Below are 71,369 nucleotides of genomic sequence, written 5' to 3'. Positions count from 1 at the left end.
GGATAGAAGCATCATCTAGGAAGTCTGTTCAGCATTCCAAAAGATGAATAACCCAAATATGCAACTGCATATATTATCTTCCTTCTGACCTACTGACAGCAGCCTCTCCATCACACAGACAAAAAGCACATGAATACTCCAACAGGGGCCAGCACTCAGGAACCTGAATGTTCAAGATAACAAGTGCCTGTTTCAAGAAATTGGAACGGCTTTTGCAAAATACCTTCCAAATTGAAGACAGCTGTATCTGTGCATATATTTGCAAAGACTGGGTGGTCTCGGCACAAGGACCTCTGACGCATAGGATTGTCAAGTCCAGGTGTTCAGAAGTTCTACAAGTTTGGCTTAAAAGTGCAAGACTTAAAACAAGTGGATCTGGGCTCCCTAACTGCTTTTTACAGCAGGGGAACAGGAGAAGTACCTCATATTCAGTCCTTACTGCACTAAGGGGTGAGAACCACCTTTAGAAAACTCCCAAACTGCGATTCTCTGATAGTCTCATGACTCCAGTTGCTAGATTTCCAGAGAGACAATGTGATCTAGAGAGCAAAAGACCTTAGCTGGTGATACCAGCTCAGAAATTCATGTTCTGTCACCATTTCAGGCTGACTCTGTGATGCTGGGCCAGTCCCCGAGTGCCTCTGTGCTAAATGAACACAGGGACATCAGCTCGGGGCCAGACTCCTGTGCATCCTGCAGACTCACCAGAGGGCTCACAGCAGCTCTCCAGGAGGCACAGGGAAAGATGCAGTGCCTGGGAAGCAGGACTCATTACAGCCAGCCTCATACACACCAGGAAGCTCAAGCTGTGCTACAGGAAATCCTGAGGAAAGAGGTGGTTCTGGTCCAGCCTCTCCCAATGACTTACACTGGTGTCAAGGGATGTTTGCTTCTGCGCAGCTCTTGCAGCCAGGAGCCTTCCTGGGGCTGCCTCAGCCTTCCCCACTTCCCAACTTGACAGGGGGCAGCCCTGCAGGGAAAGGAATCCCAGGGCCCCCCCTCCACCAGTCAGCTGGAAAACATAAAGCTCAGGGACCAGTGTCTGGAGACAAGGGGGACAAGGGGAAATGAAACTCCAGGATTTCAACCCTTGCTCTAGTGAATCTTCAATGCAAAATGTATTTTAATTCACATTTACCTGTCAGCTGGCTGCCATGAGCAGCAGCATACGGGGTCTTTTTTTTCCTTTTGCAGATGAACAGCTGTTTGTTGTTGCGTGCCAAGTGTAGCAGGTTTTTTGCTTTTTAAGGTATAGAAAATAAACTGCAGCCTCGCAATTCCTTAGTGTTTTGCAGAGCAATCTGAGGCAGGAAATGTGGTCAAATCCCTCTGGCAGACATGAAAACTCCTGAGGCTTCTTCACATTCCAGTGTGTGCACTAAGCAGCTGAGCCCCTGGGTCTGAAAGTGATGGCTTCATCCTGAGGCTGCCTCCTGGGGACAACACTGAGCCACTCAGGCAGGATGAGGAGCATGCCAGTGACCTTTTTCAACTCAGAAAAACTGTGGAATAATTTAGATTGGGAGGCATCTATAGACTTTATTTGGTCCAACCCTGCTCCAAGAATGGCTACCTTTGGTGGTAGCACAGGCTGCTCACGGCTGTCTCAATGAATCTTGAACACCCTAAAGGACAGAATTACCACATGAAGATGTCTTTTTTCCTTATGTCCCAGCCTTTTCTACAACATGTGATTGTTACCTTGGGCCCTTTCACTGCACACACCTGAGAAGATTTTGCCTCTTCTCCATAACCATCCACTGGTTAGACAAGACATGACAGAAGGGAGCCTTCTTTAGCCTTCTGGGGGTTGGAAAGGTGGGCTCAATAAAAAGATGAACCATTGTCCCAGCCTGGTGCTCAGGATGTCCTGGCTTAGTGACTTAGCCAGCACCAACCTCCCTGACACTGTTGACAGGTAATCAGAGGAACGTGGCTCCAAAGTGTCCAGCTCTCAGGGGAACCTCTTTGTGTTACAACAGGAGGTCAGTTTCTCACTGCTGCCATCTGGACACTTTATAGTAGATTTTTTTCCATGTAGTGATCACCTGCCATGAAGATTGTGCTTGAAAATGCAGGTGTTTCTCTGACACCTAAATAGAAATTTAAAAAGAATTGTGCCAGACCTAATAAGTGTGGGGCAGATGGTCTTTGAGGTGTCTGTGCTTAACCTCTCCAGCCATAAACTGGACAATATACGACTTCTTGTCTTTCTTTTATCTGTCTTCTGCAGGGACATTTTCAGGGTCTTTGTGTATGGGCTTTCTTTCCCAAGTCCACACGATGTTCAGCAAATGGCAACTCTGAATCTATCTGAGCCTTGTGCGACACAAACCATAGAAAGAAAGCAGGTGGAACCTTCTCTCCATGGTGGCTGCTGTAGCTGAGCTACCGGTGACTCACAAATCAATATGCTTCACTTCCACCAGGATTTCCATGGGTAAGGGAGGTGTTTGCACAGCACAGATGTGGAGGAAGCCATGGTGACAGAGTGTGTGGGAGAGGGGCTCTACAGGTGCCTCGGCTGCTCCTTGTCACACCAGCCACACTGTGCATTGACATTGCTAAAGAGCGGTGGATGACAATAGCTATTGCTGCTTTCTCCTGTTGGGACAAGTACCCCCTTGTTTAAAAATCCACACCTCTGTGCACACCTACACAATACTCCAGATCATTGCAGTATGTGGACTGTGATGACATGAATAACATAAATATTCCTTTGTGCTTGTTAAAAGATTTAAGCTCTCCCCTCCACCCACCCACCCACCCCGTGTGCCTCTATATATCTGATAATATGGGATTATAAAACAGTGCTGTTATTCCTGTGGGGTTTGGTTATTTAACATTGTACTGAGCAAAGTTATCAGAGCAATCCTGATGGACCAAAATAACTCTTTGTTTCTGATGTGGTGTTTGCAAAATGGGAGCCAAAAATAGCTATTGGCTGGTTGGCTTGAAACGTTGCTGACCTTTTAGCACACCCAGCAGAATCCACCAGCACAGAAATCCCTGCGCTCTGGGTGTGCAAGCAAACCACCCTCTGCTCATCTCTCCAGCATCTGACTCCTACTAAGCTTGGGTCACTGGTGTCCAGTCTCACTTTCTCTCAGTCCCCTTGTGACATGTGCTGAAGGGGAGAGAGGTGTCAGGGTGTTAGCTCCACCTGGAAAGACTGTCCAGTAGGAGCACACCACCACCTGCCCCATTTCTGCAACAGCTTTAGGGAACCTAGAGCCAATCACAACCCTAAATGTGTTTTCAACAGTTTCCCCCTCCACACACAGAGATAGATCTGGACCTGGATTCCAGATGGAAGTCAGGAGACCATTCCTGATTGTGTTCACACAGGGTGTCCAGCTTTTTGCCCTGTATGCCCCCTTTTCCTCCCTGGTTTGCACTTCTCCATCCAGCTCAAGGCTTTGCTGGCCAATGCACTGATAAACAACACTTAACACCCCTGAAGAGGCAAAGTGTGCTCGTTAAAGGTGTTTAAAGTCTCATGAAGCCCCGATCTCTGCAACTCTTTTACTCCTGCATAACCAACTCTCTAACTATTCTGTCTTCCCTGTGGTTGAAGAGCTTGCTGTGATTGTCCTAGGGTGACCCAAAATTTGCCCTAAACCAGGACAGTGAACAAAGGCCATTTTATCCTCTGTCTCACTCTGAACCTAAAGAGCCACACCATAAGGCAAGGACTTCATTAACTCCTGCACAGATCTGATGCCCTCCTCTCCTCTCCTCAGCCATGCAAGTGACTGTGACAGAGTTGCCTCCTGCTCACCTCTATTCCTTCTCACAGTGCCTTCTGTCCATTATTACTCCTCACCATCGTCCCACCTTCTTAGCTGAGAGAAAAATCCCAGGGCACACAGGAATGAAGGCACCTGATAAACTAGGGACCCAACTGAATGTGAAGACATCAGGAGCAAGTAAAGGCATTACCCAGAGATCAGGGGAAATGTGCTCCTTTTCCAAGGGTCTGTTGCTGCCTTGACCCATGGAATCACCAGTGGAAAGTCCAAGAGGCAGGGAAGACTCTGGCAGGCTGCCGGAGTCACACTTGGAAGAGAAGCCTTGCAGCTCCAATTTTTCCCTAACCACTCTCCCTTGCCTTGACACACGGCACTTGGCTTGCAGGATACAAAGCAATAGAAGACATCATCACAAGGCATGAAGTGGAAAATCTCTTTGCTGGCTCTGTTTGAAGAAAACATCTGCTCCTGCTGGATCTTGAGGGAAGCTCCAGCCTGGACCCAGAGCTCTGGTAATGTGCAGAAGTGGTTGTGAGGAACTGAGACTGCAACACTGCTTTGAGTTTTGTGGAGTCTTCCCTGCAGTGCACAGAGCTTGTGGAATGGAGAGGCTCGAAGAAATCACCTGTGAAATTCATGAGAGCTTTTCCTGTGCAAACTGTGAATATTTGAAAGCTCACTCATTTGGCTTCATTTAGGGGAATTTTTTACAGAGTAATACCATCTTGATACAAGACACCCATCAAATTTCAAATCACTCCTGACATTCTTTCACAGAATGGGCAAAACTTTATGCTTTCTTATGCTTTATTCTCAGAAACTGCTACTTTAGGCTAACATTTTTAGGTAGACAGTAAATATATTCTGACCTGTGTCAGTCAGAATGCTCTTCATGCTACATTTTAGCCCAAACAGGAAAAGACTGCAAACTAAACAAAGAGTCTTACAATTAGAAGCTTCAGCCAAGCAGCTTGAATAAAAGGTAGCCTTAGCAGGGCAGCCCAGAGCAGAATCCTGGTGGGCCTTTCCAAAGACAATGCTCTCAGCAAAAGTACTCCTAAACCTGCTGTAGGAGTATAAGAGCAAGAAGGAGGAACCTGAAATTATTAATAAATTTTACTTATTTGGCTATAATATACTCTTCCTGTATTCTACAAGAAATGCACAGGTACTGGTAAGACACTGAAAAATGTCTTACTGTGTACCTGCTGGGAAGGACTAAGTCCTACTTTAAAATAATTTTCCAATGGTGTTGGGATCAGACTGGTTGTATAAGGGATGTTACATGTCAGCACCAACCCCACCAGCCCACCTCAAATTTATTTTTATGTAAAATAGACAAAACCGGTGGGAAGAGAGGCTGGAAGCAGAAAGAAATCAGCATCTAACCTGTGAAACAGCCAGTTTCACACCTGGTTTGATCCACATTGCTGCTCTGGATCACTGTGCAAAGCTATTACTCCCCATCTGACCATCCTGCTGATACCAGTTGGAGTTTCATTTACAGAATATAAGTCATGGGCAGCATATAGATCTTCAGTACAGACTGGGTCTTCTATTAACCCTTTCAGTGGTTATGTCAAATTCTTGCTTTGCTGCTTGATCACAAGTTGTTTTCAGGAATTATCTGCAAGGGAATCTGGCTCAGGCAACACTGATCTCAGATTTGACCTGCTTGTTTTTTGTTACTTATTTTATCATTCTTCAAAGACAAGTGTATTTTCCCTTTAACAAGACCATCTTGTAGAGGGTGAGCATACAAAGGGCAGATTATCGGAGAATCAGGAGCAAAGCCCTTTGAGACACTTGTGCAAATTGCAGCTGAGGCAGATGGTATTTAAACAGAATGTGTGGGCACAATTAGGGGGAGAAGAGAAGCCACAGAGGACCTGGAAGGCAGACTGACAATATCTTGTAGCCTTGGCAACACCTTCTCCCGACTGTCCACATCAAATGCAGAGGATGGGGCATGAAGGGGGTCGCTAATCAAGTGCCATCTTTGACAACCTTCTTAATTTCTGCCATTCTTTTCTGAAGGGCTCCTGCCTTTCTCCCAGACAATGCAGAAATGTTGTGCACTTGCCCAAAGGAGCATGGAGCAGCTTAACTACCAAAACAAATAGCTATGACACTCCAAGTTGCTCCATTAAGTATACAGGACACACCAAGTTTTCAGATGTACTTGTGGGCAGGGAGGGCTTCTTCCTCCTTTTTTGCTCACTCCCTGACCCATGGTGATATGCCTCTTTGAAGTCAGTGAGAAAAAGAAAATATGTTTGTAGAGGAAGATCCATTTAATTTTTGAGATTTTTGGATGTTTAAAATTAAGATAAACAAAGCATCTCACTGCGTTCACATACATGGAAAACTTGTGGCATCAGGGTCTTGAGGGACTTCCAAAAAAATGAAAATAACATAGGAATATTTTCTCTCTACCCTCTCTGGCATAATCACATTGCATGGAAAAGCATTCATTTAGATGACAGAGAGATGAGGTTTTTAATTTGATGTCCCTACATTTCAGAGTAAAACTTTCTGTGACACTTGCCAACTTACCTAAAATGTGAAGCTTCAGTATTTTACCTACAAAAGGGCTTCTAAGGTTTCTCAGCTAAAGAAAGCAGTGAAAAAACACCCTGAACTCTAATGTAAGCAATTCTTATTACCATGGAATTGTAGGAGGAGTAAATAAAAAGGAATATTTACTGCAAGAGTAATAAGCATTTGAGGGGGGAAATGGGTAAATATGAAGTTGAAAAATCTGAAAAAAAAAACCCCAAAACAGTTATTTTCAAAATCCTCCTTAACTTGCACAAAGCAATTGCAGGGAACATGAGTTCAGCTCTCTTTTGCAGGCTGTAGCCCCTGCAGGACCAAGCAGTCACTGCTCTTTACCTCTGCTCTGGTACTTACAGTCCAGAACCTTCTGGCCAGCACAAGGACAAACCTCTTGCATGAGATTTCCCCAGACATTTGTCTTTCTTCCTTCAGTGACATCTGCCCTGATCTGCTCCTTTTCCTCCTTAAGCAGCACTTTCTCAGCAGCATGGATTAGCATCTTTTGCATTCCACAAGTCCCAGTCAGGAAATCTTGGTTGGCACCTGAGCTCTGATCTTCACTGACACTTTGGCCTCACCTTTTAGGACTCTCCTGCTGCTCAGTTTTATCTGTGCCTTACAGTGGCTGGGGGATGCTCTGAGCACACCTGTACCCCTCACCACTTTAATGCTGAGCAGCCAGCTTCAAACAAAGCCTGTGAACGTTCTCCAAGAGCCAATATGGCTGTAAACAACTCTTTTTCTCTCCCATTATGGGCCACTGACACAGCTGTTCTCTTTCAGCACTCAGACTGTGGAGAAGTATAATTTCCACATGAAAAGAACGTTAATAAAATTTTCACCTCTCCTCACAAAACTGCTCTCCCATGTTAATGATCTGCAGGGACAGATTTGAACAAATGTCAGTGCTTGCAACATCTGGAGCTTGGGAAATGCAGGGAGCCCTCCACAAGCAGCTGGGGAAGGTGGTGGGCAGGACAGCATGGGAGCAAGGGCAGAGGAGGAAAGTCTGGGAACATCTCCTACTCAGGCTCAGAGCCTGGCAGTGCAAGGCTTTTTGTAGCTTAAAAATCCAGGGGTGAACTGAGGGGCCGTGCAAGCCAACACTCCGTCCCTGTGTCCGGCCTGACTGGAGGTGGGAGCTCAGCTTCTCCCTCGCAGGAGTGTCCTGGGGCTGTCTCCCCGGCACAGGGCGAGGACGTGGGCCACGCCACAGGCGGGTGCTTCGCTGGCAGAGGAGCGGCCCCAGAGCCAGGCCAGAGCTCCCGGGCAGCTCACCACGGTCACTGCAGCGAGGCCTGGGCCCTGTTTCTGCGGGAGGAGCATCCGAGAGGCCCCACGCATCCCACTCTGCCTCCACTGTCACAGCAGCTCCCTGGCAGGGAGCATCCCTTCATTCCCTGGGCACCCGCCCTGCCACGCACGGCGCGACACCCGTGTCCCTGTCCCCAAACCGGAGCCCCCAGGAGCGGGGCCGGCGCCATTTCCTTGATATCTTATCAGACTTTTTATTTTTAAAATACGAGAATAATATTTCTCTTTGCCTGTGTCGTGAGCGTTCTGGGTGGGTTTGCAGCGCTGCTTCTGGGAGAGCATCCAATGTCCTCTGCCGTGTTTGGAAAGGGTGGCTCCCGCCAGCCCTGCCGTTGATGACATTGGCAGCTGCGGCAGATTTGGCCCACGGACCTTGCTCTCCTCGCTGATTTTCACCCCATCTCTCATGGTTTTTTCCACCCGACCTCCTCCCTCCAGGGCAAAGATAATCGTCTCCCTGGCGGCTCCTTGCGGCTGCCCTCGCTGTCCCCCAGCAGCCGGTGCCCGGCGTGTGTCCCCAGCGCAGCCAGCACGGCGCCCGTTTTCCAGCCTGCCACCAGCCGAGGGACACAACCCGAAACCCCGCCGGAAACTCCCTCCTGTTCCCATCCCTCCCGTTCCCATCCCTCCCCAGCCGCGAGTCTCCTGGGTTTAGCGGCTTTTTGCACAGCCGTGAAGGTAAAGAAGAGTCTCTTCCCAGCCCAGGAGGGGTTCGGGACTCTCGCATCCCTGGCTATAATGGTGTGAAAATGCTCCTGAACTGGAGGTTCACAGCAGCCAGAGCAGCTACATCCAGGCAGGGGCTGGGCAGGGAGACAGCGTTCCTGAGGCTCTGAGGAGGCAGAGAGCTAACTGGTGCACAACCTGCAGCCTGCCCCGGCCAAGGAGCAGCAGGGAAGGATGGAGACGTGCTCCCTGCAGGAAAAGCAGAAAACGTGAGTTAGCTCCTACACCAATAGCTCTGCAAGCCCACTGTGAGAAATGAACATGCTGCCTTCCTGAGGAGCTGGAGCTGTGTCCAGGAAAGCACACACAGGGTGTCCAAGCCAGCCGTGACCATGTCCATGCTGGTGACAGGAGTGTCCTTGCAGCCTGGTTGCTCATGGGACTCCTGGCCGCCCCTGTCAGACCTGTCTCCACTGGTGTCAGTGCCTCTCATGATGGACATGAGTCAGACAAATCTTCAAGGGACCCACCTGGCCCTTTTCTCCACCCTGAGCTCTACAAATGCACAAAATTTTAGAGCCGGGTTTTGTGAGTAGAAGAGAACAGAAACCCCTTTGGTGTAGAAAAAATCAAAATTAGTCTGTGTCTTCCTGCATGGGGAGCAGTGCTCTCTGGGGATCAGCCCTCTCTCTTCATCACCTCCAAGGCTGTGCTGCGTGCTATCCCTGTCTGTATCAAGCAAACAGAAAACTCTCTGCTCTGTGTCCTCCCTTATACAATTTATAGGAGTATAACAAGGGGACTGACAATTCCCTATGAAAAGACCATAAATCTCCTGTCATATCTTTGCTGCACCTCAGCACAGATTTAGCCTGATGGTGACTGAGTCCCCTCGCCAGTGTAAGCAGTTTCCTGTGTTTGCTGCTGCTTTGAAAGCACCCAAATCTCAGATGTTTGTACTTCCCATGATAGCAAACCCAGCTGCTCTCTTTCCCCACTTTGGCACTGAGCTGAACCAATCTATTGTCCAAACAGCTGAAATCAGCATTGCTGTCCCCCGTTTGAGGGGCAGACACTTCTTGCCAACTGCTCAGAGCAGCTCAGCACCTCCAGGCTCATTCCCATTTGATGTGCAACAGCAGCAACACTGAAAGTCCCAAATCTGTCCTTCAGAACTGAGGAGGTGGCTTGGAAAAGTCTAGATACGCTGCACAGGGTGTGATTCAAAGATATATTTAAGTTCTTTTAAGTTTCATTTAAATAGAAATGAAGCTTCTGCATCTAAAATCTGAGATTTTGAGAAAACAGTGAGGGTTAAAATCACAAGACCTAGCAATGCTGTCATTATTAACAGCCACCTTCTGAGAACCCCAAATGGCTGGGCAGCCAAAGGCCAGGTTATGATATCTGTGTAGCAAAGGCATCACCCTACTCACAAAAACATGTCTTTCATAATTTCCTTTTGTGTGCCAGTTGGAAGAATGCTCTTGTAAGGAAGATACTTACCTGGATTGCTCTACAGCTCAGGATCTGATTTCCAGCTCTGCTGTGGTTTTTTATCCTTGGGCTCAAAGAACTGATGTTCAAATACTCTCTGCTTCAGTTTCCCTGTCTGAAAACTAAGGAAGCCAATGATCTCTTGAAACAGCCAAGATTCTAAAACTTTCTTTTCTTTTATTCAAGTTTCCAAAGAACTTAGAAAAGTCACATAGACAGAACTGTAAATTACGAAGCATTATATTTATATGAACTTTGTCTTGAACCAAATTCTCCTCTTTGACTCACAGTCCTTAATTGACACTGGCACGTTCTTTTCTTCATGCCTTTAATTGCTTCAACAGAAATTAATTAAAATATAAATTAAAAGATAGCTGGTGGGGAGATTGCAATTACTATGATTTCATCTTTCACTGCTACATCTCATGGTACCAACAGGTCTGTGCAACAGGTATGCCAATTAATAGCAGACAATAAAGATGTCTGCAATCACTTACCTCTGCTGCAGGTTACTCAGTAAATGTTGTATTGCACAATTAGTGTATGAGTATCTATCCCAAATCTCCAGCTCCATCAGATTGAGAGGTGAGAGGATGAAGTCTTCATTCAGCAAGAAAAAAAGAGAAAGATGCCCAAAACTTTGGACAAACCTTTAAGAAACCTTACAAAATATTTTCCGTGTGGTAAACAGATGGTTGTTGAGATAGTTAAAAGAAGCAGGATATTTAAAGTTTTCTTTTTTTACTGTGCCTTCACCAGGGTCTAGCTGAGAATGGATCAGCCTCTCTGCTATCCCTGTGTGTTCAGAGCCATCGAGTTTAGAATGTCTTTAGGCTGAAATTACCAGGTATTATAAAGAATGTCAGTAATTAACTTGATTATTCCAAATCTGAAGGCAGAGATGGGAGAGTCATGTTTTTGCGTGCTTACCTAGAAAAGGAAAACAAATTATTTCTAACAGGGACATGAAAAAAATCACCAGGGCATTTCTAACAACTCTGAAATACGTGCAGTTTATCAACAGCCATCATAAAATCCATCAGGTTTTTTTTTGATTGGAAAAAAAAAAAAAAAGGTAGTGGAAACTCAAGTGGTTCATTGTCAGAAAAACCCAGAGCTTATGATCTTCACTGTCTGATTAGCCCTAGGAGCAGCCACAGATCAGGCAGTGAGCCTTCAGCAGGGCAACAGCCACAGGCAGGGCACTGGAAGTGTGTTACTCAGGGCCCCTCAGGTTCTGAATTATCTCCAAGGATGGAGACACCACAACCTCCCTGAGCAACCTCTTCTGGTTTTCAGTCACAGTCAAGGCTGAACTCATGGGAGAGTGGGAAGAAACAACTACCTTGTGTTCAAGAAAAAGAATCATAGAATCACAGAACAGTTTGGGTTGGAAGAGGTCTTAGAGATCATTTTGTTTCAACCCCCTGCCATAGCCAGCGACCCCTTCCAGTAGGCCAGGTCGCTCCAAGCCCCATCCAGGTTGGCTTTGAACATTTCCAGGGATGAGACATCCACAGCTTCTCTGGATAACCTGTGCCAGTGCCTCACCACGCTCTCTGTAATGAATTTCTTCCTGTTTCAATGTGGCAAGAGGGGTCTGGAAATTCTGCCACCCCCTACAGCCAAATCCTGCCATCTTTGCAGCCAGGGAAGTGTGAACTTTCCCTGTGGGATGTGGGCTGTAGGCAGAGCTGCAGCCTTTAGTGCAGGGCACACAGGCAGCTCCAGCCACGTCTCCAACAGGCTGCCCAGAATAAGCGCTTGGTGTCTCTGGGTGCATGTGGAAAATCAGCACTTGTGCCGTGGTGCTACCTACATCTGCTGCAGTTTGTCCAGTTCCTGCAGTCAAACAAGCCTATATTTGTAGGGCTGCTGAAAACATGGCCCTTTATTACCGCCTTCAGCAGGGAGTGGGATTATCCAGCAGATGAGAGAAGCAGCCTTGCTGCTCTCAGGGATGACACATTGGCCAGCTGAACTCCAGTCAACAGTACTGCTCTGAGTCACAATTTGTACCCTCTCCAAAAGTAATAGTGCTGTTTTTTAATTTTTTTGGAAGAGTTTATCCCTTGTACTTTTGTAATCAGTTCTTTCTTGGCTCTTCGCATGAAATGTTAAGAAGAAGAAGAAAGGGAAAAAAAAAAAAAAAAAAAAAAAAAGAAAGACTGGCTTTCATCCTGTGTCACGGTCACTGAAAATTCTTACTGCTGCTATGGCATGGAAATGATTTACCTAGTCCTACAGAGGTGGGACAGAAAGGTTCAGAGGGCCTCAGACCTGTCTGTGTCACAGGCACCCCCATGGGAAGCAGAACCAGACTGAGGAGATAGAGCCCATCAGAAGAGCCTGCTCAGGATGGAGGAAGGCAGGAAGAAGGGAGATTATCAACCCTTTTCAGATGGTGACTGTGTTTAGGCATTGCCAACTCAGAGCAGAACATCTCCCCCTTCCAGCTTTTTATTGCATTTTGCTGTTGCAGTGCTTTCCCTTCTTCCCTGTTGCTTGCTCTTGGCCACGGAGCAATGTTAATGTTAGTTTTTCTTAGCTAGGACTCTCCTGCTTGTGTCCCTGCACAAGAGTGGCTCCATGCACGTCCTAGAAAAATCAGCATTTTTTGTTTACACAGGATTCGTTTTTCCATTTTTTAACTTTTCCAAATTGAAGTTTTGAAAGGTTAGACAGTGGAAAAAGGAAGATTTGGAAAAAATATCTGAACATTGTACATTTCCTGGCAAGCATGTGGAGGAAAAGTTGAGAGGAGGTGGTGATGAGGGTAGGGAGCAGAAAAGAAAAACTTAACCGAAAGAAAAAAAAATATTTTTTTTTATTTTGAAAATTGACAAGTGAAGACAAAATCAATATTTTCACATTTCCTGAAATTTCTCATGAAATTGCTGTTTTGCCAAAAATGAAACTTTCCAGTGAGTCCCCTCCCTTTTGTCACAGTTAAGTATATTTCCATGGGAAAATATATGTGTATCAAACCCAGCATGAAGAACAAACTAATGCTGGAGTGCCATGTCCAGGGCACAGGGTGGGAGCAATGGGGAGCTGGGATAGAAAAGTTGCTTATTACATTTGCAAATAGCTCCAGCATGGGACAGGCAAATCCGTGCTGGACCATGAGTGTAAAGTTACTCCCCAAAAATCAGAGAAATATTCTGAAAATGTAGGATGAAATTCAATTAGGACAAATTCAAACTCTCAGCTACAGGAAGGAACAGGCTTTCCTGCTTATGGGAGATAAGAAGCTACTTTGGTATCAGCTGGATAGGAAAGGAGCTGAAGGTTCTAGTGGGTCACACTGAAGAAAAAAAACAACACTGCTGTTGTAAAAAAGTCAGATACTGTTCTGTGACATACAGGAGTGTGGCTGATAAGACTCATGAAGTAATTCAAGTCTGTTTAACATCAGTAAAATTTTAGCTTCAACTACTGCATTCAGCTGGGAGGCATTTTAAGGTCTCGAATTCACTGGAGGGAGTTCAGAGGAGACAACAGCTGGGGTGAGCAAAGACCCAAAACCACAACTTGACCTTGGGAAGGTCAGAAGAGGTGGGTATGTTCTTCCTGGAGAAGAGAGGAAGAATTCAAAGGATGTAAAGAAAAGAAACAAATACATCTTTCCCCATCACAGCTGTGGGTAGGGCAAAAATAATGTGCTCAAGTTACAGCAGGGGAGATTCAGATAAAACCCAGCAGAGCTTTGGGTTGGTGCAGCTGGAGCTGCTGTGCAGAGGCATGTGGAGTCTCTGTCTCTGGATGTTTGACAAGAGATTGAACAAGTACTTTAAGAAATGGCACAGCTATGGCATCCAAGATGGCATCTTGTCAGTGCCTTTCCATCCAGTTTTCTGTGATTTTTAACAGTTCAGCAAGTAATGATTTGTAAAACAGCTCCCAAAAGACTTGGAGCTTCCTGAAGACGCCCAAACCTTCTCTCTTTCTGCAACCTTTTCCCACTGCCTTGTATTTCCACTGGCCTCAGTGAAACGAGGGTTTGCTGGCTGCAGCTCTTGGACCACATCAATGACTGCTCACAGTCAAACATTTAATTTACCTCCCAGCCATGCTCAGAGCCTTGGGAGTGAACAGCTATTTTTAAAGCCACCAGCCCGCCACACTGGAACATTTGGTTGTCAGTAGAGAGTGTGCTCGAAGAAATAATGACTGCCTTTTTATCCAGAGACTGTTATAACTTAGGTTTAAAGGACACTAAAAAGCATGTTTCTGTGTATTTGTATAGAAGGTATATTTAAGGCAAATGTCCCTCCAACTCTACTCAATAAGCAAAGAGCACACAGCAATACTCCACTCCTGACATTTTAAAAGCTCTCTGATGTTCTTTTCTTCCTTTAACAATGGGACCAATTTTCCTTTCCCGGCTGCCAGCCTGCCCTCACTTTTTCTTTTAGCATATCTTGAAATTACCTTGACCTCACCTTTAAGCACTCCCTTCTCCAGGACACTGAGCTCAGGTGGTGTGGGAGGTGTTGCTGATGGAGGAATGAAAGAGCAGACATCACCATAAGGATGAGAATATTATCAGCACTTGCTCTAATGAGGACCCAGCAACCCCCTGGGGCCACCATTAATATTGATCCTGGGTCTCTCCTCTGCCCTGTCCCTTCACAGGACTTCAAACCTGTGATGCTTTCTGGCCATGCTTCTCCACAAAGAGCTGACTGACTGCCCCTGTGTTTGGGGGGACAGAGTACGGACCACATTCAGTCTAAGCACCTTTCCAGCCATCATCTCCATGGCATGGCTCGGTCTCTTGATGTTTTGCTGCTGACCTCACAGAGATGGATATGGATTGCTGCTGCCACACACACATCCTCACCAAAGAGAAGGTACCCCCTTTCTCCCAGCTGAAAAATAAGCAGTCTTCTCCTCTCACCTAGAGGTTTAAACACACCCACAAAAAAGAATTAAGGGCCTCTGATAACTAATAGAAAAGTCATCTACCCTCCCAAAACTATGAGTGTGTCTGTGCCAGGGGAATTGCATTCCCAGTTTGGGAGTACAGGGCCAGAGCAGCTCTCCAGATGCATCAGTTTCATTTCAGGCCAGGTCTAACACAAGTTTGTCACTGCCCAGGGACACCTGGGTGATGGACTTTGAGACCAGGAGAAACCAGCCATGCTCTACCCGTAACTGCTTCAGTAAATCGCTGCACTGAGCTCATCTCCTCATCAGCAAGCCCTGACAGAGCTAAAAACATCAAACATTGCTTCTGAAAAAAAGGCACAGCTCTGAAGCTGGTGAAAGACTTCTTCTTTACCATCACTGTGAATGAAAACCTCAATTTCTCCCTCTGACAGCAAACATCACTGATCCAACCCCATCAGCCCATAGCTCAGTCCTGCTACAGCAAAGGCTTCCCCCTCTGGGGCAACCATCCCCAGGGACTCCTGGCCTGATTTTTGGGCCATGCCTATACTTGAAAGACAAATCAGATCACAAGTGGTTACTTGTAACTGCAATCCCCATTCTTAAATATCTCAACTCATCTCAAGTGTGTTATGTTTAAACAGAACAGGACATTCAACACAGGATAAAATGCCTCATGCATAAAAACAGGTAACTGCTATGGAAAAAGTTATTCCTGGGTAATTCCAGGGCAGCTCTGAGCATACCAGTGGGCCTGGAAAATGGCACATTTGAGAGGTGTCAGGAGACCCAGCCCATATCCGTGACACTGAAGAATCTTTGTAGGTCTGGAGGAGAAAGGTTCTGCACCCTGTTAATTCACAGCCAGTACACCTCTGAAGGCACTCTCCTCACAGTAATTAGCAACTCCCACCTTGTCAAGGCTCAGACAAGTTGGGTATTCAATTATTTTAACATCCTGGCCCTTCTGAATTACAGCCTAGGGACATTGTCTACAGGCAACTCCTATAGCTGGTTCACAGGAGCAAGGAGAGCTGGAAAAGCAGCAAAGCCACTTGGCTTCAGCTGATTCTGCAGCTGTGGTGTGCCAGCAGTGGGACCAAGGGTAACTGTCTCCTTTCTAGTGGGAAATCCCTGCACATGTGGCTGCCACTGATTCGGGGCAAATTTTAGAGCCAAGTCAGCTCCAGAGGGTCCATATTTTGCTCCCAGGAGATGTGTGCCAGCAGTTAGCACAGCCATGAAACTACAGACGATGATGGAAGAGGAGAGAGGACAGGACTTTGACACCTGCACAGTCACTTTGCCATGCCCTCAGCTCTCACGAGGTGCTTGAGATGCAAATATAAACACTGCCCAGCGCGCCCAGGGGCAATAGGCCCACAGACAGGAAGAAGGCAGAAGACCTCGAGAGAGTGGCAGATCCACAGAGGATGTGTGGTGTGGGGTAATGTTACACCGTGGGTGACAGCAGAGACATGTTTGGAGGAGATTTGAGCAATGAGACTTCTGTAGGTTGATGAATCATCTCTCTTTCCAGTAGACAGAGGCAACACCCCACTCCTGAGAGCTCAAATTAGGGTTGTGAAAATAGCTGAGGTTTTTTGGCTTTAATCCCAAATCAAAATATTTTAAGAAATCAGAACAACCTGAAAAAAAAAAAAAATTGTTATTCTTTTGGGCTCAGTAGGCTGGTTTGAGCCACCCATCCCTCTCCTTCTGTATGGTGATACTGCAGAAATATTTGTGAATAGAAGCACTTATTTTAGTTCACTTGAAGAAGAAGGAAAAAAAAAATTAAAAGAAATAAAGAAAAGAGAGGGCTGTATTCCCCCCTGCTACAAATAACTTCAGGAGACTTCCCTCCCTGAGCTCTTCACAGCAAGTGGTTGGTGTTCTGGAGCTCTTGGCCCTGTCAAGATGTCACCATGGTGCAGATCATTGCCAGGAGCACTCGAGGCAGGGCTGAACTCACAGGTACACAGAAGGTAATGGCAATCTTGTAGGGTGTCCAGAGACGGGGAGGAATCAAGGCTGAGCCCATGCCCTAAAGGAGTCCCTCACTCACTCATCCGAAGAGCAGCAGGGTTTGTCCTGCTGTGACCAGGAGCCATCACAAGGGGATTATCCAGGAGCACTGCTGTGAAGAAGTCAGAATTGAGCCATCTGAGGAGGAGAGCTTGTCAGTACTGGGCAGGGAACCAAAATTCTGCTTTACAGCAAACATCCTATTTAAAAATCTCAAGAAAAGACCAGATTTCAATAAAAAAATTGAGTCAAATTCTTAAGAAAGAATTTTCGGGCATCTGTTTTGATATAAAAGCCAAATTTGAGAACAAAACCTTTCTGACCCGTTCTCCATCCTCAGCAATTTCATTCAAGTAATATCAATTAGATTATCAAAATATAGTCATTAAAAAAAAACTGTTCCTGCAGAAAGAATTCATTTTTCTATTGGAAAATCATCTATTACTACTTTTTGCAACTTGGTCTAGAGCTAGGAGTTATTTGGTGTTCTCTGTGATGAACTGGGAACCCATGACAAATGCATGCATATCACCAGGTTCACAGGAGAATATTACTAGGAAGAGGGAAAAACAGTTACAAATTTTATTTGTTCTATCATGAGTTCTGGTTATTTTTATGGAGTAGTAGGATGCCAGCATCATGATTGATTTTTTTTTTTTTTTTTTTACATTATTAAAGCAAAATTCAGAAAGCACTCCTTAACTGGTATTGATTAAAACTTGTTTTAAGCTCCTCCTTTAAAATGTAATTGAGTTTTCAATTTGAGGTCTCTCAAAGAGGAAAAAAAGCTCTTTAAAAGCTATTTACATTGTTTTCAGAGAGGTGTGATTTCTACCTTGTCAGCAGGCCCTTATGCTCTCAGGCAAGGTTTGCTCAGTTGGAGCTTTGCAGTTCTGCCACTTCAAGACTGAAAAAGGACAGTTTCTTCCCTTTTCATCATGCCAGTTGTGGCAATGGATGGTTAAAACTAGGGGGAAAAAATAATTTTTCTTCTAAAACCCATCATACTCTGGTGCAGGAGAATGGTGTGAGGAGCACAAACAGCTTCATGCCTTCCCCTAAAGCAGTGTCCCTGTGCATTGGTTAAATTTATTGACCCCTCGGGGCCCTTTTTAATTGCATATCCATCACCTCCTCTTCTCCCAGCTATTGCTGTTCCCCTCAGATATCTTGAAAGGTCCATGCACCTTCTCCCTGGGCACCAAAACTCCTTCCTGGCCCTTAATTGCCTCACCTGGAACCCACATCCACACTCTGCCAGACCTGGCCTCATTGGTGTTCCTGTGTCTGGGACTTCCCATGGATGCCACAATCATCTGTCCCTCTTTTTGGTCCATGGAGGGAGGCACATCCCACTTGGGGCCATCTCGGCTCCTGGCTCCTCTCCCCTCCCAGGCAGCCTGGCTCTGGCTGCCCCCTAACACAGGCAGCACATGAGGAATGCCTTTCTGCCAGGAGACTGCCACACAGAGCACCAGTACAGTCTGAGTTACAGATAATTTTGAATTGGAGGAGAAAGGAAAAATATTTAGCAAAATTATGTAACTGAAGTTCAAAAATAGCCTATTGCCATCTGGTTGTGCTATTTTGACTACCAAAAAAAAAAAAAAAAAAAACCCACAACCCTTAAATCTTTACAGAGCTAGATATACTGTTTGCAAACTCAGCCAAATTTTTACAAAATCTGGAATTTCACATGCTTGATTTACTTCTGGAGTTTTTTGCACCAGCTTTGCCTGTGCACGAGCCATACCCAATCATACATCTCCATTCCAAGTCTGCCATTAATATTTAAATGCTCTGTCATACTCCTGTAAAAGCAAGTATGCAATGTCAAGAGACTGCAGAAAGAAAACTTTAAATAGAGTAAAATATAAAGTAAAATAATAAAAAGCCCATAAAATGCATCCCTCTCAAACACTGTGGATTAATCCCTGACCTGCTGCCCTGCCTCCATTGGCCATCAGCAGACAGCTATTTTAGCAGCCCAGGTTGTAATGGAAACATCATTCTCAAGCTGTTCCATTTCCTAAAGCAACAGGGAATTGCAGAGAGCCTGAAACAGTGCCCAGACATGACCTTCCCTATTAAACAGGGGACAGCTTCATGCCATCTGCACCCAGCTGAATGTCAGCATGGAAGGGAGCCTCGCCCCAAAGCTCCTGCGGGCCGGCAGGACAGGGACAGAGCCGGGCACAGGGACAGAGCCGGGCACAGGGACAGAGCAAGAGCATGCCAGCAGGAACCTGGCCTGGCCCCCTCAGCCACAGCAGCACTGCTTAGGGCTGCTATTCCAGTGACTACTAACCTTGCCAGGAAACCCCAGGAAACTGCCTTCCTACAGCTGCAACTGAATCTCAAAAGTTGTGCCTCACTGAGAGCGACTTGTGTGGAAACTTCTGGAATTCAACATCAGTTATGTGTTCTCCAGTATTTGGAGGAAAATAAAAGTGGTTTCAAATGGATTCCCCTGTCATTTAACCTGAACCTGCAGCAGGATGAGGGGCAGCAGCCTACCTGTGCAGCTCTCAGACTTGCCCCCACAGCGCTGAGATAATGATTTCCCCAACCCATACACCAGGGAAAGAGTTTTTCCCTTCAGCAGTTTTATGAACATTGCCTTTCAGCCTCATTGCATAAGGTTAATGATCCCCAAGTTGCTTCCTCTGTGCCACGTGGTATTACACACCTGCTGCCTGCCCTGGTAGGCATTTTCACACTTTCCTTAACTAGGGAAATGGGGTGGTCTCAGCATAGACCTCTGTCACTTCTGGAGACATCATCCACCTCCACTGGTGCTCACAGGTGCCTAAACCTGGCCTGAGGCAAAGCCTGGGACCACCCATTTGACTCCAAGAGCCTGACGGAGGTGGCAAGTTCAAGAGGACAATTCCAGCTGACAAGAAGTTTTAAAAAAGAACAAAGTTTTATACTGGTATTTCTGACAAAAAGCACTAAGCAGCATTTTTTGGTTTAAATTGATTTTTTTTTCCCCTTGAAAAGAGAAAGTCAAGAGATGAAGAACCACACAGTCAGACAAAAGTTTCCCTCCCTCCAACTGTCTCCATATCATGCAGCCTTCACAGTACACCACTTTAAAGGCAGAAGGGAGAATTTGAGTTACCCAATAAAACATTAAACAACCAAGAACTGACAAAGCACATAATATGCTCATGGAATGCCATCATCCCAGCAAATGCTCCACTGCTGGTGGAGATTATTAAAATCCTTGATGAAGTTTCTCCTTTGGTCCAGGACAAAATCTTCCATCAAAGCCAGTTAGCTGAGTTACTCTCAGAGGTTTCTAGCCCCCCCTGCTTTTAAAGGGCTTGATTTTGTTTCAAAAGGGAATCACCTTTTCCCTCTGGTTTCAGGCCAGATGCAGTGCACCTCAGCCCTATGCTCTATCACCAGTGTGTACAATTCTGTAAGGCACCACCATCTCTGGTGTGTGCAATTAAGACAAAGGAACAGCAGTTCACAGTGCAGAGGTTAATGACAATTGCATTCACAGCACACCACGGGCAGCGCAGTGGCGGTGCAGAAATGCGGTCACACACCCATCCATCACCTACAGCCTGCTCCCAGGGAAGGTGGATGTGCAGAGAGATGCTTCAAATGTTTCGGGGTGGGTGCTGAGCAGGGCACCACAGGCGCAGTTATGCCTTCGGGCTGAGCAGAGGGGGATCCCTCTCTCTTAACCAACTGTACAAGGAACGCTGCTCCTACCTTCAAGACCACAGTTTGGTGCCAGGATGATCTCAGGCCATGCACAAGGCTTAGACTCCTATCTCTTCCTCTATTTCCCAGCATGCAGGATAGATCAGGAAACCCAACATTTAACTTGCAAGCTGTCAGGTTTAACTCTACAAGGACAAATTTGACTCTACAGAAAGGAGAGGTCTCCAGGACTGTCATTCTAATGTAGTCACCAATGTGATTTCCAGGGAACAATCAATTCAGGAAGGCAGCAGCCACCACCTCCAACCTGCAAACTCACAGAAAGCATTTCTGGAGAAGGGCTCTTTGTACAGCCTTTGTCCTACCACCGGTGTAAGATATCAGTGATGGGGGGGATTTTTCACCTGTGCTTCCTAAAGTAATGAAATTTCTGTACAGACTTGTGTGTTTAGCCTGGAGGCATTAGAGTGACATCTGAGCTCTCCTGGGACAGGTCTGGGTGATGTGGGACGTTTGTCACATTGCACTGTTGCTTGTGGAAAGGTTGCCAAAGAAGTCAAACTTGAAGCAGGTTTCGCAGAGTGGGATCAAAGGGAATTTGAGAAGAAACTGGAAGAGCAGGGGGTGCTGACGTTTCATTTTCCAGTGAATTGGACATGTGCTGAATTCAGAGATGCACCAGGACTCTGCATTCCCCTGCTTACCAGATACTGAAGATTCCATTTTACTTTGCAGCACCTGATGAGTATATCATGAGAGACTGATGAATTCACAATACTTTGTTAACATCTAACTGGAAATATTAGTATTTCTTGAGCATCAGTCAAACTATGATTGCAGCTGCCCTGTGAGGCAACAGTGGCAAGACAATGAGTTTGTAAAGCAAATTCATAGGAGTGTATCTAAGATTTGTCATGCAAGGAGGCATCCTATGACATCCTTCAGGACGTCTAGAGACTGGAAACAAGGTAGGGGTGAGCCCACCTCCCAGGCAAATCTGCTTTGACTTGTCCCAGACTGTACCTGAAGCTTTGGCTGAGCAGAGACAAGTTGTGCAACATGAGTGAGACACCAAAGCTGTTGCTCACTTGTGGCAAGTAAAGTCTGTGAAGAGGTAACAGCCTTCCTGGAAGCTGTGGTCATACAGGTAGAGAAACCTGGGGGGAAAAAAAAAAAAGAAACAACAAACCAAAAAACAAAAAACCCCAAACAAAACAAAACTAACCAAACAAAAAAAAAACCCAAGGTATTTTGAAGGTCTTCTTGAGCTGACGCTGCCTACATGACAATGGGAACAAACTTTGCTAACTTCTCATGTGTGGTAGGAAAATAGACAACTTGGCTGCTGTTAGGGGTTAGGAGCCTGCAGTGAAGTTTCCCAACTGATCAGCAGGTTTTAAGGAAAAGCGTTTCTAGACAGGAAAAGGAGCATCTTTAGAAAAAGACAACTCTTCCGGTTTCCTGCTGCTGGCTCTGGCCTGGCACATGCAGGCTGCTGCCCTGCAGACTGCCCAGTGACCCTGGCACAGGCAGTGCCCCACAGCAGCCAGGGATATTACACAGGGCTCCCCACTGGGACCTCACCCACAGGCTGGCTGGGAGCCTCTTCCATTTCCTCCATGCAGCCTTCGCCCACAGTGGAGCATCAGGCCTGTTCCCAAGCCCTGGGCACAGCTCATTTCACTCCAACACAGCCTCTCCCAGATCCTCTCAGGAGACTGTGGGACAGATGCTCCCTCTCTGCCACCTCCTGGGAAAGCCTTGGGAAGCCTGTCCATGCTCTACTTCAGAAAAAACTCTCTACACCCACAAATTGCATGAGGAATGGTCAATGCCTGTAGGAACAATGCTTACAAGGAAGAACAAGAGCCTTCACTGTAGCCTGGTGTCATCAGCGAGGAGTTTGTCTCAGGCTCACAAAGACAGTACCTCCTCTGTGCCAAACATTCAGAAGCCTGGGAAAGTCCCTATTTTGATGCCCACCCTAAAGAATAGGGTCACATTGGAGATAGCTTGATACAGAGAGCTGCAGCAAGGCTGGTGGATAGAGCTGCAGCAGAGCTGTGGTTGCCTCTGGGAGAGTACACATTCAGGAAATATAGGAAGGGAAACAAGTTGGACTCATGCCCTGTTCTGATTCTTTGTGTATGAGAAGCTGGAAGTATTTTGTTTTCTGCTTTTCATACTTAAAAAAAAAAAAAAAAATCCAACATCAAGTTTGTGTTTTGGCAGAGATCGCCTCGGAAGATCTAGAGAAGTAGAGTGGGAGGTTTTGCAGCTTCTAGTGAAATGGGGAGAGGAGGAGGTGTTGAGCTGCAAAGATCTTTTTTTTCATCCAACTGTTGGTTGGGAGTGGAGTTAGATAAATGTTAGCTAAATACAGATTGCTTAAAACATTTTGTAGGAAAAGCAATTTGAGTTGAAATTTATCAGCTTTTACTTGCACTGTCATAATACTATTAATTCTCCAGTGAAGAAAAAAACAAATAGGGCAGACAAGACCTGAATTGCTAATGTAAAAAACAAGAAACAAAACAATTTTTGTACCATCTTCACACAAAGAAGATGACTGAGTGCCCAATTCTACTTTGCACATTCTTTGCTACTTCTCTTATCCTAAGTGTAAGAGAAAGGAGCACATGGCACTTCAACCCATTGCAGTACAAGATGTCTCACCCTCTTCTCAGTGTACTCACAGGGCACAGAACCAGGGGGACAGTGACAGGGGCTTAGAAAGCATTTTGATGGCAATTTATGATCCCTGAACCAGTTAGTGGTCCCCTACTGACTGATCCTAAGCACAAGTCAGTATGATGAAGAGCAAGCCTAGAGAAACAGATTGATTGCAGATTGGTTTCCACTATGAACCTTCAGGAACACCAGCTGGAAATTCACCTTGAGTCACCAGCAAGGTGGAGAGAGCAGTGACCTGCTCAGCACCAGGGAGCACAGCCAGGAACAGGTTGCACCACACTGAGGAACAAGGAAGGGATGAACCTCTGGGACACCCTGGCTGGAGGAAGAGGGGACACTGCCTTCCTCTGAGGGACACTGAGACACAAAGCCCAGCAATAGGCACAAGACCCTTGACATGGACTATGCTGTTGGAATCATCCAGCAGTGCCCATAAACAAGAAGGGTGCAGACAGAAAATGGACACAAGTGCTGTCATGTCATCAGAGACTCAGTTACAGCGAGGTTCCAATACCAAACCTTCCACAGACAAGGTGATGGCACAAGTAAGGACAGATTACAATGAGCTAAAGCAACATCAACTGGCATCAACAATAGGGAACTGTCTCATACTTTAGAAATAAAGACAGGAACTTTGCCAGTCAAGCACTGGCAACGTCTCACTTTTCTCCCCAAGAAAAATTAAAAGTGAAATATGCATTACCAGAAAAACTTTCTCATTATTACAAAGAGCTTGTTGTGCTGGCTTGAAAACAAAACCAGCAAGAGACTTCAAGTCAGAAAAAACCTAATTTAATAGGAGGGAAAAAATGTAAAATAAAATAAAATGCAATAGTACAAAAGATCACTGACAGAGTCAGAATACAACCTAATTCCCTGTGGTGGTAGCAGTCCAGATGAAGAGGTCTTGTTGAAGCAGTGATCCCATAGAAAGGTTTGGTAGCTCTTGTCCTCCCAAATCCCAGATTATACCCAGGTGGGAATGCTTGGCTCCTCCCCCTGGGTAGAGCATCTCACAATGGGCTGATATCATTCTGTGAGTCCTTGATTGCCCATTAAACAGAGATAGCTCCCGGAGGGGGTTATCTATGAGTCATGGGGCAGGGCACTGATGGGCCATTAACAGAAGATAGTCTGGAGGGAGGGGGCAAGGGAAACACTGCCCAACCCAGTTTCAACAGCTCATGTAGATGGTGATAGAATACATACTTTGGGCACATCTTACATTGTAATCTAGGACACTTGTGTAAGTGCCCAAGGCAGCTCTGGACAGCATTGCCAGGAACCCAAATACTTCTCCTGCCCCCCAAGTAATTGTTAAAAAACAAATAAATAAAACTCCTAAGATGCCCAAGAAAACTTGAATTCCAGCCCTCAGACAACTTATCCACATGGGATCCAGCTCTCAATAATGTAGGCCAGGCACATGCATGTGAATATTGCAGAGTTTTGTGATTTCCTGAGGACAAGAGATAAAAGGCAAAAAATATGTCAAAATACCATAGAAGAAGTCCTCATGAAAATAAACAGGCTGCTCTGAATTCCATCACTATTTATAGAGAGAAGAAAAAGAGGAAAAGTATGTTCCAGATTGAGGATGCAAAAGATCAGCTAGAGAAAAAGCTAAATGTCATTGACAGCTTTGCCCAGGAGCATGTGAAGGCAAGCACAAAGGAGTGTGTGATATCCCTCCCAAACCTCAAGTTGCAACCACAGTGGCTCAATCACCACTGACACATAAATATCTATGAAGGACAAAGAATACTTTAAGTAGACCTTTTAATTCATTATATTGAATAGATATTATATTGAATCAAAATTAATTTTTATCATCATATAGGTATACTTTTATATTAATCATGATCAAATATCGCCTTAGAGGACTTTGAAGTGATTGCCAACAAAGTACAGACTTGGAGAGCAACACACCATTTTACTCCTGCCATTTTCTCTCAGCAGCTCTGTAAAAAAATCATTGGAACAAAGATATAGGTCCTCAGCTGAACCTGGGAAAGGAATCTACCCCAAGGATGGGGAAATTCAAAATTTCCTCAACAGGTTTAAACGACAGCAACAATCAGAATGAAAGCATGCTGTTGCCTGTTCCAAGACAATCCTGGCAAACCAGCACGAATCAAACCCCACAACACTGTCAAGAACAGGCTTCCAATGCAACTTGGGTTTTGCAATGCAACTTGTGTATTTTCCACATCCTTTAAACAAATGGAAGAACAGCAGCTATCATGTGATCATTTAATATTGGCTCTCAGAAAGTCTTTGACAGGGCAGACAGAGACTTCACATGGCAGATGATGTCTGACACCAGTGCAGCCACGACAGGTCACATGGAAGGTCCATCCCAACAGCCTAGCTCCAACAGCACCCAACAAAAGATATTTAGGGAAAGAACACAGGTATGGAGCATGCATAGAGTGATTTACTTCCCCCCCCAGGGTGTCCTACTCTCATTTCCCACCCCAAACACCTATGATTTAAGGTTTCACTGAGCCAGAAAACCACCCTCTCATTTAATTTCCTTCAGTGGATTTTAATTTTCCTTGACTACCTACTCACTTTGTGAGTCTCCATAAACTTCTGTCATCTACATCCCTTGGCAGCGCAATTCACGGATCAGCTGTGTGGAAAAAATTAACCTCTTTTACACTTTGAGGCAACCTCCTGTTAATTACACTTGATGGTCTTCAGTTCTCACACTGTCAAGTGAAAGGGTATGACCCTCGCACATTCAGCTCTCCCATTGCCTCCTGTGACTTCCTAGGCCTCTCCTATATTCTCCATTTCTCTCTTTCAGGCTGAAGATTTGTAATAAGCTAGAAATTCTTATCTAAATCTAGAGGAACCATCCAGACACCTAGAAATGTTCAGTGTTACTACTGTGGAAGAAGACCAAATGCTTCTCCTTCCCTGTGCTGGAACCAATACACACTCCTTGGAAGGAATTGGCCTTTCTCATGGCAACTGCAGTTCCAGGTTTGGAACAGTGAGCTGGGCTTATCTAACAACATTTATGTCCTGGGTGATAAACAGGATGCAGCAGCATACCAACAACCTAGTTTGAACCAGCCAGCAGCAGACAAAGTCTTAAAATCGGAGGGAAAAAAAGTCAGTTTGTCCTCAAAGGACCTCCTAGAAACAGGATTCTTGAGATTTTCTGATGCATTTACTTAGCTTTGCAGCAGCTTTCCTAAATCTGGTAGCTTCATCCACTGCAGATAGCACTTTTGGTTTTTTTTATTCCCCACTATCTGTAGAGGAATTACAGCACTGAAGTGCAGCTTTTTAGCAATAGTGCACTAAGCAGAGGTCAGAGTGTTAGAGGAAAGGTAAATCCAGCCAACAGCAGTGAAATACCCTTTATCATGAATGCCTGCTGCAGATGTTCAGAATAAAGTGGTCAGGCACAACAAAAACAGCTCTTACTGTACACAGGTCCACACACAGCTGTACCAGCAGCAGAGGAGGAAAGAATTGTCTTGGGTGTGTCCTACAAAACTTGGACAAAATGGTCTCTGAACAAACCCTGTTACAGGCAAGCCCCAAGTGAAAACCAGCCTAGTGTCATCCCTGCAATATAAAAGCAAAGACATCAATGCTTTTATACTGGAACAGGTTGAGAAAACAGAAAGTATTTGTCCATTGTAGGACTGCCTGGCAGGGAAAAGCTCTGCATCCTACATGTGGCAGGTGAGATATGTGTCAGGATGACCAGGAAGGGTGGGCTGGAGCTCACCAGGAGCATCAGAACCAAACTTATCTCAATTAAGACAATCCCTGCAGTATCAGCAAGGCTCTTACATGCTGCCTGAACTTTCTGGGTAGCTAGAGCCTCCTTATTACAGCTTTTGGGTTTTGAGGTGCCTCAATCCTGTGTCCTATCTTATGACCCCCAGTGTTAATGATATTGTAATAAAAAGGGTCTCAGCTGTTCATATGGCCAAAGAAAAGGCTGAATTTTATCTCTCTGTAAAGTGTTAAATATAATCCTAGAAACACCCACTTTTTTGTCTTCAAACTGGAGTTTTGATGCTACTTTGACTTCTGTCTTCTGGTATAGCATTAGGAAAGCAAAAAGAGCTAATTTTTAAAGCATTTTCCATTGCAAACTTATATAACTTCACAAAATAATATTGCTAGACAACTTTGTGCAATAGTTTACAGATCTGTAAGCTTTTTAGTAGCAGTCCCAAATTATTGTCTCCCAATATTGCCTGATTTTGGAGGAATTTTGCCAGTTTCTATCAGCCAGGAAATCTGTTCCTTGGGCTCATTCACAGAACATTCTGAGCATCTTTGGCAAAACATTTGGCTTGGGAAAGGAAAGAAATAGTCACTCTGAAATAAACTCCGAAGTAAGTACATAGGTAGCAGTAAGCAGAATTTTACGGCAAACTCATTTTCATGCAGATGAACTGGCACCAAAATGTCCACAAACTGACATTTCAACATCCTCATGCCCCTAACACAAAACAAAATAGAAAGTGTTGTTTTCTCACGCCAAGGTGTTCTGTTCCAGCTGCCCTTTCACACCAGAGCTTTCTGGATCTTTATGCACACACCACCCACCCCAGAACTTAACTTCAGCTCTCCTTCCCTCTGACTCCTCCTGCCCTCACAGAGTGTCAGAGAAGAATCACTCTGATCCCCAGATGGTCCAAGGAGCATCACAGCCCACCTCACTCTAGCACAAAACACAAAATAAAGTCATAAGAGTGACCTCTTATTTCTTTTTTTTTTTTTTTTTGCTTTACTGATTGCTGTGCACAGCTACGGAAAAAACAGCAGTGCCACCATCCACCATAGTTACAGTTTTGTTGGTTCACATATTTACATATTTCAGCTGTAAACCATCAGCTGATCATCATTATCATTAGCGCCAATTAAATAATAACCTTAAGGAGCTCTTAGTGACACACACACACACACACGCACACACACAAAAAATTGTGAAGGTAGTGTAATACAACCCCACTCCCGAGTGAGCATTTCTGTATAAGGAAAAGGGTTTCAGTTTACCTTAAACACATAAGGAAACCAAACTAGAAAATCCTGTGTCTTTCTCTTTGTAATTGGATCAGTGTCAAGAGAGAAGCACCTGTTGGACCTTGTCGCTGTCCTTCAGAGTCTGTGCCTTTCCTTATTGGCAATTTACCAGTGGAACCCACCTAGACTATTGAGTACTAAAGGGACTACACAAAAGAACCCAAAGGGCTTTTTCCAGACTGCCTTAACTGTGTTAGAATGCTCTCTGCACTGCATTCAACCTGCATTTCTCTGTCTGTTTATGTTTATTATTTTCATCATTTATTAAAACCTTTTATTTTATGAAGCATGTCTGGAGAAGTTGTCTCGCTATGTGATTTAAGCCATTTCTCTGAACAGGCTGGACCCTCAGAGGTATTGGAACCCCAAATATGAAGGGATTTCACCTGTTCTATATCACTTCTCACCTTCCAAAAATAATGTTGCTTTAATGACTCCTCTTCACTGGGGCTCTTTGCTGGCACTGCCAGTTACACTGTTTTTTTTACAGATGCCCCGTGCAAAGAGGGTGATTTCTTGCTCAGACAAAATGAAGTGTAAAGGCCCTGGGCAGAGGTGTTTCACAGGTTACCTGCACAGCAGAAGTCCCTGTCAGAACACCCCATCAGCAGCCTGTCTCCATCCTCAAGGTCTGACACTTCCCTCACCCCTCCTTCGGCAGTGGTGGGGCTTTGGGAACAGCCTCCATGCCTGCTGCCTCTTTCTTGCCTTGTGGAAGGAAAAAAAAAATAAATCACGGAATAGAGTCGAGCTTCCTTTTGTTTGCCTCCCCCAGCAGCCCTGAGTCAGCAGTGGAGGGTGCGTGGTGCCTGCGGTGACACACGGAGCCCCAGCCCCGCAGCACGGATCGCACACGAGCGGCGAGAGGAGGCCCCAGACAAACAAGTCATGACTGCTTTGACAACGTGATCCTCACAGAAGTAACGCGAAGCACGCTCTCCACCCCTTTGTTCCAAGCCCACGTTCTTGTCCAGATCACGGAATCCATGCCATCAGCCAGTCTGTCAGCAGCGTCCCAAGGCCGTCCCCACTCCTGCTCTCCACTTCCCACGGGGATGCTGCTGGAGCCTCGCTCTGCTCTGTCACTGCTCCCCTGCAGGGTGATGCTGGGGGGTCACAGGACAGAGCCCCTCACAGACACCTCCGCTGGGGAGTCAGGTACCAGAGGGTTTGCCACACACCCGAGGTATGAGCACAGCCTTGTCATCCTGCATTTACAAGGCTCATCTGGAAACCCTGAAACCACTCTCAGAAAACCCTGTGTGCCTCACACTTTCTTTAGATACCGTAAAAAAGAAGTAAAATGTTTATGCGGTATGTGCTTTTGGCTTTTGACAGCCTGTTTCTGCAGCACAGATAGAAAAAATAAAGGGAGCTCTGTAGTGAAGAGATTGCACTGAGGAATATTTCTAAATCACTGATCAGTGAAGGAAATAAAGGGCCTTAGAGCTTGTTGCTCACTTAAAGCAAATAAACAAACATAAAAAAAAGATCATTGATTTTATTAGGACTCCTCTAGGCAGAGCATTTACCTAAAGTACAATATATTTTTATTGTACTGCTGGCAGCTGGATGCAAATATTTATAAATCTTCCTTTGAGGAGGTTAGCGCTCAGCTGTTTTAAACAGCTTTGTGTGCTATGAAAATCTTTAAACCAGACATCCCCCACATTTAAAAGATGCCTGCAGAGAGGCATGGGCCCATGGAAAACACCACGTCCTCATGGATGAAGCCACCCTCCCCAAGAGGAGGCTGAATAACCCTGCAGCAGACGCTCAGTGATGGTGTGTGGGTGAGCACCCTCTGGGTCTGGAGCAGCCCTGAAAGGGCAGAGCAGAGCTGGGCATCAGTGGAATCCCCCGGGGCAGGCTGGGGGAAGCAGCTCCCCAGCCCAGGGGCACTGGATGATGTTCCAGGCAGAAACACAGGGGCTCAAGCGTGCTGCAGCCTGGTGGGGTCAGCTGCTGGCTAACAGGAGCAGAGTTCACTCCTTTAAAATGCATTCAGGTGTCTCTGCACTCACCATGCTCTCTTTGGGTGTGCAAAGCCATCACACTGTTGGTAACACACAGCTGTGCTAAGGCAGTGGCAGACCCCGGCTGTAAGTGAGGTAAGGAGTGCAGGAAGGTGTTATCTTATATTGTAACAGCTGATATGTTAGAAGAACTGGAAAAACTCTGGCCCAGAAAGGGTTTGGATACCCTGTAACTTGTCTTTTTTGTAGTTGTGGTAATTTATCAAGGATGGAACCTGCAGAGGCTGTGGAGAGCACACATGATCTCTGCTTGGTGCTGCTTAGCTGCATTGGACTGAAATCAGTGTCACTGGGGCAGTACAGCTCACTGTTCAGGCCACACAGTAATTAAGAGGTGTCTTTTGAAACCATTTTCTCCTGCACATTGAAGGAAATATTCTCTGTCTCTTCCAGTACAGGAATTAGGGGGAGAAATGAAGCCTGCTTCGTAATGAAGCCCAGCTTCTAAACAAGCAAAAGCAAGTGGTTCTTCAGAGAGCAGATGGCCTTATGGGACCCCTTGCTGATGATGTTTAGCATGCTAAAATCTGCATGCATTCAGGGGGAAGCTGGAGAAGTTCCTGAGAAAGGAACCTACAGAATGTTTCTACATGCACACTGCAAACCATGTTTAGCTCAGGAAGCCCTGAGCTGAGAATGGCTGGAGGCTGGAGTAGTATCCAATGTATCTGTTTTCTTCTTTCTTTTCTCTAACCATTTATGATGCCCTTCAGAGACAGGGTGCTGGGCTGGATGGACCTATGGCCAGGACTGGTATTCCCAGATTTGTGGTCTTTTAAAGCAAACCACCCTGATCCAACTCATCTTTACACCAGTATGACACTGTCTGTACATTGGGACAAAAATAAATTACGTGGGACCCATGAAAAGGAAGAGCTGAAGGATGCAGGAATCTAAAACAAGAAGTGAGAAGAGAAGCCAGCTCTCAGGAGCAGCCATGCCACAGAATGCAAAGTTTTCTCTGGATGATGTCCTGGCCCTTACCTTTCTTCCCTGGGCCCTGATGAGGACAACTGCAGCTCACCAGCTCTTGGATCAGGATGGTCACTGTCCTCTCACCAGCCCAGAAGGAAAGCCATCTGCAGGGACATAAAAATATGGAAAGCAAAGGAGCAATTCCATTTTGGTGCAGGGTCTCACCACTCACGTTCCTCACAGGAAAGCCTTTTTCTTTGCACTGGGCATTTTGTACGTGTTTGTCTGGGACAACCTGCCCTGAGTGGAGGAGCAGAGGGGCAAAGATGTGTAGAGTCCAACCATACAGATAATCCTCAGCCATAAACATGGACAAAATAAAGTATCAGGCTGCTTTTTTTTTTTTTTTTTTTTCTTTTTCTTTTTCTTTTTTTCCATCTTTTGAAATTGGCAACAAGGAGTATTTTCCACTTCTTCTGTTCCCTGTGTTGCTGCTGTTTCCACTGAGCTCTGCACACCTCGGCTCTCCAGGGTAGCAGTGCACATGCCCCATTTGGAGGCACTAAAGGAGAATTGCTTGGCCAGCATCGCTCTGAGGATGTCTGTCCTCCTCAGGGAGGCTCAGCAGGAGCACTGGAACCCCCCGGCCTGTTCCCATGGGCAGGGAAGGCTCAGAAGCAGGAGTTACTGGGAGTTACTGGTGGCTACGCTCGGCAGCATGGGCACATTTGAAACGTTTTGACCTCTCAGGAAAGTCTAAGAATAACAGTGATTAAATGTAAACCAGCATGTGGACATGTCCAAATACTGCTGGCCTGAAGGGTGTAATGTAGGAAGCCAGCAAATGTGTGTCTTGGTGTCAGAGTAGCACAGGTCTGTCCCTGCACCACAGTGAGTCTCACCAAGGCCACTGAGCATGAGTGAAGCACAAAATCCAGGTGACAATAGGCAGTCAGTCACAAGGAAGCATCTTCCTGGGGGCTGTTGACATTATTATTCTAGATCAAGAAGCAAATCCTACATGTTAGTTACTTAGCAGATGAAGTTACCATGCCAACTCATATGCTACCTTTTTTTTAAAATTATTATTATTGCAAGAGTAGGCAGCACTCCCTTGAGATTTCAGAAAAGGGGAGGAAAAATGTCAAAGTGCCAAGAATATAATGGAATTTCTAGCCTCAACCCTATTTTCCATAGATCTGTTTTTCAGCTTACATCCTTCTCCTTCTCATGGCAGCAGTGAGGCTAAGCCAAGAGACTCTCTGAATGGTAATTTAGTGGCCAGCCCACGATATTGTGGTGCTACACTCCAGTAATCTGCAGTTCTCTACCCCCGCTTCACACAATTTTCAGGGAACTAATGCAAGGAGCTGGTGCCAAATGATTGCACAGCCTTCCCCCAACCTCTCCTTGACTTCTCTACATTTCTTTCTTTGTTCACTGTTTCTCTTTGCCTTCCTATCTGTCTTCATTCCTCTGCTGAAAGGATTTTTATTCCTGACAGCTATTTTCATTTTTTTTTTCTTCTGTTGTCTTTACTTGTTTTCCTTCACAAAATGTATTATATTCCTGTCTCTCCCCCCTCAGGGCTGCCTCTTCTGCTCTCCATCATTTCTAGGGCTCCCTTGCAGAGTGTGGACCCTCCAGGGGAGCAGATGTGGGAGCCACCAGTGGGAAGCAGGGAATCAGCTGTCCATACCAGTAACAATTTCAAATATGCATTAGTTCAGCCCAAACACAGGAAAACCTTTGCCTAACAGACCTGGTTTGTTAAATCTTCCTGGAGGCAGAGCAAAGTGTCCCTTAATTTAGCACACTTCTCTTTTTGCCTTGGGGTTATAAGCCACTCGATTCCGAGAATCATGGGTGCTGTAGCCTCTCCCAGGGAAAATCCAGTGATGGAGGATGTACGAAAGGAGAGGGGCTGCAGGGAGAAGATTGGGGGCAGGATGCGACTGCCAGCTTCCCACACCTCTCTGGGAACGTGCGTAGCATTGGCGTGTTGAGGCACAACACGACTCTGGAGTGTCTGCATAAGGCAGTGGATTCAGCCGAGCGCAGCCTCTCCTGGCGGTGCCTGCTGGCACAGCCGGGCATCCTTGGCACGGCTCCGCTGCATCGGCGCGGGAGCCGCTGGTGTCCGCATCGCCGGGCGTTTGTTGGACGCCGCGGCGGTGGGGAAGGGTTCCTGGCAGGGGCTGTGCAGCTGCTGGGGGGACGTGGGGGGTCTGGGAACCCCCTGTTCTTGCAGCAGACGTGGGCAGGGTGACACCAATCAGCACTGTTGGATCTCGGTCCGGACCTGGCCTCCCTTGTAAAAAGACATTGACCCCAGGGTTCGCCTTCACCAAGAGTCAGCCCCACCTCCTAAGAAGCAGAAGCACTATGCCTGCACCAGTTTCACACCCTATTTTCTTTAAGGCCTCTATGTGAACCAGAAAAACGGGGCACAGACCTTTGTCCCAAGTAATTGTTCTTTCATGACTCGCCTTGCATGGCTTTATCCTGCTTATCTGGCCGCCATCCAGGTCAGTAAAGTTCAAGGATGTGGTATGTGACTCAGCAGCTGGCTTGTGACCAGAACCAAACAGGATGCATTATTTTGTCCTGGTCAACATCCACGGCCAAGTCCTGCTTTTTATCTTACTGAGAAATCTTGGCTATTGACCATTGTATTCAAATGCTGTCAGGTGCACCGGCCGTCCAGAGATGCTCCTCAGTTGTTGATATAAATGTAAATATGAATAATTACTGCACTTCTAACTTTCTACAATGTATTCTGATGCTTGGCTTTTCAAGGTCAGGCTTTACACTCTATTTGACTTTTTCTGTTGCCACTGGACTCCTCAACATGGGGAAGCCTGACTCAGTGATCTGCAACAGGACTTCCCAGAAGTGCCCAGTGTCTGGCAGCTGTGTTCCCACCAAAGCTGCTGGGCATGAGGAAAAGCCATACTAATTTCATGCCACCTGCTCCTCAAAGATATTAAAAAATACTTTGGAAGGATGAAGCTGAAGCAGAAGCAGTCCTTCAGCTTTGGAGAGGCTGCTCACAAGGATAAGGACTATCCCCATGTATCAGTGCTGCTGAAGACACGGAGAGATCGGAGGCTGTGATTCAATAAATTACACCAGTGCAATTACTGGTTTGTACATAATTACCTGAGTCACGGCTTGTGGGGGAGATTATTTTCATCTCAGTGCACTGCTGTGGGTTGTACAAGGTGATGCAGTGTGTAGTAAATCTGAAACCAAACTGCACTTGCACTGAGTAACTCAGAGTCCACAACTGCAGCTTGAGTGGAGCGTGAATTGCATGTCAGAGTACGATGGTGAAAAAAACAACAAAAGCCTAATAGAAAAGGAACAGAGAAACTAAGTAAGGAAAATCAGGTTGGTTGCATTCTTTCAATCTGATAAGAGTCAATAATATATGAGAGACAAGTGTTTAATAGGTCAAAGAAGAGGAGATGACTGGCATTCCTTTGCAATGTAGTACAAAGATAATCACCACGAGGCCAAATTTTCTAAACATCAGTCTAGCAGATGAGGCCAGAGAGGCAATTAAAATGTAGGAGACAAAATGTGCCACAGCCACAGAAGCAACACAAATTTGGCTTCATTTTTTAGCAGGCTGGGGAAGATATTTGTGCTTCAACTTAAAATGTGATTTACTGCTCCTGTTGCTATTTTGCAATCACAGAGAGGGGGGATTTACACACCTTAATGTAATTTTCTCTCATCCTCATTCACACCTTCCAAGAAAATGTGTCTCAAATAGCAAATTAGAAAACAATGCAGAGGAGTCAATGCCCTTGGAGTCTTGTTAATTTAAACACATCTATGTTTGCTGTTCTGGAGAACTGCTAGATATGGACCAAAATTCAAATTCCTGCATGAGAGAGGACTGAAGCCTGACTCAGAGCAAAGCTCTGTGGTTCCAGTATGCCTTCCAGGCAATGCCCTGGGAGGATGTGTGTCTGGTTCCGTCCCGCACCGGGCGGGAGATGACCTCTGGCTAGCTCGAGTCAACACAGCCACAGAATGGTCCCGGTTCGTTTTGGCTTCTCGGCTTAGCAGCTGGACCCCAAAAGTGTTGTGACAGCAACAGAAGAGAAAAGGCTGGCTCTCAGCTTAGCAGGTTAAAAGATGTTTATTAGCTCCAGAGTTGAGGAGCTGAGAAGCTCCGAGCAGAGAGCTCTGAGGCTGAGACGCTGAGAGAGAGACTTTGAATCCCCCTCCTACCCCTTATAAGCGGGGGAGGGGTTCCAGGGGAGTACCACAAGACATCAAATCAGTGGATTCAGGGGGTAACAAGGTGTGCCCACCCCCAAGCCTTGGACCACTAAAATCCAAAGCTAAAGGAATTCCCCCCAGGGGACCTATCACCTGAAGCCCTCTCCCTGAGATTTCGCAACCTGGGAGGGCTCCTCAAAGTGGTAGACAAGCTGCCCCAGAGAGGGGGGTGGGGGGACTGACACAAAACACCTTGTGATACAGACAACACAAAAAGGGTTACAGAATTGGGGATACAGTGAAATGAACCGTAACATAAACTTCTTTTAAAAACCTAATAAAACAGTTCTGCACCACCACAAGGATGGTGCCAGTATCCCTTTTGGAGCCAACAAAGCAGTCCCTGGTGCAAGGCCAGGCAGCCGCCTCTGGCAGGGCAGCTTTGTTCATATGTGGGTGAGGGTCTGGCTGCCAAGGTGTGCTTGCATGATGGGGGACACCAAAGAGGACACCAGGCATCATCTGCCACCTCCTGCTGGCCAGTTATAACCACAAAATGAAAGCAAAAGATGGTGAAGGGCAGGAAAGATCAGGCAAGATTAGACATAAAACACTTTAAAAAACCCAAACTAAAACAATAAAACAAAACATTGAAAAAGTTAAAATTGAGTTGAATCATAAATTGATTTCTGCCTTTCCCCCATCAGATTCTTCAGTGTGGCTGCTGGTCTGAGAAATTGGGCAAAAGAGACGTCCCCCAGCATGGCACCAGCCTGCCATGGGTGCTGCAGCTCCCTCTGGGACTGCCCAGCTCCAAGGTGTCCAAGTGCATGGCCAAGGCAGGGCTCTACTGTGCTGCTCAGAGTGTGGGATGAGTGTTTGAAGCAGCTGGGTGCTCAGGAAGGAGCTGCTGCTTCCCTGCAGGGAGAAAGGAAAAAGTCTCCCTCTGGGAAGGGATGTTGCTGACAGCCACCAGGAGCCAGGAACTCATGTGGGGCTCCATAAAAACAGTGAGCACAACTCACTCTCCTCTGATGAGTTCAAAATTATTTTTTAAATTATTCTTTCTTTCCTGTAGTGGCAGTGGAAAAGCCACATGACACTGACAGCATTGAGAAGCAGCCAAGAGTCCCAGGCTCTGGGCTGGGGACCCCATCCCTGGGGTGGTATGGGCACTGTGCCCACAGCAACGTGCTCAGCAGGGACACAGGCACCACTGCAAACTGCAGGGCTGGCTCCAGGACAGTGCCCAGGCAGTGGGAGCAGCGCTCCCTGGAGAGCCCAGCTCCGTGGTGGCACAGCTGAGAGCGCTGCATTGACACAGCACTGAGAGCTCCATCCATCTTCCAGCTCACACCAGACTTTCCAGACACCCTCAGCTCTACAGAGACGAGTTTGGCTCAGTTCTAGGAGGGATGTGAACTGGAGTTTTCTGCATACCAAGGCTGTGCTGTGACTTGTTATGTCCTCAAAACAGTGTCTGTAGCATCAGGTCAAATTAAACTACATCTGCTGGTAAAAGAGAGAAGTTGGCAGGGTTTGCCCAGCTAGGATGCGGTGCAGATGATGTCAATTGCTCAATCTCATCTGTGCCACAGCATGTTTGATGCCACAGGAACCTCCCAAACATTGCCTGGAGGAATTTTCTGTGGGCTTGGGGGTAAAGCCACACCTGTGTTGCCTGGAAGTTTGACCCCACCTCAGCAGAGGGGTGCAGAGTGGTCCAAGGCTTTGTTGGGCATGAGGACTAGGAGAACAGTAGGGTCTGGGCTGTCAGGTCCCTAAGGGATCTGGGTCTCTGCAATCTCTACCTTTCACTCTCATGCCTCTGCAAGTGCTGTATTTCATCCCTTTTCCACAGGGAAAAAAAAAACAACAAAAAACCCACCATGAATCTTAAGTTTATATTGTGGTGCTTCCATTCCTGCAAGATTTGTTGGGCAGAGTCAGACTGACTTTCAGTGACTTTCAGAAGCAGAAGATGTCTCATGAACACTATTCAAAGAGTAAAATAAAATAGTATTTTGTGTTTTAATCCCCACTCTGCTGGCACTAGAGCATTGCAGAAGGAAAGAAGCAGAGAGAAACACTACAGGAGGGTAAAATGTTCACCCCAAGTGTTGGAATGAGGGGAGATGGGATATCCTGGGGTCCTTTGCTGTCCCCTGCATGGACACAGGTATGTGAACACAACCATCTCTCTGCAAGCACATGCAGACAGGTTACAACTACAGCATGCATTTGTCTGAGGTAGTGGCACGTGGAGGTTGGGAAACACTGAAAATCTGAAGCCTTTGTTCCCCAAATTGGAAGAAAGTCGGTTTTATCTCCTCATGTCCAACACTGCCTCACTGATTTTTGATGCTGGAGCAGATAGAGGCAATTAAGCAGGTCTTTTTCTTTCAGGTTCTGGCTCCAGAATTTCGAGGTTTTTGCAAGAGCACCCTGGGAGCCGGGACACCCACACATCCCAGCGGGAGCTCTGCCCTCCCAGCGGCACGAACCCTGCGCTGCGGCGGAGGGAAGCGCACCCCCAGGCAGCTTCCCCTGGTCTCACCCTGGATAAACCCCAGCTTCCCGCTGACATACGCACGCAGTCAGCCCAGCACTGCAGAATTACATCTGCTCCACTTGCCTCCTTGCTTTCTCCCCCGGGGAAATGGGATGTACAGGCTTTATTACAGGGCCGCACAGCGCACGCAAACCCACCGGGGTGTGCGGCGGGGTCCGGTCTGGTGCGACAGCCCGCGACACCTGCGCGGTTCATCGGCGGGGGAATCGCTGCCCGTGCCGGAGGAAGGGCAGGCAGGGCCGGGGATGCGGACACAGGGAGGGCTGAGCTGTTTGCAGGGTGTTTGCCACGGCGGCAATGCCGGAGCAGCCCGGCTGCTGCCGCCCAGCGGGAACAGACGTGCGGAGGGTGCCGTGAAACGCGGCCAGGAGCTCGGAGCAAGCGGCCGCGCTCCACACAGAGCCAGCCCCTGTCTGGCACCAGAGTGGCCCTTGGCCCCACAAAGCCGGTCCCCACGGCGGTGTCTGCACACGGGTGGGCTTCCCCTGTGCCCCTGCAGCTGGAACTCGATGGAGACACGGCAGCTGGCTGGCACCGGCAGCCTCTCCAGTGGCACATGTGCTGCCCTACGCTGCCCTTGCACCCATTTCTGCGGGAGCCACGGGGAGGGGGGACACAGTCCACCGGCACATATGAGCAATGCTCAGTGTTCCTGTCACTGCTCTAAACCAAATTAGAGCCTACAAAAAAAAAAAAAAAAAAAAAAAAAAAGAAGATGGCGTTTTTGCAGCAGCACCTGTTATGCTGCTGCAATTAGGGATCCATTATAGGCACTCACACCAAAAGGTTTCAAAACATTTCTGTATAAATCCCCTTGGACTTGGGAAGAAAAACACTGCCAGTCAACTGGCCCACTCGAAAGGACAAGCAGGATTGACAGACACCTGTCAGGGCTGAGTGCTTTGGGGCTACTCAAATTATACACCTGCATCACTTGACTGCCACGATGACATGCAGTTTCCCACCTATCTCCTCGGCACCTGCCCACACTCCTACTGCTCCAGGGGATTTTGGCACTGTTTTCTACTGGTCTCCAGTTTTCCACAGGGATTATGCATTTATTAAAATAAAGGACAAGCTCCTAGGACTGGTTTACAATAGCGCCATTAGACAGATTCCAGTCAGCCAGAAGAGATGCCCAGTGTTTTGCAGCAGCAGGAGAAAGGGTTTGCAAACACTCTAATAACTGGTTAGGAGCTACTGCCTTTGTTGGCTTAATAACCAGCCATGGCTTAACCAGTTCACTCTGAACAAAATGACATCATGATTTCTGCACCAACTGGTTCCACCCACCCCACCATCACACAGAAATGATGCCCAGCTCTCTCCACATGATGGGAAAGATTCTGAGGGTCAGACTAATCGACTGCTCGTGAAATAGTCTGGAGCAAATCAACCAAAAGAGAGTGACTGGTCTCTAATGCTTGCCCTGAGCATGGCTTGGTTATAAAGCCTCACAGAGATGAGGCCCCTCTGCCATCACCGACCACCCACACTCACAGGGGCAGCTCCTCAAGTGAATTATCTCTGCAGTGATGAGACCCTGCATTATTAGCACAATAGCACTCATTAGCACAATAGATTTGAGCAGTTTCAGCAGATTTATGGGTTTAGGGTTTATGGAGTCATTGATATGTGAATTAAGCACTGACTGACTGAGACTAACTCTTCAAAAGAAGTCATTATAATCTCTATAGAAATTCAATTATTAGAGTGACAACATCTTCAATGAAACTTCAAAAACACTCATTTTTAAAAAATGGTACAGAAGTATATATTTAAATGAAGCACTTGTTCTCAGTTTTTCCCATCCAACAAAGGTAAAGAAAATTCAGATTTCCAGAGGTCAGGCTTTACCCAGGAAGATGTTCAATAAAAGTTGCTTCCCACTTCCCTGGGGCATTGCTCACACTGGTGTGGGTGATGAAAAGGTGAGCTACAAGAACCCTTCAGCACCGGCAGAAAGCCAGGGACTCAAAGTGTTATACAGATAAGAACCAGCCTACAGCTTTCCTCCCTCTATCAAACCAAGCCTGGAATTAACCTGGAGAAAGTTCAGCCAGGAAAAGGCCAGAGAGTTTTTTCCCAAAGCTCCATTGTTTTTTCTCAAGGTCCTTGTGCTTTAGATTATCCTGCAGCAATGTGGTAATTGAATGTTAACCTGGCTTTGGTAAAGATTCTGAGTGCTGCAGAGTGGAAATTTTGGTGCAGTAAAGCAAAACCCCGCAAAGGAGAACCACAAGCTCCTGTTTTAAGCAATCTCCTCGTCATCTGCAGCAGAGGCAGTGCTGAGTTCCCAGCTCAGTCCTTGGCCTCAGTGACACATTTTCAACAGCAGGCATCTAGCCGTGGTGACAGGCACAGCAGGCAGGTGCCTCGGCTCCAGAAGTGGTCTGCTCTTAGTCACCTAATTTAAATGACAGAGTAGTCTAACTTTTCTTCAATTGCTCAGCAGGGCTTTATTCCTGCTCAAAAGGCTGCTATCTACCGGGAACATTCAGCCCTAGCCAGCTCCAAGGGGAAACCCTCGCTAAGTTGATTCCCCATCTCCAGGAGATGGGGCTGATTGCCCCCTCCTCTTTTGGACATCACACTCCACCCCACTGAAGCCAGTGGAGCTGCGCCACAGTGAAAAGCTGTGGCAGCAGGCTGGTGTTTTGGCAAAGCATAGGGTGAATTAAGAGCAGAAGCACAATCACATAAATAATCCGCTGTCAGTGTCATGCACAAAGAACTTCTGCTCTTTGAGTTCTGGTTTGGCAGCTCCTGTGATGAGAGGGATGAGGGCACCCTGCTCAGTAGGACACAGCAGCTTCCTCCTGAAGCCCGTGAGCTGTGACATTTCAGTCTCCAGGCTGAGGTGATGGACCCCATCCTGGCCTTGCTGAGGCTCACTGCAAACTAATTGGCTACGGAGAGCACAACTTGCACAGCCAGCTTTTAACAATTACCATCCATCTACTCATCAGCTCGCAGCAATCACAAACAGGCAGAAGGGAATGCTCAGCAGGCACACCACAGTGCATCCCTGAGGCACCAGCTGAGCATCCCCAGGAGCAGAGCTGCAGACTGGGGGAGCACACAGGCACTGCCCTGGCCCTGGCTGCACCACACAGCTCTGGGGTCAATGGGGGTTGGTCTGTGCCTGCTGGCAAAGTGTGCTTTGGGGATGTTGCAGGAAGAATCAGGAGAGTGGGGAAGCCTGTCTCCCAGCCCTGCCATTCCTGCTGGGCTCACATGAGTCCTGGCATGCTTCAGAACAGCACGTATTCAGAACATAGCACATGAGGCTGGCGGCTTGCTGAAAGTGTTAAAAAAAATTCACTTCAAAAGAAGAAAACCAGTGTGAGAGACCCTGCTTGAACAGACCAGTTCCAGACCTTTTCTAGGAGGAGAGGAAGGAAAACTTGGATGCTTATCCTTCCAAACCACCTAGGATGGAGTTCCACAGCACTTGATGAGCACTTGTGATTTTGTTCCCTGGTGTGATGTGTACTAGTTCAAGTGGTCTCCTCCCATGGCTACACAGGAACCGAGTAGGACACCATCCTTAGGTCTGGAGCACATCTTCTCCCAGATGTGGTAACACTTGGGTTTTGTAGAAATGCACCTTCCAAATTCTGCCACTCAAACCTGGGGGCCCGCATCCCTTCTGTAAAAGCCAGCCTCCAAATCACAACCTGCCTCTTTCCCGCAAATGGACTTTTCAGCTTAAGGCTCAAACCTCACTCAACCTAAAAGCAGAAAGAAAAATATTTCAGGTGAAACAGCATCTCATTTCCCTGCAAACCACCCCTCAGGAAGAAATGGCTGCATAGGCATGAGCAGCCTCCCAGCAAGCCCTTGCCTCATCCATCATCGCCGATGATGTTGAAAATATCAAGCCTCTCTGCTGCAATAAATCACTGCACCTCTGGAGTCTTACACTGCTCCACGGGTCTTATTGCAGGAAAAGAAATAAGAAAAAAGACAACAAATACGAGCAAAAGACACAGAGAAGAGATGAGGGATCAAATAAACCCCAAACCAAGTATTCCAAAGGGTCAGGAGGCAAAGAAGCAGTTGAAAGCCTCACACAGGTTAGTGGGCACAGGGCATTAGGGAGCTGTTAGACAGCAACACCCCCGCAGATTTTAATGCACCTACAACTTGACAGAACACTTTGCAAAAGCCATAATTGAAGAAAAATGGTAAACAACTGCAAAACCTAGAACATCTTTAAATTCCCATGACCGTCTGTGGACAGACGCCTAGAAACAGCATTGCCCTGATGACATTTCCAGGAACAGGAGCGTTCCTTGAGAGCTGCTGCCAGGAGAGAGCACCAGAAAGGGTTGTAGGGAGAGAGGTGACCGAGACTGTGGGATACAGAACTCCCTCAGTATTGTGTTTATTAACATCCCAGCAGGCCCTGGTGCTAGCTGTGTTTTGGGGTAGTTGACAGCCCCCAGAGAGGCCCAGATCAGACCCCATCTGTGCTGGATCTGCCTGTTCTGGCAGCACCCCAGACACAGAGATCCTGTCTGTACAAACCAACACCATGCAAGTATTTCATGGATGAGGCAATTAAAACCTGGATGGAAAGAGATTTAGTTGGACTTTGTGTCCAAAGGGGCTTTCCACTCCAACCTGTGCCTGAATAATTAGCTCATTCCTTTGTTCAGGTTGTCAACATGCCAGGTGGCAGAAGCATTATCAGTAATGGTTTTCCCCAGTACAGCAGGGCTGTCTCTGCCTTACACATGACTTTGAAGAGCCCAAGGACAGAAAGCTCAGCACTGCACTGCCTGGCTGAGGGAGGCTTCAGGCAGCACTCTCCCTGTGGGGCAGCCACAAACGATGCTCTGCCCAGGCCCATCTCACCAACGGGACAATTTCACACCAAATCCATGCTGCCATGCTTCCCTGTTTAATAAGATCATAATTATTCCCATCCCACACACTTTCCACCTCCTGGACACACAGTCTCTCCCAGAAGTAGAGGAGACTGTTATCCTTCATTGTCTCCCTCTGTTCTCCTCTGCACAGCACAAAGTCCAGATGCCATTTATGGCATCTATCCATCACCAACCCCTCAGATGTCCCTGATCACACTGACAGGAGACATGCTGGCAGGCTCCTAAAGCAAAGAAGTGCACACTGCCCATGGCATGGTGGTACCTCCTGATTTACCCTTCCTGCTTTACACCAGGACCTTGGACACCTGGCAGCCTGACTTGTCTCTGTCTGGGCACTAAAGAAGCCCCAGGGTTAAATCATGTTGCACAGGTCAGTGACAAACCAAGTGACAGTGTTTAATGTTTTTCAAACCTTCAAGGCCCCTTTTTTGTGCTCTTTTGCTTTGAGTTCCCTCCAAGGTTCCCAAATGCTCTGAGAATGGAAGGATCCAGAGCTAGCAACCCCATGGAAATAAGTGCCCACAGGGCAAAGTGAGGAAGTGGGAAGTGAATATATAAATATTTAACCAGGGGACACATTACTCCCTGTCCCTCACCCACATCTGGCAATCATTACTGGGACCAAGCCACCCGTGACCTACAGAAACAGGGCAGAAGGGGGTGAAATGCAGCCATCCCACACAGCAGCTCTGGGGCTGCTTTTGAACCCCCCTACCCAGATAAGTGGGGCTTCAGCCCATCACGACAGGACCTCATCCTGAAATCTTCCTTCCCCTCATTGCCCCAGGCCATCTCAAGGCAGCAGCTCACCCCATCGTGGAACCTCAGGTTCAAGGCTCCATTTCCACTTGTAGGGTAATAATTAACCCGGAATTTTTTTCTCCGCCTCTTCTTTTAAATGCTCAGAACAAGAGTGAAAGTGAAACAGTGCCGAGTCTTTTCCAGAGATCAAACAGGTGAAGGTGCTGGAGCTCTTGGGCAGGTACAGACAGGCCTTTTCTTTCCACTTTTTAACAGCCCTTTTCAGCGGGTACAGGAGGATGGAGAGCAGCACCGTTCCCAGAGGAAGCCCCTCGGCCAGCACAGGTGTGAGGGGCAGTGCCCCAGTCAGCTGAGGGGGGTGAGCTGGCCTGGACCTCTGTCCTGCAGAGCTGCTCCCCTGCCCCTGCGTCTGCGCTGGATTTCCTGCGGCACGGAGCCGCTCTCAGTTTCTGTGGATCACAGCTGTGCTATCGCAGCTTGCTGAGGAGGGGATCACTCCAATCGCTACTGGGGTATGTATTCCTTTCCTTTCTCATGGGCTCACACCTTTTATTCCTTTTCCCCTGGCTCTCTCCACCATGTCGGTCACCCCTTTGACCACTGCTGCTGCCCCGCTCTGCCTGCAGAACCCCCAGTGCAGAGCCTGAGCCGAGATCTCAGCCCGCTTTCACTGAAATCCCGGGGCAGTGGGGTGCTCTCCTCTCTCCCCCACCCTCTGTTCGGGCTGTGCTGGTGAGCTCCTGAGCAAGGCAGTGAATGGTTAAATTCTCCCTGCCGTGAGAGTGTGTGAGGCAGGGTCTGAGCCCCACAGCTCAGCAAACCCCTGGGAAGATGCCGTCCCTGCAGTTCACAGCCTGTGAAATAACCATGCACAGGGCAGTAAAACTGACTGAGGAAGGATGAGATCTATTTCCAGAGTCCCAACATGTCTATTGACTGCGATCATTTTTCAGTCTCTGGCTTCTGTGGGCTGGACAAACCCAAGACAGGCAGTTCCTTTGTCACTTCAAGCACTAGCTGTTTCTAGTAATTTGAACTGTTCACTCAGCTGCCTTAAGCCTGATCTGGAGAAACGTGGCATTTTCCATCCTCGGGGCACTGCAGCGTACAATGGCTCCGTGAACGGGCTGTATCAGAGGGTGGGAGCCCCCTGCAAGGGAGGGAAGGCAAAACCTCTCTCCTCCCTCTTCCCAAACACCTGGGCCAGCCCTCAGGATGGGCAGAGGGGAGTTTGTCTGCAGCAGGGCAGGAGCTGAGCGAGTGCAGAGACTGTGGCTGCTGCCCAGCAGCAGTGACAGGAGCACTTCTGCTGAAATCTGGAATCTCCTGCAGCATCCCCTGCGGCTTGTGCAGAGGTCTGTTTCACCGTGGAGATACCCATGCTTGGCATGTTGGGACACCGTGCTGAGTGATGTGAACCCTTCCTGCCCTGTGCTGCCTGCTGTGCTGTAACCATGACGATTCAGAGCGCAGAGATAGCTGTGGCTTTGGTGGAAGGGGCTAGAGCAGAGCTCAGCCACCTCCTGGGAACCACTCACCCCTGGGCCACCTCCAGCAGCAGCAGCTCAGGGTTTGAGCAGGGCAAAAGTAACAACAAACCCCAAAGTTGCCACATTCACATCAGAAAGCAGAAACAAGCCAGTGAGATTCAGGGAGATTATTATTCCTGCATGGCTGGAAATCCACCTAGAAGAATGGAAAGTGTAACCACATCTGTTTACCCACAGAATTGGTATGTTTACACAGATTTCGACATCTCTGACATCTTATGATTCCTTGGTGATGGAGAAATAGTTGCCACTTGCCTGGTTTATGCAGTTAAGTGAAGCTTTCCAGAGCACCAGGTGCAGGCCAGCATCTGCTGTCTGTGAGGAGAGAGATTGTTTCAGCAGCTACAGGCTACAACATCTTGCTTTGTCCTTGTAATTAGGCACAAGAAAGGAATGGGCAAGATTTTCAGTCCAGGATTGACTTTGGAGACACAGTAATACTCTGTCAAGGACATCTCTAATTCTGCTGTTTTGTGCATTTCAGCGATTGCCGTCAACCTGTTTGGTAAACCTCCTGTTGAAAGATAAGAGAAATAGAAATATGGAGTTAGACACAAGGAGTGTGACCTCAGAACCAGCCTCTCCAATGAACAGTCCAGGGGAGGAAAAGATGGAGGTCTCTTCTGAACTGAGCAGCTCAGATTCACAGAGCAGGGACAGTGGGTTCTTTGAAAGAGGAATTAAAACAATGCTCAGCATCCGGAAATCAAAACGAAGCCTGAAAAAAGAGAGAGGGAAGGAAGATACTGGCACTTGGAATGCAAAAAGGCTTCTGCAAACACTCAGGAGCTTCGAGGAGAACAAACCCACGACCTGTAATGGCATGGGGAAGGTTGGTGAACAGTGTGAGCCCATTGAAGCAAAACCTCTTTCAGGTAAGACACAAAACCACCAGTGCCATTTTCTTGCAGGTTAAATGTAACATTAATTTACAGTGTGCAAGGCTTGAGCCCAACAGAGCTGCTAAAGATGCAGGCGTGCCTTCACAAGGGAGGGGTAACTGCACCCCTTGCATGGACTCATTGGGTGATACTTGCCCCAGCCTGGGCAAGGCTCTGTCACGGAACATGCTGCTCTGTGGCCTCCTCTGCTTTAGTTTAGCCATATCAGCATGCATTCACCTGGAGATAGACTGAGGTGAAACAGCATGACTTGACGTTTCCTCAGTCTACATTTCTAGAAAGAAATTCTTGGTGCGCTGCCTAGGGTGCCACAGGGATCAGATGCACGGGCTGACACTGCCTGATACTGCCTGTAATGTGCTCTACTCTGCTGGGAAGTGATTTACTGCTTTACATTGATAGATGGTGAGCTTGGTAAGCTGGATCTGAGCCCATCTCATAAACTTTGCTAGTCTTATCTCCAAGGAGGAGTGGCAGAAAATGTTATCACAAGCTTTCTGATCTCCTGAAATAAACAAGCTGAGAAATTGCATTAATAAGGTCCATTCTCTGCCCAATAGCTTGTGTTTGGCCTGGACTAGAGTAGCTCTGTTGGAAACACATCCCATCCTGGGATAATATGGCAAGTGATGGAGATTCCACCACGTGCACCATTAAGCTGTATAATAGTTAATTGCCTTTCAATTGTCTTCCTTCAACCACCAGCTGGCTGATCTTGTATCGCTGAATTAAAGATCCATTTAGCACCCAACATCACCTCCCTGAATAATTATCCTAGATGGTGATTAAATGGTGTTTTCTCACTTTGATAAACAGAACAGAATGTATTCCTCTAGTCTCTCACTGCAAGCATTTGTGTAAACACAGGTTTTATATTAATTTATCTAGAAGAGACTAAGTTAATTGGTAGAATTTCCCTCCCTTCTGAGTGCAGAAGCAACTGTAGCACCATATAGGCACTCAAAGATCTATGTATTCTGTGATGCATCAATAGTTCGGTTATTTAGCATATTTTTCTCTTCATACACATAGTCTTATACTACAGAGATTGCTTGGTACATATGGTATAAAACCTGCGTGCAGACAAGCCTAAGGGCAGAAATTGTGTGCTATAAATCAGTCCTTCTTTGAGTGCTCTCCAGTTTTTCCAGACCATTTTGTATGTGTATGTCCCAGAAGCAGTGGCCACACATGCCTAAAGGATACCCTTTCCCTTCTCTTTAATATTTTTCTTATGCCCAGTGTCAGAGTGCGATCTCCTGTTCAGAGCATCTGTTACAACGCTGGAGATGGTGAGAGCTTCCCAGGGCCTCTCAAAAGCTAACAGTGCTCTTGGATCTCCTCAACACATGGCAAATGCTTCTCATCTTACTGGCAAATAGGCAGTGGTTCCTGCACGAACAAGACTTTGCAAAACAAATGGGGAACTCAGTAGACCTCAGCCACTTTAGGGGCAGCAGTATTGGGTGACTTCCCCTCAGCCAACACCAGCCAGCTTTGGCAACGAGTGCCAAAAGCAAAGGAGGTGGAGTAAAACCACGTGAGACCTGAGTACCAGGGGCACCACAAATCCACAGGTTTGGATGCCCCTACAACGCCCAGACCACTGAGAGACAGCAGTGCTCAGCTCTTGGGAAAAAAAGAGCACTGGTGCGAGGCTGTGCTTGGCACCTGAGTGTGGGCCTATGTAGAGCAGGCTCTCTCAGGGCCCCGGTATCTCTGAGGACATGCTTGTGGGTAGGCTGGGACAGACATAACCATTGAGAGAGAGATCTGACCCAAGAGCTCAGGACAGCCAAAGGGGTCTGTCCTGCTGCGTTCTCTCCTGCTTCCCCAGCCAGAACCCTGGGCACCCTCCCTGCCCTCTTGGGCAGCACACTGAAATGCCCTTTCAAACAGAGGTGCCTGAGCTGGGCTACACCACCATGGCCAACACAGCAGCAGAGCTGTGATGAGCACAGTGGTATGCAGAACACAGAACATCCATGCTAAAGGAAATCCTGCTGGTAAGGTATAACCTGAACCATTCCTGCTGCCATTTCCACCTCGTCTCCACACCAGCAGAGGGGCAGAGCCAGAGGCAGTTTTATGCAGCCTGAGTCTCCAGTGTCCCTCTGTTAAGCCTCTCCAGCCACTGCTTGAGGCCTTCCTGCAGGGTTATCAGCAGGTTTTTTGATATTTCCTGTCTCTGTAACCAGCTGTTTAGGGATGTGGCTCAATTTGCAGCGATTGTTTTTCCACTGTTTTCCTCTCCTGTCAAACAGGAGCTGGAGAGATCAGGGAAGCCCAGGGGCAGTCTCAGAGGCACTGCTGGGACGTGACTACTCTGAACAGCCCCCTGCAAATTTCCCTGTTGGGCATCTTGTCCTGTTACCAACCTGTCAATAGCCTAATGCCTGCTTTGTCCCAACCCCTTCCCCCCTGTTTCTGCAGTAATGGAAATCAATGAACTTATTCAGAAAAGGCAACTTTTGGAAGCATTTGCAAGTATCAAGTTAATGGAAGATGAGACTATCGCTGAACGGGACTCTGAGAAATACAGCGATAACCCCCAGGAGCTTGTACGGAAATCCAAGGACGTGGATTTGCTTTACAACTCCATCACAAAGGCAATCCAGTCCATAGTGGAGGCAACACTGGAGGATCCCACTTTACAGCTTACCATGCTGACCTCCATGGTGACTTTAATTGCCCATGAGGAAGCAGCTCATCCCAACACAGACAGTGCTGCTCGTCCTGGGTCAGATTTACTCGGCAGGCCCAGAAAGTGGAGGGAGCAGTGGAGGGAAGCGGTCAACGAGAGTGCAAGAAAAAGAGTCCTGAAGGCACCCATGGCATCAAGGGAAGAAGCAAATTCTTGGCTTGACCTCCACTTACATTTCCTCCAGGAACACCTGAGGGAAGATTTACTGAAAATCAAGTCATCAGTAAAAAAATGCTATCCAGAGGAGTACCAGGTGTGTGACACGTATGTGGAAGCTTTTCACAATGCCATTGCCTCACATTTGCAAGAACTCTCCCAGGGACCACTGGACTTCCACGAGCTCTACACCTTGCTTGACTGGGTGGCCAACACCTACCACAGGTGAGCTGCTGTGTTTGCCTCTGCCTCCTCCAGGGAGCCATGGGGCTGTGGTGTATTCCAAAAGCACCAAGCCATTGTCAGTTTTCCAAGCAAGATGCAGTGACTACAGTGGAGCCAGATAGCAAATCTGTTAATAGGTGGGGACAATGGACCATGGATAAAGCACTTGCTGCTTTTTATAGATCTACATCACCCCATTTTCCCCTCCCTCTCCCACTTGCTGCTCCCACAGGCCAGGAAGCTCCTCCCTGCATTTGATAAACCTGCTGTAATAAACCTGCTCCTTTCTGTATCTATTTTGTAAGATCCAACAGCTGTTCAGTGACTTTTCCAGGCACAGGCAGGGGCCTGTGGAGGAGGTCTTCCTCCTGTTTAATTAAAATTGTGATGCGTTTGGAAATGGGCCACATTAACTCCTATGCATGGGGTCAGAGTCCTCTTAAAGAGGACTCAAGAAATCATCGAAGGTAATTAGACACATGAAAACAAAGACTGTCTCAGATGTGTCCCCTGGTTGAATGGGAGGGGTTTAAGACATAGCTCCTTGCAGTTCAGGGATCTGGAAAATAAGCATGTGAAAACAGTTATGTCAAAGGAAAGTTTTGTCTGTACTGGTAGCTGGCCTCCAGATATGGCCTGAACCAGATGTTCAAGGAAGGGACAAACATAAACCCATTGGCAGCCCTCAAATAAAACAGAGAGGGAGTGAAGGCAGGAGTACCAGCACTGAGTCAAACAGTGGGTCAAAATGGTCAGTGACAGAGCAGGGCAAGCAGCAGCACACTGTTGCCCAGAACACCCCTAGCCTGAGGTAGCTTTTGGGTAAGAAACATTTGCAAGTGGTCTTTGATTCAAACAGCCCTCAACAGGTTTCTTTTGTGAACTTCTCCAGTTACTTCTCCAGTTGCTCTTAAAACACCACCTAGAATGTGGTGACCATAAGGATGTACATAACCCCCTCAGCATCACAAATCCCTGCAGATCTCATCTGAAGGGAAATTCCTGCATGGCCTCACCCCAGCATTACAGGAGAGCAGGGAAAGAAATGAGCTCCAGCAGCCAGGTTGTGCACCAAAGAAAAGCGCCCCTGCCATATTTCTTTAAATTGCTGTGAAAGGGTTTATTGAGAGTTTGCAGTTGTTTTGGGCACTGCTTGCAATCACTTGGCTGTTCTGGGCTGTTTCCATTTGATTTTCCCATTCAAAAAAACTTCCCTCTCTCTTGGAATAAATAATCAAAAAGGAAGAGATTGACTGACCCAAACTCATTATTGATGTTACAATTCAAACAAATGAAAAAAAAAAAAAAAGGGAAAGAGGAAAAAAGGTGGGAATAAGCCCCTTGAGTATACATTTGAGACTGTCCTTTCAGTTATGGTGGAGAGTTCATATTTAAATTTGTGTTGTCCTTTAGAATGAGCAGCAGGCTCTGGCAGCAGCTGGGTTGTGCAATGCTCCTCATGTGGAGATGTTCCTTTCTGGGAAATCTGAACCATGACCAAGGAGGTATTGACCCCAGGACACTATGAGCAGGTTGAACTTATTATCTGCTGAGCAGTACTCTGCAGCAGCCTGACCTTGTACATTACAGTTTTCACTGGTATCTGAATCTAACTGTGGGCACGGTGCTGGTGTGGCAATGGGAACCCGTCTTGGTGGCTGAGCACATGTGCAGACTATGTGTAGGACATTGCAGCCGTGTTCCCAGATTAACAAAATGACAGCTCAAAAGTTACGCCCCACCTTCATCAAGTGCATGAATATTTTCTTCTTTCTGTTTTCCACCTTCACTGCCCTGCAAGAGGCAGTGCCTCCACAGTCTGTGGCAGGTTGCGGGAGTAGCACATTCAATTGTACAGGCTAATGACATTCTTCCTGCCCCAGAGAGAGGAACACAGGCACTCCCTTCCCCTGGTCTGTGCTAATCAGCCGGCCTGATTACATGCCAGTCCAGAGGAAAGTGAGCAGAGAAGTGATGTGTCAGCTGAGCCCTCTTTGGAGGCAGACTCTGAAGCTGCATGTCTGTCCACCACTTCCATCTGCAGGGGAACGTGGCTGGTGTCCCAGGCATGGGAATGCCTTCCAGGTCCTGCTCTGCCACCTCCCCTGGCTCAGGACCATGCCCAGAGACAAATCACAGGCTGACACGAGCTGGGATGTGACACCGCAGAGGAGGCAGGGAGATGGGCTAACTCCAAAGCAATGTGCTACTACAGGAATTACCCTGAAAGGCATTTTGCAAGCTTCTAGTGGGATGAATCAGCTTCATGTTGTTTATTTTAAAAAGTAAATTCTCATAGCACTTTTCATGTCCAAACAACTCACAAGTCTCATGATTTTTGAAGTGGGCTGGAACTTTAGATCATTCTGGGTTTGAATAATTAGGATTTTTAATAGAAAGGAAAAATTTTCTTGTTAAACCTTGAAAACAAGCAACACAATTTAAGCTTTAAGTGTATTTCTCATGGCTTAATAATTATGTAGCTCATGCTGCATGAATATTCCATCAGTTTATTCACACTCTGAGGCATTATAATTTGTTCATTTGATTCTTTCCAGTGAACACTTTCTGGGTCATCCCGAGCTCAAACCAGAGGTTAAGACAGAAAACCTGTCCTTGCTGTTAACACCAGCTGATTGGGATAAACTGAAAAATGACTACATTGCTTCTGCAAAGGTGAGAGTTTTGACCTAATCCCCACATGCCCCCCTGGGAAGGTACAGCATCCCCAGCCTCCCAAACAGAGGTCTTGGATGACTTCATGGTGGTTTCCAGCCCCACCAGGGGCTGAGTCCTACTGGCCTGTACTCTAAAGCAAAAAATTCCTGAATACCACCTTGGGGACCAACAGGAGCCAACAGGACCGTACCAGACCCAGTCAGTCTGGCAGACGCTTACTGAAAGGTCGTAGCTGAGCTTCAGCAGATTGTATACATTGCAGAGTTAGGGACAAAGGCATTTTAGCAGCTCCTGTCACTGCGTGGGATCTGCTCCAGCACATCTGATGTTTGCTATTGGCAGACTTTGGGTATCCCCACTAGAGGACACACTCATGGTCTGTGTCCTCTGATGAAGCCACTTCCCAGTTGTTTTTCTGCAGTCGTTGTCTGGCACGCTGTGTAAGACTTTCCTGGCCCTTTGCTGGGCTCAGACATTTCCTTGCAAATCATTTCTGAATCGGGGCACAGCTCAAGGTGAGCTCAAGGTACCCAGCTGAATGAAATCAATATTGCTCCACCGTGCTGGTGAAAGATCACTTTGTTTCACCAGCAACAACATTGATTTTTCAGCCAGGACTGAACGGTCCTTACCTGACTGGCTGTACCCTGGGAATGACTGGTTTGATCTTTAATCCTGACCCGGTGCATTCCATGTGCCGGAGGACTTTGCAATCAAACAAACAGCTGACCCAGTGTTTCCGTGCCAGGAGAATGACTCTCCTTTGATTTGGGAGTACCTTGCGCACATAGCAGAGCTCCTGATTTCTCCCGAGGTCTGGAGCCAGGCCTGTGACTCTGCTCACCTCTCCATTCGTGAGTGGCGGCCGCACCCACGTGCTCATGGAGCAAAATGCAGGGAGATGCTGTACTCGTGTTTGCTTCATCATCCTGAGCTGCATGTTTCCTTCCTATGTTTAACATTTAGGGCAAGATCAAGAGTTATTTTGGAAACATCCTGAGACTAGAGGTCAAGGAGAAGTGGGAGAAGGAGGTTCATTCAGAAGAGAAGGAAAATATCTACCACGCCTCACTCTCTTTTGATATTCAAACGGTATTTAATTAGCTGGGGGAAAGGGGGGCGGGGTGGTCTCTATGGCTCCAGGGAATCTGGATCGCTTCCTTCTGGGGTGGAGGTACCGCCTCCTGCGATAATTTATGTAAGTCACACACTGGCAGAATACATTAGAGCAGAAAATGCCGTTTATTACAACTTTTAGCTCTCCCGCTTGCCTTCTAGCTGCAAATTAAACCTGCTGTCAATTGTGTCAGCAACATAATAGGCAACTGATTTTAAAGTCCCTAAACCTCTTTGATTAGGAAGAAGAAAGAGAATTGGAAAAAAGGTGGAAAGAAAAGGTTTCTTTGAAAAAACCTTTGGCTTAAAGAGCAACTTTGTCCCAGGGCCGTGGAAGCTGGGGAAAGGCTGTAGGCTGTGACAGCCACTGCAATTTAAACAGTACAAAAAACAAAAGCCCCTACTAGCTTTAGGGACTACAGGGTAATAAAAGCAGGATTAATTCTCATCACTCAATCAGCTGAGTCACTTCAATTAAATAATACTAACAAAAAAAGAGAAGGAAAGAAAGAACAAAAATCAAAGAGTTTTGCCTGCTGATGAGACTCTTTTTCCATAGAGGAATATTACACATTGTGTGATCACAGGTAAGGCAGGTCTGAATTGATTTAGCAGATGGATAGGATGCCATGGGAAGAGTAGGACTGCAACACACCTCAGTCCTGAAGTGTTGCTGGGGTTATGGGAATGGGAATCTGGGAGGAGTTCCAGTGCAAACAAGAGTTCAGGGTGATGCCTGACCCTCTGTGCTGCCCTGGCATCACTCCTGAGCAGGGGGCTTGTGTGGGCCCTCAGGGATGGGGCTTATAGTCCCCCTCATCATGGGGTCATACACCGGGACAGCTCAGTTCCCCTTGGGCTTTGGCTTGGGGGTTGATCCCTCCAGCAGTTCCCCCCAAAAGAGGAGGATGACACCAGGACACCTTGGAGCTCCAGCCAACACCGCCTCTAACTCGCACTCAGATGACAGAAGGACATGAGGCTATTAGGGGTGAATGATTACATCAGAAATCATTTGGTGCTTCTTGGCCCAGTCTGCATTATAAATTTTAAAAAGGCACAGATTAATGCAAACTTCCTGGCAACAAGTTGGATGTTTGCCCCTTTGCTAGGTGAGCCATTCCTACTGACCAAAGCTGCATGAGATCCTTGTGAAGGATGTTTCACCAGTGCTTGTCCCACTCACTGGAGTTTCTTCATTCCCTTTTCTAGATCTTCGGGCAGCATGTGAAGTTATCTAGAGATATCAGCAGAAGCCTGGAAACAAAGATGCTTGAGTTGTGCATGGCAGAGCTGCTCGAATTCATACCAAGGTCATCACTGCTCTGGGCAGCACTTTCTTTCTAAATGAGTCCCACACTGGTAAAAAAAACAGGGAAGAAGTCCAGGCACTGGACCAGACACTGGCATTGAGCAGGCACAAGGCTGTTCCTAGGAGAATCAGAGATCACAATGAGCCCAGTAGTAAACAAGCTGCAAAACAATTTGGAGGGAGTCATATACAGACCCAGATGGGACTCTGAGTCCAACAATCCAATGTCAGAGTTCTGGGAAGTAGCTGCTATCTGGAAAGGGATGGGACCACTGCAGTCCCATCCACTCAGGACTTTTGTGACATTAGATGCTGGTCACTTGCAGCTTCAGTCATGAGCAAGCAGTGGTTATGGACCCCTCACACCAAAAGCCTGTTTGCCCATAACATCATCTAGGTATCCTGGGATGAGTCTTGCTGAATGGTTTTCTCTGGCGTCCCATGGCTGTGGGCATAAAAAATGGCTGATGAGACCCTCTCTGCTATACCCTGGCAAAACACACAGCTGGGCTGCCTCCTGAGTCCATTAAAATTTACCCAGTTTCCAAAGGAAATTGCTGAAATAATGGGGTTTCTTTTCTTTTTTCTTTGTTCTTCTTTTCCCTTTTCTTTGTTCTCCCTCTCTCTCTCTTTTTTTTTTTTTTTTTTTTTTTTTTTTTTTCCTCCCTTCCCCATTTAACTGTGTAAAATGCAAACTGGAGCAGCCAGATGCAAGCTTGGGCTCTCAGATTAAGGGAACACTGAAACTTAAGCTTTTACTTAAACAAACCTGAGATGCAAGTGGCTGGGGCCAGCTCAAGCATGTTCCTTTACCCTGATAAAAAATGGGACCACCAGGAAAAGCCTGCCTGAACACACAGCCTCCTGCCATCAGCATGGACCTGGCTGTGAAACATCTCTCAATCCCATGAAATTGGTGCTACAAAATAAACAACTACCTAACAACCACAGTGAGGTTTTGGAGGGGAGGGAAAGTAGGTGTGCTGCCCTATTCCTATACATCTTCTGTTATAAAATCAGTCCTGTGTGCTTAAAAGGCACATAATATTGCCCCAAAAGCCAGAGAAATGGAAGCTCAGACTTATAAGCCTGTGTGCCATACCTGCAATTAAACCCTCAGCATGAGGAAAAGTCAGAAATTTGGCCTCCCAACATCCCTGGCATCTCTCCAAAAGTGCTGCGTACCTGCTCAGGCGAGTGCATCCTAAACCCATAATTATCTGCCATCTATTCCCCTCCACTGCACACACATGTTATGGCAGCTGGAAAATACATGTCTGCATACAGAGAGGACAGATTGGGCCAGCCACGGGTGTTTCCTGACACCACCATGTACACAGAATATGAGGCATCCTCAGTGTCCCTGCTGTCAGTGTTACCTGGATGTATTTTCTACAGGTTTGAGCAGGAGTTCACGGCGTGGAGCACGGCCCAGGACAGCCCCATTTTCGTACCCTATCTTGTTGCCTACATCAACAGCTTCCATGACCTGGTGTAAGTCTGCTCTCCCCAAGCCGAATTGCTGTGTTTCTGGGGTCTGGGAGGGTGGCAGGAAAGGAAAGACCAAGCTCTCCTTGAGGTGCCCTGGTGGGTGCTCAGCCTCCAGCCCTTCTAGTCTTATGGGAGAATTTCCCCCAAGGGATGAAAATAAAAGCCATAAGGGTGAAGAGATAGAAATATGGATAGATGCAGTGCTTCTTGAGGGTTTTGAACTCATTTTCAGAGCATTTTTTTCATCCTGAGGGGAGGTGGGTTTTTTCCATTTTTTTCGTTCTGGAAGTTAGCAGAATAAACTCAGAAACATGGCCTCAAGGCTGCCTTTGGCATTGGGCTGGAGGAAACTCTATGAAAGCGCCCAAAAATAAATGCTTGCCATTGCTGCTAGCATCTGGAACTTTCAGAGCTTTGCATGAATTAGTTACTTCAAGCCACGTGTTGGAAAGCATCTCTGATGAACAGGTATCACCAGGCTGACTGTCAAAGATCCATCACTCACCCCATAAGTAGGATGGTGCCAGTGAGTGCATGTCCCAGGCTCTGGTCCAGGGGGTCAGCAGCATCTGGGGACATCTCTGCCATGCAGACGTGATGCTTTTGTTTGTCAGCCCGGCAAAACACCACAGGACTAGTGCGTGGGCTGTGGCCACCAGAGAGGCTGAGTTCTGATTCCCAGCCCCTGCTGCTGCTCCGCTCCGGCAGGGATGCATATGCCAAGTATTATTTAGGGGATGGAGGGGATTTCGCGTCTCACAGGAGAGGGCGGCTCCAGCCGCAGCGAGCACTACCGCCAGCAAGTCTCTAGATGGCACGGTCTCTCCAGCAATGCTCCCCTCGCCGAGGAAATGGCTTTCCCTGCCTCCTGCTGCCCCTTCCTTGCCGGGCAACGACAGGGGGTGAAAGGAGACGCCGGCCCCAGGCAGAGAGATGGCAGTGTTTGGGTGGTGGGTTTATTCCCGAGTCAAGTTAAACATTCATCAGCCTAGGGTGACGAGTTGTGGGGCAGAGGCAGGTGTCCTAACAGCACGATTTTTTGGATGCTGGACGCAGACTTCAGGTGTTCAACCAGAGTTACAGTCCTGAGTTCCAGCCTGGGATGACAGGGATGGTGTTGGGTGGTTTATTGCCCTGCCAGAGCAGCCTCAGACACATAAATCTGGGCAGTGACAGGAACCTGCTGTTCTCTGTGTTTACAGCAGTGGATGTCACATATCCAGGGATGCTCAGGCATCACTGATGAAGCCTTTTTTTGTGGGGGTGCTGCCTCAGTTCATCCCTCACCAACACTGAGCATGTTACAGTGGGACAGGGATGGAAAGTGAGAAGAAAGCCAGGAGGTCACAATACCCCTAAAGCACACACACACACACACACACACACACACACTGGAAATTTCATTAACCTCTCAGAAGTTTTCTTTCTCATAAGGTAAAACATTGCAAAAATATGCACTGTCCTTAGGAAATTCCATAGGCTTCCATCCCTGTAGTTAGCATCCCACCTGCTGCTGACATTGTGTGGAGTGAATCAGACAGGCTCTGGGGGACACAGGGTCAGCAGCTTTCCCTTCTCTGGCTTTATTATTTGCTTTTCCCCCATGGCCTCCAGTTCTCTCCCAGGTACCTGGAAATCATTTACCAGAGGTGTTGCTCGAGTGAAAAAGCAACTGACCTACGCAACTGGTCCGCATGGCTGCACTGTCCCACCAGATGAGGAAATCTCAGGGGGGTTTTAACCACAGTTACTCATCTATGATTAATTTTCAGTGTACAGGATTGTGCAAAAAGAGCCATTACTTTGACTCAGTAAGTGTTTCCAAGAGGAAGTAATAGAAACACAAGTTTATTTAAAAATAATATCCAACATGCCAATCCAGATAAGATGTTTAGGGCTGTGTAATAGTTTACATTTTAACGTTATCTCCTTGCTGATCTCTGTCTCTCTGTAGGTCAGGGTTAGAAACAGCATTTCAAGTCAATACTGAGCAACTGCAGAAGATTTTGGCAGCTCTGACAAGGAACTTCACAAATGTATTTTTAACAAAATTAAGAACAAAAGCACAGGTAAGAGGATCTTTGCCACATTACTTCCTCAAGATGAGGGTTATGTGCAGCAGCTGAGGTCATTGCCCTTCCCTTGTCTCACCAACTAAACGTCATTTTCATTTTGTAGCATGTGACGTTATAGTCCCTCCAAAATGCATTTAACACTTGTGGAAATCCCCCTTAAAAAGCAACGCTTTCAGCATCCTGGGAATTTTTTGCTATGAGCAATGATACATTTTTCAAGCTGTTAATAACAATCAAAAGAAAAGGATATTTAGCAGCTTCCCGTTTCCCAGGAAAAGCAGTGGGGAAAATCTTATCTAAAGTGCAGCACTGGAGAGGCCAGCTGAACCCCACCAAAGAGACACTTTTCCTTGTGTCAAATAATTTGGATTTTTCAGGACTTTGACTTAGTGATTCATAGACCCACCACCACGGTCTGTCAGAAACCTCTTCAGAGGGGACACAATTCATTCTGGTAGGGGTGGTTTTTCCAAGTTGTTCCCATGGTGACAAAAGACTGATTGTTCCAGAATGAGAATGCTAAAGGTCTTGTATTAACTGATAAAACTCTGATAAAATTTGACTTGTGTTAAAAAGCCTAAAGACAATGTGCTGCAATGGAGTTTGTGATTCTCAGGGGCTGTAGATGAACCTTTCTGCTCTCAGCCAGTTGGGGTCCACTAGCTCCAGCTGATATTATAGAAGAGATGGGGAAAATCAAGCCTTTGGTCCCATCCCTTTTCACTTATCCTAATTCACTTTCTAAATCCCCAAACATAACTTCCAGAAACCAAGGCAGTCATGGAACTTCTCCAACCTAAGTCAAACCCTCTTGGCCAAGGGGACTTTCCAGTGACAGCAGATCTTGTCTTGGAGCCTAAGCAGCAGGCGAGGAAAGGCCCCGAGCCAAAGCATTGAGCAAGAGAGCTGAAATGTCGTGAGAACTGAGAGAGGCCGAGTCAAAGCATTTCTAAACAGCTCTCCAGAAGGCTGGGAGCACAGCAAGGGGGAGATAATTGGGAAGGAGATTGCCAGGAGTCTAAAGACAGAGATCATGAGAGGAAGGAAGAGAAAAAGGGACATGCTGGAGGAACGATATCTGGCATTTGGCCTTTAGGGCAGTCTCTTGCAGGTGCCAGAAATCTTTAGCAGATATTGCTGTCTCTATATGAAGGTACATTAGCTCTAGGGACCCAGCAAAGGAAAATAACTTGTCGAGGACACTTGGCCAGAGTACCTTGTATCCAGGACAGATGGGAAAGAGTGCCATCACTCCCATGTCACCATTAACCATTGGCATAAAGCTGGAGATTTATGCACCCCCCCGCTACCACGTTAGAGTAAGGCGCAGAAGTCTTACAGGTCTGCAGCAGTACAGACAGCCTCTTGGAAGGGCTGTGAACACAAAGCACTTGATTTCCTAATGGAGAAGGCTGTAGTGGTGATGGATCACTGGGCTAATTTCCAACAGATTCACTACCAAGTGACTTCTCGTTTCCATAGCTGGTGCAAACCCATGTAATACTGGCATACATGGTTGCCCACCACAGCCTGTTCTAGTCATGCCTGAGTTGTTTGTGATTAACACTCTCATCTCTCTCTATTGCCCAATTACAGAAACAAATTTATTTACCTAAAGATATTGAGTTGGTCGATCAGAAGGTGGCACAGAGCAAGGAAATGAGGTATCACAAATAAGCCTTTAATGCCAAAACATCTCTTGCTCAGGGCATGATGGTTCTCCTCTCTGCACTGGAAGGCCTACCCAGGAAGGGGAGACATGGGTGTGAATTCCCTGGGGTGGAGAGAGAAGCCCAGCCTGCTCCTCGTGTGTCTTCATGCAGAGGGGGTGCTCCGTGCTTTCAGTTCAAGACTGAGATCAGGTGTACAGCTGGGTGCCTTCTGCTAGGACATCATCAGCTAGTCTGAATATACCTGTGCATCAGTGAGTTGGTTCTTTTTTCAGCCACTCTTTAAGAAAATCCTGACCAAGAAATGGATTTTGGCAACAGAAAGGCCGGAGTCGCTGGCGTCGGCCGTCTCGCAGTTCTCTGAGCACCTGCAGCACATGAGGGAGCCCCTGGGGCAGGTAGGCAGCTGGTCCCACGCCTGGGCACAGGGATGTTGAGGGGCCCCACCATCATTTTCAGGCTGTGGTAAGACCTGCAGACTTCACTGCAACAGTGGTTGCCCTTTATAACTGTGAGGGCTGCAGATATCAGTGAGTGTGTGCTGATGGTGTGCTGCCTTCCTGTACCTCCTCTATGCCCTCAAATGCTCCCAAAGACCTGAGGGCTTTCCATGCCCTCTCTCACTGCCTTGGCCTTGAATAGAAAAAAGACCCCATGAGGTTTGCTTCTTTTTAACCAGGAGCTTCTACGTGAAGTTCATAAATACGTGGTGAAGGAATATGTCACACAGGTCATCAAACCCAGATGGAAAATGAACCGGGAGACACGTCAGCAAGTGAGCAGAAAGATGAGCCTGGAAGCTGCAACCGTTCACCATATGCTCATTGATCAGGTATGTGAGTTGTCTCCTGGCCTCCCCTGGCTGTCCCACTCCTGGAGGTGCAATATTCCCACTTGGCTTCACAGAGACCAGGCAGTGGGCTCCTGAGGAGGACAAGACTCAAGAATTTTAGAAGCACTGGAAAGAGAGCAAGCAAGGTGGTTACTGCAGGTTCATGGTGTGGGTTTCCAGCCTGGCAGCCTCTCTGTGTTGGCAGCTTGTGCATGTTCAGCCAGCAGCTCTCTGATGGCAGCACCTGGTGTTTTAGCCTGTTCTCAGGGAGCTTTACATAGGGTGTTTCATGTGCAGTAGGATCATGCTCATCTTGTGGCAGCTTCTTGCTGGGCCTCTTCCCTCAAGCCATGGGATGCACTTTGTCACCAAAGGATCCTTCCCTTGGGTACAGCTCATGGAGTTGAGTCCCGTGAGAAATTCCATCTGGGTACACAGTCTGTGTACAGCAGGGTCTGGGGAGAAAGTGGTGGCAGTCTGGGTGTTTTGTGACTGGACAACTGTTACAATCCACCCCTGAAGGTGGGATGACTGAGGTTCCTGTTAATAAATCCCTTGGGCCAGATTAGAGTGCCATGACACTGAGTGACCAGTGTGAGATGTATAGATGTAGATAGACAGATAGATAGGTAGGTAGACAGATGTGTGTGTGCATGTGTGTGTGGCTGGTTTGTTTTAAAACAATTTGATTACAATGGAAAGAAGCTATGTAGCCATTTTGGTTATTACCTATAGCAATATAACAATATAAAAGTACAATAATATCATTTAAGAAAATAGATAAAGAAAAGAAAGAAAGGATAAGAGCAGATAGAAGAAAGGAATGGTATCAACACCTGAAGATCAACAAGAATTGATTGTTGTGGTTTAGGTGTCTGTTGGTCAAAACAATGGTTGCATTTGGTTGAGTTGTTAACTTTTAACATTTCTGTATCTCACACAACATCAGTCTGGGATTTCCAGGGAAGTCAAAGTTGAATTAATTGGATTTTGTGGAAAGTCAGGCATCCAGGGCACTAAATCCCATCTCAGAGATGAGGCACATGAAACTATCAGGCAGCAGGGGTTGAAGTCTCTGGCATCTGCTTCTATGCTGGACCACAGCCACAATGTCCTGCTCAGGGTCTGGCTTGCTTGGGTGCTCGTGTGCATCGGCAAAGTGCAGGATCAGGCCTGGGAGAGCTCCTGGGGGTGCTTTGCCATTGCCAGCACCCTGCTGCCTGTCTGAGGCAGCCTGTCCTGCCTGCACCGGTCCTGGCTCGCTCAGAAAAAGGCATTGAGCAGCTGCTGCTGTGCCTGATGTCCCCATGTCATTCTTTGTCCACAGGGCTCTGATGCCGACTGGCTCCTCCCTGCCATAAATCACATTGCCAATATCATTGGGGAGAAGAAAAAGGACAAGATCAAGGCATATGTCAAGGAGCTGTGCCAGGATTATCCAGATATCAGGTACGTGAAGTGGCAGATGCCAGAACTCTTGGGCTCCATCCCAAAAAGCACCAGCTTACCCTGTGCCTGGGCCAAGCTTCTCTTTGTTGGTGCCCATACGTTAGAGATCAGGACACCAGCAACAGTGGGAATCTCAACTTATTTTTCCCTCTTTATGGCTGCATACTTTTTCTTTTTTCCCCCTATGTGCTGTATCTTATAATGCACACAAATTACCTTCAAAGCTTTTTCATTTTGGAACGGAATGAAATGGGATAGCGGTATTTCAGTCTATTAGGAAAGGACTTCCAGTGATAATCCAGTCCAACTTCCTGATCACTTCAGGCCTGACCAAAAGTTAATGTAAATTATTAAGGACATTGTCCAAATGCCTCTTGAGCACTGACAGGCTTGGGACATCAAACTACCTCTCTAGGAATCCTGCTCCAGCACCTCATTAAAAAAATGCTTCCTAATGTCAAGTCTAGAGCTCCCCTGACACAGCTTTGAACCATTCCCATGCATTCTATCACTGAATTCCATTTTATTGCTCTAAATGAACCTTATTTCACAGTAAAGCTCCAGTTTGCTTTCCACTGCATCACCAGTATCAGCCCTGTTTGCCAATTTGCAGGCTCCAGATTTGGAACAAATGGTTTGTCTCCTGTTCCCAGGCTCAGACCTCAAAGTGTAGCAGCCATTGACACAGTTCAGCTGCAGTTTCTGAAATGGCCTGAACAAAACCATTAAATTTTGGAATAAATCACAAATTCTTTCTTTTGTACTTTCCGTTTGCTGTTCCAAGGCTGCATCCGGAAAATTTAAAACTCTTGGAAAAATAAAGAAAGTGACTAGCTCTGTGCATGGCTAAGCAGCTGCAAATCAGAAGTTACCTTCTCTTCTACAGCTCTTCCTTCGACCACTGAGAATGAATATCAGTGGTACAGATTGCAATAAATTCCATTTCATCAGAGTCATTTCAGAAAAAAAAAAAACAAACCTGAAAGTTTCAGCACTCGATGACATTTATGCAATCAAAGTAATCCATAAGATTTAACTAATTGCTAGAATACTGAAGTGGACTCTCAAATACTGAGGAAAAAAAATCACATTAAATATATTTACCTCTCCCCAAAACTGAGGCTCAAAATTTTTCATAACTGGATTTAACTTGGGTGGTTCAGATATTCTTCAGGCTTATCTGTGTGGGGGAATTGAAGACATGGACATGTAAAGAAACAATTGCTCCTGAGTAATTTCCTAGGTGAGCATACATATCTTACAAAAAAAAATCCCTACCAAAAAAAGACCCAACAAAACAAAACAAACATATAAACAAACAAAAAACAAAACCCACCAAAAAAAAAGACAAAAAACCCCAACCAAACAAAAAAACCCCAAACAAATAAATAAACTCCAATAAAGCTTTTATTCCAGTGGCCAGACTAAGCTGAAAAAGAGGCAGGGCCTGTTCTGGGAAGGATGGAGGAGGTAAATGATGGCTAGTCATCAACAACGGCTATTTGAAAACCATTTTCCAGTCAGAAAAGCAATTTACAAGGCTGTGATTTGTGGTACTTTTTCATCATTAGCCTCAGACCCAACCAGGTTTATTTAATTTCTGATTTTCCATTATTGAGTAACATTATTTTTAACAATGAAGTTCGGAAAACGAGGCGGAACCTGCTGGACCTGCATTGCTTCCTGTTCAGGTCCCTGTTAATTTTTCCCCTGGGCTCTCAGAGACGTCGCTGAATTTGTATACACTGAGATTACTGGAACAGAGTATGTTTCCAAGTTGGCTTTCCAGCTCTAATCTAATTAGTGCCTATCAGCTTCCTAAATATTAGCACTTCCATTACTCATCTCAAAATAATCATCACACAAAAGGTCCACAGTCTCTCTGGAAAACACGCAAAGGGCATCACGGGTGTGGAGAGACAGGAGGGAATTCCCCGAAGCACCAGCAGCAGGAGGCGGTCCCACCAGTGTGGTGTGGCAGGAGCTGCTGCTCGCTGGTTTGGTACCTCCAGAGGCTGCAGACTCCCAGCCTGGTGGCTCCTCCAGTGTGGTGAGGGGTCATTCCCTGGCACTTTGCTCTGTCTCCAGCACAGCTGTTGGTTGCTTACCTCTGGGCTGGTTTTGCTGGCCACATCTGAGCCAGGTCTTGTCTGGTTTCTGCAGGAAGGAGCACGTCCTGGCCATCCTGGCGCTCCGGGGGCTGGGGCGCGCCAGGCGAGCGGCGATTTTTCGGCAAGTGCACCAGGCACAGCAGAGCTCAGACGGAGGGGAGGGCTGCAGACTCTTCGCTGAAATTGATATTCCAGTAATCATCAGCTGCTTCTAACACAGGACCAAAGTCAGCATCCTGCCTTCTCCTACATCGCCTCTACACATGATCCAAAATCTGCTAACCCACCCTACTCCTCTGCAAACCCAAATTTTTGACTGCTGTAGAGAAAGGAGCAGTTTCCTGAACTTGCTACCCCACGTTCAGAACCTAAAGGCAACAGCACCAAGACACCAGCCTCCTGTAAGAGCTCCTGGACAGCAGCTCCAGCCCAGACACAGCATCCACCTCATGTTCTATTCATGGATTCCATCCTTAGGAGGCTGCTCCACTGTTTGGTACAAGATTGAATGTATTTTCAAAGAACAGGAGAAAACCAAAAGCAGTTCACTTAGAGCTATATTAGGCCTCGGTGCTATATTAAGGCTTGGACTGTGCTCTGCATAATTACACAGCAGCAGAACAAGAGCTTCCTTCATAATTAGTGCCCATGAGCAACCAAGGGGCAGAGCTTGGACAGGGATGTGGTAGCACCCAAGTTTTATTTCCTCCCCCACAAACCAGCTGGTTGAGTTGGCATGACACAAGGCCATGACATTGTGACCTGAGGCCACAAAGCACTACCTGCCTGGAGAGGAAAACACTGGGTGACCAAATCCCATGGCCAGGACATGCAGCACATGGAACACTCTCCCCTCCAGGGTGGCCCCCTTGGCCCCTCTGGCATTTCAGCAGATTTTCCTCAGTCTAGGGCTGCCTTGCAAAACTCCTGTTGGACTAAAGATCTGTTCATGCCATCACATCTCTGCGTGCACAGACATGTCTGGATTGGATATGCCATGTGGAGGGAGGGTCCAAGCTCTCCTTGAGGAAAGTGCCACCACGCCTTTAGTCCATTTTCTTATGTGTTTAAATGCATTTTAACAAATCTGTTACAATCTGACTGAGTATGAAACCAAGTATGAGGTGGACAGACAGTGCTATGGATCAGATCCTCCTCTGGTGTAAACCAGCATGATCCCATTGATGGTCATGGATCACCACAGGATTAACTCCACGAAGGATCCAAAGCATTACATCCAGCATCTGCAGGGGAGACTGAAAGAGACATTCAGCCTAAAGCTGCATAAATCTGTTTTTATTTAATTCAATTCAATTAAATTCAATTTAATTTATCCCTTAGGTTGCCCTCCACAGGATTTAATCTAAGACTTTACAGAGATGTGTTTATGATCTATTAAAATGATAAATGTGGACATGGCATAGCCTTGGACACTATTTCTTCTGGCAGCAGAGCTTACAGCATCAGCAGTGAGTCTCTTTTATTTCCTTTGCTTTGGGTTGCAACAGTATAAATTTCAGCCTGGGTGAGCAGCAAATGCTCCTGACAGGCCAAGGGAAATGTTCTGATGGATAAAGAAGCACAGAGTGCACCTTTAATTCACAATCATCATATGAAACTTTTTCTAAGGTAGACTTGTTACCTCCACAGTCAAGATAAGGTGTTTTTCTAAAGATGGCTTTAAAATATCAGGTATAAATTGAGAGTCTGAAGCAAGAAATCCTGGGAGGAATTTCTGCCCTGCATCATTCTTCAATACATCTCATGACAATTCCCACAAGCCCTCAGCTTGGTGACTCCCTGTATTTGCTATGGAGAAGGAGAAGTTAAACATTGTCTGACTCTCCCACTAGGTGTGCAGAACACATGAACACTTCAGAGCTCCCCTCCCCTGTCCTGGGGACGTGGTGCAGGCAGGGATCCCTGTGATTACACCCCCATGGGTCTGTGAGCTACATTTCCCCTCCCAGCAGCACGGAAGGGCATCAGCGCTGAGAGACTCACATTCATTGTTAGAAGGATTGACTGAGCAGGAGAAATACAAAGAGGATTTTGACTTTTGTATGCTAGGTCTGAGACTTCTAAAACTGCACTCCTGGAGTGCAGGATTTGGGGCACTAAAGCCTCAGCAAGAGATTTCATGCATCAGAAATTTCTCTCTGCCACATACGCATCTCTCATCGAGCACCTCACGCAAGGCATCTGCACCATTTTCCCAAGTGCATTATTTAAATGTATACTGGGGTTTTCAATCTCATTATTTTACTAGCAGACCCTCCACAAAGCAACTGCCTTTCCTCAGGCTCCAGCTGCCTGTCCCTGGGATTAGATAACGTGCCCGGTTTCCGTTTTCTAATAAAAGCAAGTTGCTCCCCTGAAGTCATGAAGGAAAGCTGGGCACAATGGTCTGCCTTTTGTCACAGCCTCTCCTGGGACACTCAGATCCTGCAGCCTGGCATCCTGTGAGTGAGTGGCAGGCACACAGCCAGCTTCCTCTGGGCTTGCTCCTGAGCAAACCAGTTTAAGGTTAACCCCATTATGGCAAGGCCACTGTGCAGCCCTGCCCCAACAGCTGTGCAAGTGGAGAGAGGCTCCAGGATAGGTGAGGAGCAGGAGTGTCTCTGGGAGGGGGATGCTCGGTCTGGGCTGCAGAGCAGACCCTGGAGCCAGGTGAGCAAGGAAAAAGGGACGTGCTTTCCAAAATGGGCTGCTGCTGACCAGATGTCTTCTGTGGAAGACCCAGGGCTCATTACAGCCATATTTCACATTCCAGAAAAAGGGAAGAAAGGCCTCCCAGGGCTTTTAAATGTGGAATATGCAGCTCTTATAGGAAAGTGCCAAGAAGCTCATTTATTACTGTTAATTCCTTCTGCTTGTTGTTTCTCTGTGAAGAAAAACACCGTCATCCCTGTTCCTACCCCAGCACAGAGTTACATTCCCTCCACAACACTCTTCTCACTTTTACCCCAAATGGCCCAAGCTACTATGTTCAGATGCATCTCTGGTGAATAATGCTGTCTCAAAAGCATCAAACAAAATGAAAAAGCCAAACTCTCTCCAGACTTAGCTTCTCAGGAGTGAATGTTGCATTTGGGGGGTGGGGGGGAGGCAGATCTGGCACAGCTGACAGTGCTGTGTGGGTGGTGAAAGATATTTTTTTTTGTTTCATAGGTCTCTGATGTTTCACAATATTATTTGTTTCTGGTTTGGGGTGAAAAGCAAAGGTCAATGACAGCAGCCAGGGTGCATGAGCTGGCATTTGCCATCTGAGACCAGCCATTGGGTGCCACCATTTCACCAATTTTGCTCTGTGAAGTTGTTCTTTCCTGGGAGAAAAGAACAGACTCACTTGAAGCAAGAAAGGAGAGTACCAAGACATTGCAGTGAGTGCCCAGGAGGCTGTCCCTCAGCTGAGGATCAAAATCAGTCAGTCAAAATATTCCTGAAAAGCGCCTTTTAGTGCAGCCACCTCTATGATGTTTAGCTCCCTGTCATGCGGTATCTTTCAGAAATGATCTCTCAGTTGGTTTAAAATATTAAGGATGATCAGTAAGAAGAGGAATGATTTATTGCATCCACTTTACAGGCTGGATGATGTTGCCTGGCACCACCCCAGCACACACAGCTGGGATGACAAGAAGTGCCAGGGCATTATTATCACAGGGATGGCTGAAAAGTAAAGTTATATTAGTTTTAGGCATCACTGCTTTAATAGTTATATATCATGCTTCTGCCAAGTACCGGTGTTTAGCAAATATTTATCTTCCATATTTTGCATCTTTCTCCATGAAATCTCGTTTTGGTTGGATTTACTGCCCCAAAGCCAGTCATGTTGGTACTTTGGTACTGGACAGATACAGCAATGCTCTCCTCAGCATCACTGTGCATTTCCATCCCTTGAGGACAATTTTATGTAATACTGCTAATGATACATTACTACTGGGACTGGCCCATCTCCCCCATAAAACCTGAGCAAGAGAGCAGTCAGGGTGCTGGAGCGTTGATTTAAACTCTTTGCTCCCACTGTTACAGCAAAAAGACAATACTGGGAAAAGGTGAAGGTGATGCACATTAATGGGTAGCAAAAGCAGATTAACTTTTAAAAAATTGTTAGAACTTTCTCTAGTCCCAGTTTGAGGACACTGAGCTCATGAACTTTGCCTGTCTGCCTTCAACCCTGTCACACAGAGCACTGCAAATAGCCTCTAATACTCTTCCAATGTCGTACTCTCAATTTGTATTTGTAAATTCATACGATGCCATTAGAATACTTTTTCCCAGAAAAGAAGATGTAAGGCAGAGAAAACTCTGGAAAAAGGCTGCTGTAGTATTTCGGCCATCTTCTTACTACCTGAAAGTCTTGAATTGTCAGTGTAAGGCTTTCCTGCAAGCTGCACAGAGATTGTAGCTCTTGCTAAATGAGGCAGAAAGAGTGAATGGCAGATTAAAGGTGAGCACCTAAGTTCCAAGACTTTTGACCAGGCATAGTTTATGTTTGGCCAGGCATGAAATTGTGCCTGGCAGCATGAGTAGGCCCATGGCCTGAGCTCCATAATGAGTGTGGGACTGGGGACATGCCATGGCTTCATTAGGGGATGCAGGATTACACCTCAGTTCCCAGGACTGTAGGGAGACTGGCATCAGGCAAGACAGAACTGCTTCTTTGTGAACAGTGCTACACAAGTGCAGAAAAAGCAAACCAAGCCAGAAGGGAGAAAGGGGGCTGCACTCAGCCTCTGGGAAAGGGATGGCAAACTGCAGCTGAGAAAGAGAGGCTGAGACTCAGAAGAAAGCCCAGAAACTAGGAATGATTTCACAAACTGCATTCACAGAGAAAGAAAGCTTTGCTTAATATTGGTTAGTGCAGAGCAGCGGCCTTCAACTTTTTTCTGTCTGTGGACTAAAGAAGTACTTCCAGGGGAGGCACAGAACATAGACATGATAATTGTGTTTCAGTTGGTTAAATACTGGCTGTGAAATAGAAGGAATATGCTCCTCTCCATTTTCTGTTGGGGTCAGGCCTAGAGAACCTTCCACCAAAGTAAGTAGATCCAAGTTAGCAGCAAAACCACCACTACTGCTGGCAGGGCTAGACTGCTGAGGACAGTGTGTCATCCCTACCATCAGGGGCTTGGACAGAATCACAGAATGGTTAGAATTGGAAGGGATGCCAAAGACCAACTCGTTCCAACTGCCTTGCACTAGACCAGGTGGCTCATATCCAACTGCACTTCCTGGTGAAGCACATCATGGGCAATCCCAGAACTGAAACAAAGGGAAAATCAAACTAATCACAGAAGCACCTTGAGCAAGGCACAAAGTGCTGGGAATCATTTCCTGAGTACGGGAGCTTACAACTTATCAATACATTTTTCCAAAATTTGGAGGAAAAATATTTCCTGAAAGAACCGTGCTATGAATGGAAGCTCATTGAGTGGGTAAGAGGCAATCATGGAATTAATCATCAGGGATTCATGAGGAGGCACAAGGCCAAAAGTCTGGCGACTTTTGTCTTCAAAAGCACGTCATGCACTCGTGGACCGTCATCTTCCCCTCATAGCCCCAGCTTGAGCGCAGGAATGAATTGCTCATGCTTTCATCTTGAGAGCTCTTTAAACAAATGGGCCTTGAGCCTCCAAAGCACCAGCAAAAGCCCACGGTGCCTCTTTCCCTCAGTGATCTCAAGGCCGAATCCACCCTGTGCCTTGCTAAGCAGCTGTTAGTCAACCTCTGAAACAAAGACCATTCCTCAGGATGACGGGAGTGCTGTGTGCAGGCAGATGTGGAGAGAAACAAAAGCCCAAAGGCCAGGCTGGATTTGCCAGTGGTAAGATGTTCTCCCAGCAAGCTCAGGAAGGAGCTATTATTTGGAAGCACCACATGGAATTCCACATGTGACATTTCAGCACTGCCTGTGGGGAGGAGGCTGAACCTGAATGTACTATTTCCTCAGCTTTTGGCCCTGACCCTTGGGTCTGGGATTTCTCATTTCCACCAAAATGCCTTTTGCAAGATTAAATACTGAGACAGCTCAAGGCTCTGTCTCCTAAGTGAATTAATTTAAACAAAACAAAACCAAAAACAAACAAAAAACAACAACAAAAAAATATTTCTTTGCCTTGCAACAAGGCAGGAATGGATGTCTAATTTTGTTCTATTAAACATCCAGAGCAGAAGAAAATCTTGAGTTAAAAAAACTGCCTACAGGCAGGCATGACAACTCACAGCAATATTATTCCATTTCTCAAAGTTACTCGCAATCCATTGCAAACAAGAATTGCTATGTCTCCACAATCAGTCGGCCTTCAGCCTTGGCGTGTGGATTTAGATGCCATTGTTTTAGTCACAGCATGAAAAATGAATTGCATTGTTGCTGTTCCAGCTGTATTTCTGGGAAAATGCTTGCATGGGATGTACCAAACAGAACCCTCAAAGGAGTATTATTTTTCTCAGTTAAGAAATATAAAACTGCCCTTTCAACCTCTGATGAGGGAAGCAACTTCTTCCTGATGCAGGTAGAGAGAAGCCTGAAGGAGTTAAAAACACACACATGGGGCTTATCTTAACATACTGCATCCAGATTATTGAGTTTACATCGCAGAATTGCATTTCATATCCAGTACTCATATTTATATATGTTAGATATTTTCCTATTTTCTCTGAAGGTGATGTTCAAAATAATTACGGTAACCCCATCCATTTAGGCTTAGGAAGGATCCAAGACTGTGTCATTGGGAAAAATCCTAGGAGCAAAGCACCTTACCCAATCCTATAGTGCAGGTTGTGCAAGGCAAGAAAGGCAAAAGAAAAGGTTATTGCCCTGAAGATTCAACAAGATTTCTCTGATTTTTTTTGAGAAAAGGAATATTTCATTGCATGATCAGTGGAAATTTCAGTCATTGGAGAACTGTAAATCTCATTCAGAAACATGTGCCTGTTTACAAAGAAATGAAGGGCTGCTCTCTACTGCCAGTAAACTTGGCAGCAACAACTCTGTTGATTCCAGTGGTGAAATACAAGCAATGATCTCCTTGCTGAGTCAGAGGGCTTGAAACATGGCTTGATGAGTGGCACAGAGGGAAGTTTCTAGGGGAAATCCAAATAGCCATGAGGATAGCCTAAGTTTGCTTGGGCACATGAGCATAATGCCACAGGAGAGAGGCCAGGACCAGGAAGCAGCAAACATTGAGGACCCACAGGGAAGTTCAAAGCAGAAGAACTTCTTGGTGTTTCATTTTCAAGACCTCAAACAGAAGTACCGCTTTTGCAGTTTCCCAGGTGCTTTTCCCCAGTACTTTCCACCATCCTGTGATGGGGAGCTTATGAGCAGTCTTTCCTGCTGGGCAAAAAGGGAGGCCCCAAGGAGAAAGCCCTGGGGCAGGGGAGGTACCTGGGTAGGGGTAAAACGACTGCAGTGAAAAGAGGTCATGGTTAGTTCTACCAGGCCTAAACATGATGCCGCTGCCATCATGAGGGCCAGTTGGGATTTGGTCCCATCCAGTGACCTTTGCAGTGTTGCATTCCCTGATC

General features: G+C 46.7%; 1 protein-coding gene and 1 long non-coding RNA gene across 3 annotated transcripts; both read left to right on the top strand.

Annotated features, from left to right (window-relative positions):
* Positions 1-28,343: 28,343 nt before the first annotated feature.
* On the top strand, positions 28,344-29,636 carry LOC120754629 (uncharacterized). Of its 2 annotated transcripts, none has more exons than XR_009208011.1 (3): positions 28,344-28,502; positions 28,639-28,777; positions 28,927-29,636. It is a non-coding gene; the product is annotated as an uncharacterized LOC120754629 (long non-coding RNA). The 2 variants fall into 2 exon arrangements; XR_005701491.2 differs by having other exon boundaries at positions 28,924-29,636.
* A 13,932-nt stretch (positions 29,637-43,568) lies between these two features.
* On the top strand, positions 43,569-65,239 carry EXOC3L4 (exocyst complex component 3 like 4). The gene is made up of 13 exons (XM_040067758.2): positions 43,569-43,660; positions 43,823-44,079; positions 45,602-45,992; positions 48,453-49,104; positions 51,663-51,780; positions 52,750-52,875; positions 54,112-54,212; positions 55,610-55,705; positions 57,657-57,771; positions 59,723-59,845; positions 60,127-60,279; positions 61,607-61,728; positions 63,892-65,239. Exons 3-13 carry the CDS (start codon positions 45,659-45,661, stop codon positions 64,052-64,054), a joined length of 2,103 nt encoding a protein of 700 aa, XP_039923692.1. The 5' UTR covers positions 43,569-43,660; positions 43,823-44,079; positions 45,602-45,658; the 3' UTR covers positions 64,055-65,239.
* The last annotated feature ends 6,130 nt before the right edge of the window (positions 65,240-71,369 follow it).

This window comes from Hirundo rustica, chromosome 6, assembly GCF_015227805.2.
Source record: "Hirundo rustica isolate bHirRus1 chromosome 6, bHirRus1.pri.v3, whole genome shotgun sequence".
Classification (NCBI taxonomy): Eukaryota; Metazoa; Chordata; class Aves; order Passeriformes; family Hirundinidae; genus Hirundo; species Hirundo rustica.
This window is presented reverse-complemented; position numbering and strand designations above follow the sequence as displayed.

What these genes read in the sequence shown, in the direction of transcription:
- EXOC3L4 (XM_040067758.2), top strand. Translation starts at nt 45,659, where the DNA reads ATGGAGTTAGACACAAGGAGTGTGACCTCAGAACCAGCCTCTCCAATG. An exon ending in TGAAGCAAAACCTCTTTCAG is followed by an intron (nt 45,993 to 48,452) that starts GTAAGACACAAA and finishes CTGTTTCTGCAG; the next exon opens with TAATGGAAATCAATGAACTT. An exon ending in AATTAAGAACAAAAGCACAG is followed by an intron (nt 57,772 to 59,722) that starts GTAAGAGGATCT and finishes TTCTTTTTTCAG; the next exon opens with CCACTCTTTAAGAAAATCCT.